The sequence below is a fragment of the Salmo salar genome, chromosome 10, assembly GCF_965601325.2.
Source record: "Salmo salar chromosome 10, fSalSal1, whole genome shotgun sequence".
NCBI classification, from domain to species: domain Eukaryota; kingdom Metazoa; phylum Chordata; class Actinopteri; order Salmoniformes; family Salmonidae; genus Salmo; species Salmo salar.
Window position 1 is genome coordinate 88,386,933 of NC_138300.1, and position 72,089 is coordinate 88,459,021.

General features: G+C 44.5%; 2 protein-coding genes across 3 annotated transcripts; one reads left to right on the plus strand and one right to left on the minus strand.

Moving 5' to 3' along the window:
- The first annotated feature begins 3,499 nt into the window (after positions 1-3,499).
- On the plus strand, positions 3,500-41,039 carry si:ch211-212o1.2 (plasmanylethanolamine desaturase 1). Of its 2 annotated transcripts, XM_014124249.3 has the most exons (7): positions 3,500-3,753; positions 4,221-4,415; positions 27,662-27,781; positions 27,921-28,012; positions 35,318-35,462; positions 36,192-36,404; positions 39,068-41,039. In XM_014124249.3, the coding sequence occupies exons 1-7, from the start codon at positions 3,747-3,749 to the stop codon at positions 39,187-39,189; spliced, it is 894 nt and encodes a 297-aa protein (XP_013979724.1). In that variant the 5' UTR covers positions 3,500-3,746; the 3' UTR covers positions 39,190-41,039. The 2 variants fall into 2 exon arrangements, with proteins under 2 accessions (XP_013979724.1, XP_013979725.1); XM_014124250.3 differs by lacking the exon at positions 27,662-27,781 and having other exon boundaries at positions 27,933-28,012.
- A 129-nt stretch (positions 41,040-41,168) lies between these two features.
- On the minus strand, positions 41,169-52,745 carry LOC106561109 (uncharacterized). The gene is made up of 2 exons (XM_014124757.3): positions 52,355-52,745; positions 41,169-41,973 (listed from the first exon to the last, which is right to left on the minus strand). The coding sequence occupies exons 1-2, from the start codon at positions 52,714-52,716 to the stop codon at positions 41,823-41,825; spliced, it is 513 nt and encodes a 170-aa protein (XP_013980232.3). The 5' UTR covers positions 52,717-52,745; the 3' UTR covers positions 41,169-41,822.
- Between the last annotated feature and the right edge of the window lie 19,344 nt (positions 52,746-72,089).

Here is a 72,089-nt window from a genome sequence, read left to right on the forward strand (position 1 = left end):
TGCCATTTGGACTCACCAATGCCCCCGCTGTTTTCCAGGCTTTGGTCAACGATGTGCTCCGGGACATGCTAAACCGTTTTGTGTTCGTTTACCTTGACGACATCCTGTTTTTTCCAGATCTGCCCAAGAACATGTACTTCATGTCAGACAGGTTCTTCAGCACCTCCTGGAGAACCAATTGTTTGTGAAAGCCGAGAAGTGTGAGTTCCACCGCTCTACTATCACATTTCTGGGATGTGTCATTGCTGAGGGCAATGTTCAGATGGATCCTGGAATGGTGGAAGCAGTGGTGGATTGGCCTCAACCAACGTACAGGGTGCAGTTGCAAGGGTTTCTTGGTTTTGCTAACTTCTACCGCCGTTTCATTCAGGTTTTCAGCACCTTGGCGGCCCCCCTCTTGGAACTCACCTCTCCCAAGGTACCGTTCAAATGGTCTCCAGCTGTCGACAAAGCCTTTGTGGACCTGAAGCATCGGTTCACAGTAGCTCCCATCCTCATCCATCCGGACCCCTCGTGTCAATTTGTGGTGGAAGTTGATGCTTCGGATGTTGGAGTGGGGGTCATCCTGTCCCAGCGATCTGCCCAGGACCAAAAGCTTCATCCCTGTGCCTTCCTGTCCCATTGTCTCAATCCTGCAGAGAGGAACTACGATGTAGGCAATAGAAAACTCCTGATGGTTAAGATGGCATTGGAAGAGTGGAGGCACTGGCTGGAAGGAGCAGAACAGCCATTCTTGGGCTGGACCGACCATAAAAACTTGGAATATCTCTGTGCAGCTAAGTGCCTCAACTCCAGGCAGGCCAGGTGGAGCCTCTTGTTTACCAGATTCAACTTCACCATTTCCTACTGCCCAGGGTCAAGAAATGTGAAGCCTGACGCTCTCTCCCGCCTATACAGTTCCTCTGCCACACCTTCGACCTCCAAAACCATTCTCCCTACTTCATGCCTTACTGCCACTGTGGATTGGGGTATTGAGAACCTGGTTCGCGACGCGCAACACTACCAGCCTGTTTGTCCCTAACCCAGTCCAGTCCCGGGTCCTGGAATGGGCTCATTCCTCCAGGCTGACCTGTCATCCAGGGTACCGTCGTACACTAGCCTTCCTCCGCAACGTTTCTGGTGGCCCACAATGGTTCCTGACATCTCTGCCTTCATTGCCGCATTCACAGTGTGTTCTCAGAACAAGACTCCACGGCAAGCGCCTTCTGGCCTCCTTCAGCCACTACCGGTCCCTCATCATCCCTGGTCTCATATCTCTGGACTTTGTCACTGGACTCCCTCCATCTGATGGCAACACTGTCATTCTGACGGTAGTCGATCGGTTCTCCAAGGCCGCCCATTTCATCCCTCTCCCCAAACTACCTTCTGCCAAGGAGACGGCCCAGTTTATGGTGCAGCATGTCTTCCGGATCCATGGACTCCCGGTAGACATGGTCTCCGATCGGAGTCCTCAGTTCTCGTCTCAGTTCTGGAAGGCATTCTGCATCCTTATTGTCGGAGCGAGCCATCCAAGATCTGGAAACCAGCTTGAGATGCCTGGTCTCAACCAACCCCACAACCTGGAGCCATCAACTGGTCTGGGTGGAGTATGCCCGGAACACCCTTCCCTGTTCTGCCACGGGACTCTCCCCTTTCAAGTGCTGCATGGGGTATCAGCCTCCACTCTTCCAAGAACAAGAGCAGGAGGTCAGCGTACCCTCGGTCCAGATGTTTGTCCGCCGCTGTCGACGTACCTGGAGAAGAGCCAGGGCGGCTATTCAGACAATAGACTAGGGCATAGAGTATGCAGTGCCATTGATGACTTTCACCATTCTTAGGTAGTCAACTGGGTGGGACTTCCTATGAGTTAAGGAATGATCACATAATTCCATCCAGGTCATCAGGAGGGATTGGCCAATGAATTATACTTTTGAGAAAACATGCCATAACTGCAGGTGGCAATAAATCATCATTGGCTTTATACCTGTTCCAACAACACACTATAGGTGCCAGTGTGCACCTTTAAGTACTAAATTTCCATTTTTCAGGACCCTGTCTTTCAAAGATAATTCGTAGAAATCCAAATAACTTCACAGATCGTCATTGTAAAGGGTTTAAACACTGTTTCCCATGCTTGTCCAATGAACCATATACAAGTAATGAACATGCACCTGTAGAACGGTTGTTAAGACACTAACAGCTTACAGATGGTAGACAATTAAGGTCACAGTAATGAAAACTTAGGACACTGAAGAGGCCCTTCTACTGACTCTGAAAAACACCAAAAGAAAGATGCCCAGGGTCCCTGCTCATTTGCGTGAACGTGCATTAGGCGTGCTGCAAATAGGCATGAGGACTGCAGATGTGGCCAGGGCAATAAATTGCAATGTCCGTACTGTGAGACGCTACAGAGAGTGCTACATGGCCAGCGAAGAGCCCGGATCTCAATCCCATTGAGCAAGTCTGGGACCTGTTTGGATCGGAAGTTGAGGGCTAGGGCCATTCCCCCCAGAAATGTCCGGGAACTTGCAGGTGCCTTGGTGGAAGAGTGGGGTAAATCTGGTGCAGTCCATGAGGAGGAGATGCACTGCAGTACTTAATGCAGCTGGTGGCCACACCAGATACGGACTGTTACTTTTGATTTTGACTCCCCCCTTTGTTCAGGGACACATTATTCCATTTCTGTTCGTCACATGTCTGTGGAACTTGTTCAGGTTATATCTCAGTTGTTGAATCTTGTTATGTTCATACAATGATTTACACATGTTAAGTTTGCTGAAAATAAATGCATTTGACAGCGAGAGGACATTTCTTTTTTGCTGAGTTTAGAAGTAGTAGAAGAAAATGTACTACTTCACAATGGAGATGCCTCAGTGGTGCTGCCCAAGTTCACACAGTGCCAAATAGAACATATACAATGTTGCATCTGCTAACTATCTCTATGGGGACTCCTGCCAGCACACACAACAGGTGCAGTTGAATACAATCATTAGGCTACTTTGTCAGACGCAGCCTAGCCAACAGAAATGTATCACTATTATGTTGTCCATTTACTTCATTCAATCTAAGGTAATGTGATAACTTGAAAGATTTAAATTAATATATATATATATATATATATATATAGATAGATAGATAGATAGATAGATAGATAGATAGATAGATAGATAGATATATCTATATATATAGATATATATATATTATTATTATTTTTATTTATTTTTCATTTCAACAAGTCTGCATGAGAAAACCAGATGCTGTGAAGAGGAATTTCCGGTGAGGGACAATTTCTGTTTTAAAATGTGGAAGGACAATTGAATTAACTCAACTCTATAAAGGAATAGAGAATATGGGCCTGCGGTGTCATATTTTAATCATTAAAGTTTGTGAAATTCCAACTGGTCTTTGTTTTTGTCGTGCACTGTTTGATCGGTGCCAGTGGGCAATGGTATCACCCGCGTATCAGCTCGAACCACGGGTGTATTCCTTCCGCCTATTCTGTTGCAAAACGTTTCTTAAACGGAAGCAAACTGAACGAAACTGGGATGGACCTACCTGAATTTGAACAATAGAAACTGTCGTTTTGGTCCGTTTTCTTCCTTTTGGTTCTTAAACGGTACATGGTTTCCGTAACGAATACGCCCCATGGTTCACTTCGCTGTTGCGCCAGGACATTAGGGATCCTCAATATTTTACAGCTGATTCGCTGAAGTGCTGGAGGAAAAGAAAGTGTGAGACTGTCAGTCACAGACGTAGCCTACGCTCCAATGCCAGGTATTTATCGCTGTGGTTTTGTCAATATCAGAGGAAATATTAAAAAAAAAAAAAAATACCTATTTAACTAGTTTCCATAAACAATTGCCTTTTTGTTTTAGACCTTTTTTGCTATCATAACTGTACTATCCCTACACTCTGGCAAGCATGGAGATATGCAAAAAAGAAAGTGTTTACAATAATGAGCGGAACATGAAAGCGCTGCTCTAAAACTTGCCAGTTATAGGCACACTAGGTTATTGTCTTTGAAGAATGAAATGAACTGTTGTCTCAATCAGACGAAAGGAACGTGGTACTATAGCCGCCGTTATAAGTCTGTTTGTCAGAGGCGGTTCATCCGTATTGTAGTTCCGGGTTTTACTGGGTAGCTCCGGTCCCGAGAGCATCACAACACCACACTGACAAACATTCCCTAGCAATCAAATAACTGGCTTCGTTTGAAGAAATACATGATTTATGCATTTTAGTTCAAACTGGGGGAATGGAAGGGAGGATCGCGGTGGCAGCGCCAGTACTAATGTCAGAGAGAGAGATTCAACATCGGTCTATGGCAGAGGAGGATCCTAACGGGAATGAGCACGGTTCGGCTGCCCGCAGCACGGCGCCTCGTTGGGGACCGCAGCATGCAGGGGCCCGACAACTTGCAACACTGTACTCACCTGGTAAGACAATGACCTGGGGAGAATACTTTTTTAATTAATGAAAGACACTAAACCTCACTAAGATTAGGGCTGTCACCTAACTACGCGCGCCATGCTGCTGATAATTCGCCAAAACTGTAATGGGCTGTTTATATAGAGGATGATAATAACACCTGTCATTGTTCAGATGAAGAATAGCAAAGATGTTGTATTATATTGACAAGATAGTAGAGTGACCGCTCTAACAATGAAAATATATTTCCTCAAAGATGGCAGGCATGCGTTAGGAGGCGAGATCAGGTGGGACCATTCTAGCCAATGAGAGGGCAGATAGTCTTTTTTATTTTTATTGTATTGCCGAAATGCCATGTGTGTCCACTTATATCAGAGCATTTGTAACAACATAACCATTACGAAACTTATATAAGCCTCACGTTGTAAATTAGCAATTCCATTTTTGTTGTTGACCAAATTCAACACATTGACCATCATACATAAATTCCTCACTTTGTGGTCTTATTTTCGTGGACAGATTTTGGGCAGAGTAAAACCTCTCGCTTTGCTTTTTCCTCTCTGAGTATAGCAACATTTTAAACGTTGGGTAAAAGGGCAAAACCCTTTTGTTATAGAAATAATACTTGCATTGGCTTCAACATAAAATGATGAGTTCTATATTTGTAGCACCAGACTTTTTCATAGAGATGAAAGTGTCCTCCATTTATAAATATGAGCCGATCCAAGCAGGTACTGTGCACTTAATGCACATGTGTAGTAGGCTACTCATCTAATATGATATTATATTGTTTTTTATTTCTGAAACAAAATCCCCAGATAATTTTAACATGACACAGATCACACGGAATATGGACCTCGTAATACTGTGTGCGTTTATGTTGTATTACACATCTATAATTAAATATATCTCATATTTGAATTCCGTCATAGGCTTGTTTATTCTATACAGACTTTAGAGCTGTAAAATGCACATCACTGATTTGGTGCTTTTCCAGAAGTGGGGTTCAGAGGAGAGCACTCTGTCTTGTTTCTGCACACTATGGAGAGTTGAGATCAGTTGGACAGTGCAGGGATCAGTTGGAACATGAAAGCCTAAAAACTTAGGGAGCTTTACTGAGAAAAGAAGACTATAGTCCAGCTCTATGCTTGTCCTGGACTGTGATTCCTTGTGTTTAGGGAGTTTTTACATCTATTCAAAATTCAGAGTGCTATTAGGGTGATAATGATCAGCCATTTTCCTGGTTGTGTTTGTCTATTGCCAGACATATGATGCTGCTACTGGCACATGCTCTTCATTACTGTACTGTATACATGTGTGTAGATGGATGGAGGGGAGAGTGCAGGGTTAATAAATTAATGTAGCAATGTATGTTCTTTGTAATGGGGGATTGGAGAGTGTTTTCTTTCGGCCAGATGTGAAGCTGGTTCTCACACCAGTTTATATCTAATCTGTTAATCTGCTTAGTATAATAATAATAATAATAATAATAATAATAATAATAATAATAATACATGGGACTTATATAGCTCTTTTCAAGGACCCAAAGTTGCTTTACAATTATAAAAATGAAAAAGAAAAACAACAAAACAGGATTCAAAATATCAGACTAAACAAAACATAAATCAAGAGAAGGGAAGATGTGTATGTGGAGGGTAGGGTTGGGATTGGGGTTAGGATAGTAGTGTGAGTGGGAGTGGACAGCTATTAGCGTGTGGTATTGGACCACACATTGGCCTGGAAGTAACACAAAACCAGATTTCAGGACACTACAACATCACAGCTGTTCACAAGAACACCCATTCCATTAAATGGACTCCTCTAATGGTATCTAAGAGGTTGCTTACTGTATCCGTCTGCTGAGTTAATGGACTGACAGGTCTCAGGGTTGAGGGATGATACTGTTACAGCACAGAGATGAAAGGGACATGATCTTGTAAAACCAGAGTTGCATGTTTGACTCTGAGTCTCTGATTATGGATAACTATTTTAAGAGGATTCCCCATGCATTTGGGGTCCTATTTTAGCCAAGTCACTAAATGGCTGGGCGGTTTAGTGGGCCATATGGGCACTTCCATGGTAACGGAATTACACTCAGATTTTTCATTTTATGTATATCAAACAAAAACCATTGATTTCAAAGTTTAACAAACCATAGAACTCTATGCACAAGGACTGATGGAGATTTTACCATAATTCTGTTACCAAACTTTACCTCTACAGTTTTTCCAGGTTTTTTTTATTGTGTAAATTATTCTAAGTAGTCATTGTCCATATAGTTGTAGGGTTTCTTAAACTTTGAAATCCATTGTTTTTGTTTGGCATACATTTTAAAGTGAAAAATCAAGTCTCAGTGTAATTCCGTTACCGGGGAATTGCCAATATACAGTGATCCAGAGAGAGACAAAGTGAGAGAGAGTCTGGGACAGCAGTAATAGGAGAAGAGGTATGTCAGGGATTCATGGTCCATGGCAGTAGACGTAGCAGACATGTGTTGAGGTGCAGGCGAGGAGTGGTTGGAATGAGAGGGCTGTGTTTGTGGACATGTTGAGGCTTAGCGGCAGGACTGGATTGATGAGGCTTTGGTGTGCTCAATGGAGGCTAAGGCTCATTACAGTAACCCCAGGACAGGCAAACAGCTGGACGTATCTCTCTGCCATATGTCTGTGTGTCATGCACGGCTGACTGCACTTTGCGCTTTTTATCCCACTTTACGGATTTGCCTGGAAGTAAACAGGATTTCTGCCTGCTTTCTGTTTTCCTGATTACTTTCACCAGCCGTCTTGGTCTGGTCTCAAGGCCACTGACTTTGTGTGTGTGTGTGTGTGTGTGTGTGTGTGTGTGTGTGTGTGTGTGTGTGTGTGTGTGTGTGTGTGTGTGTGTGTGTGTGTGTGTGTGTGTGTGTTCTCACATTACTCTTTAAGATCTAGTTTCCTTGGCTGTAAGCGATCTAGACTATGATAGTAATCTTTTTTTGCCCTTGTCCACATCTCAGGCCTGTTTCTATGACTCTCTTATTCAACAGCTTCCATTTATAGATAGTTCGGTGTGGTTACCATCAGATAGACCAGAGAGGCAGCCACAGTGTTTGGCCGCTTCTGTAGTTTTTAGCTTCAGTGTTCGTAGTGTACATACTGTATGTGGATTGTGTAAATGATGTGTCTATAAACAATATTTTGCCTATATACTCTGTTTATTGTCTGTGTATTCTGTTTATTGTGGAAGCACCATTTCACTGAGTCAAATTCCTGTACATGAAAATGTATTCGGCAAATAAAGGAAATTCTGATTCTGACCAAATGGGCACTGGACATAGTTCAAGCACAGTCGGTTAGGGTGGATTCACATTAGTAAAATATGTCTAATGAGATCGATCTCTCTTCAACATCAGATTTGCAACTTTTCTGTTTTCATTAAGTTTCAAGTTTTAATGTCACATGCACAAGCATAGTGAAATGCATTTCTTGTAAACTCAAATCCCAACAATGCAATAATCAATAACAATGTATAACTAGAAAAAAAACACGAGAAATAATAAATATGAAGAACACAATAAGTAAGTAAGCATACTATATACAGGGTCAGTTCCAATACCATACAATGTGCAGGGATACTGGAGTGATGGAGGTAGATATGTATAGGGGTAAGATGACTAGGCATCAGGATAGAAGATAAACAGACTAGCAGCAACTTGTATGTGAGTGGGTGTGCTTGTGTGTAGAGTCAGTATCAATGTATGCGCATATTATGTGTGAGTTAGCAGATGATGGAGTGAGTGTGTAGGGCCCAGTGAGTTTGCATAGAGACAGTGTAAAAATAGGTCAATGAGGATACAAGGTTAACTCAGATAGTCCATGTAGCTATTTTGTTAGCTATTTATCTTATGGCTTAGGGATAGAAGCTGCTCAAGAGCCTGTTGGAGCCAGACTTGATGCACCGGTACCGCTTGCCGTGCGGAGGCAGAGAGAATAGTCAATGGCTTGGGTGGTTGGAGTCTTTAGTGATTTCCAGGCCTTCCTACCACACCTCCTGATATAGAGGTCCTGGATGGCAGGGAGCTCAGCTCCAGTGATGTACTGGGCTGTCCGCACCACCCTCTGTAGCCCGCCACCCGCCACCCGTTTCCTGTAGTCCACGATCAGCTCATTGGTCTTACTGCCAGGTCACTGACCTCCTCCCTGTAGGCTGACTCATTGTTGCTGGTGATCAGGTCTACCACCTTTGTGTCGTCAGCAAACTTGATGATGGTGTTGGAGTCGTGCGAGGCCACGCAGTCGTGGGTGAACAAGGAGTACAGGAGGGGACTAAGCACACATCCCTGTGGGGCCCCTGTGTTGAGGGTCAGCGTTGTGGAGGTGATGTTGCCTACCCTCACTACCTAGTGTCAGCCCATCAGGAAGTTCAGGATCCAGTTGCAGAGGGAGTTGTTCAGATCCAGAGTCCTAAGCTTGGAGGGACAATGGTGTTGTACGCTGAGCTGTAGTCAATGAACAGCATTCTTACATAGGTATTCCTCTTATCTAGGTGGGTGAGGGCAGTGTGGAGAGAAATTGAGATTGTGTCATCTATGGATCTATGGATCTGTTGGAGCGGTATGCAAATTGGAGTGGGTCTAGGGGTGGCTGGGATGGTGGATTAATTTGTGCCATAACCAGCCTCTCAAACCACTTCATGATTACAGAAGCGAGTGCTACAGGGTGGTAGTCATTGTGGCATGAAGTCTTAGAGTTCTTTGGGACAAGAATGATGGTAGTCATCTTAAAACATGTGGGAATTACATACTGGGACAAGTAGAAGTTGAAAATTACAGTGAATATGTCTGCCAGCTGTTCTGCACATGATCTGAGAACACGTCCTGGAATACCATTGGGTCCCGCGGCCTTGCGAGTGTTGAGCTGACTAAAGACCTTGTACACGTCGCTCTCGGATAGCGAGATCACCCAATCCTCTGGGTCGGCGACGGCCATCATTCTTGGCATGATGATGTTGTTGTTATAAAATGCATTGAGTTCATCTGGTAGAGAGGCATCGTTGGGCAGATCACGGTTGTGTCTTCCTTTGTATACCATTTAGCCTTGGATGTGGTGTGGCCAAACATATACAGGAGCTTTTCATCCAAACCATATTGCAGATAATGATGCACTTGATTAATGCAATGATTCAATTTGGCTAACAGAGCAAACATGCTGTCTATTGGTATTAAGTAATTAAGGTAATTCTTGCAGGGACATGTGGCGTGGGGGAGCAGCTGTCTTTACACTGTACCACTGTGGGGGGTATGTGATGTACAGTGCTTTCGGAAAGTATTCAGACCCCTTGACTTTTTCCACATTTTGTTACATTAAAGCCTTGTTCTAAAATTGATTCAATATTTTTTTCCCTCTTCAATGTACACACAACACCCTATAATGACAAAGCAAAAACAGGTTTTTAGATTTTTTTGCTAATTTATATAAAATAAAAAAAATGTATAACATTTACATAAGTATTCAGACCCTTTACTCAGTACTTTGTTGAAGCACCTTTGGCAGCCATTACAGCCTCGAGTCTTCTTGGGTATGACGTTACAAGCTTGGCACACCTGTATTTGGGGAGTTTCTCCTATTCTTCTCTGCAGATCTGTTCAAGCTCTGTCAGGTTGGATGGGGAGCGTTGCTGCACAGCTATTTTCAGGTCTCTCCAGAGATGTTCGATCGGGGTTCAAGATGTTCGATCGATGTTCAAGTCCGGGCTCTGGCTGGGCCACTCAAGGACATTGAGACTTGTCCCGAAGCCACTCCTACATTGTATTGGCTGTGTGCTTAGGGTCATTGTCCTGTTGGAAGGTGAATCTTCGCTGCAGGCTGAGGTCCTGAGCGCTCTGGAGCAGGTTTTCATCAAGGATCTCTCATTACTTTGCTCCGTTCATCTTTGCCTTGATCCTGAATAGCCTCCCAGTCCCTGCCGCTTAAAAACATCCCCACAGCATGATGCTGCCACCACCATGCTTCACCGTAGGGATGGTGCCAGGTTTCCTCCAGACGTGACGCTTGGCATTCAGGCCAAAGAGTTTAATCTTGGTTTCATCAGACCAGAGAATCTTGTTTCTCATGGTCTGAGAGTCTGTTCGGTGCCTTTTAGCAAACTCCAAACAGGCTGTTATGTGCCTGTTACTGAGGGGTGGCTTCTGTCTGGCCACTCTACCATAAAGGCCTGATTGGTGGAGTGCTGCAGAGATGGTTGTCCTTCTGGAAGGTTCTCCCAACTCCACAGAGCCCTTTCAGAGTGATCATTGGGTTCTTTGTCACCTCCCTGACCAAGGCCCTTCTCCCACGATTGCTCAGTTTGGCTGGGCAGCCAAGTCTAGGAAGAGTCTTGGTGGTTCCAAACCTCTTCCATTTAAGAATGATGGAGGCCACTGTGTTCTTGGGGACCTTCAATTCTACAGAAATGTTTCGGTACCCTTCCTCAGATCTGTGCCAATCTGACACAATCCTGTCTCGGAGCTTTACAGACAATTCCTTTGACCTCATGGCTTGGTTTTTGCTCTGACATGCACTGTGAACTGTGGGACCTTTATATACAGTACCAGTCAAAAGTTTAGACACACCTACTCATTCCAGGGTTTTTCTTATTTTTTTTACTATTTTCTACATTGTAGAATAATAGTGAAGACATCAAAACTATGAAATAACACATATGGAATCATGTAGTAAATAAAAATGTGTTAAACAAATCAAAATATATGTTATATTTGAGATTCTTCAAAGTAGCCACCCTTTGCTTTGATGACAGCTTTGCACACTCTTAGCATTCTCTCAACCAGTATCACATGAAGTGCTTTTCCAACGGTCTTGAAGGAGTTCCCACATATGCTGTTGGAAGAACAGTTTGTTAGACCACATTGGGTCTCTTTACACTAAACTACTTTGACGACACAAACTAGGTCCAGGAGAGATGCTTGTGTAGTATAAAGAGGCGGATTTAGATTCAAATCTCTCTTAAATAATCGTGATGGTCTCTGGTTCTGTGTCCTGGTTCTGTGTCCTATCTATCATTTAGCTATCACTTAACTGACCTTCTGTAAAGGTGAGTAAATGTCATATGAGCTTACTGTCCTTCAGGACAGCTTGTCCACATGCAGTTGGCCTCTGGACTTTGGAGGAGGATCCGCCGGCCCGAGCCAGTGAAGAAAAGTACACCTCAGTCTTATATCCACTTTGGAACTTGGCATCATCAGTCAGTTGTATGTCAATGTGTTCCACAGTATTTCTACAGGACCTTTGTTACCAAATCAACATCAGAAATGTCTCTTATCTTGGCCTCCCGAGTGGCACAGAGGTCTAAGGCAGTGCTAGAGGCGTCACTACAGATCCGGGTTCGATCCCAGGCTGTGTCGCAGTCGGCCGCGTCCAGGAGACCAATGAGGCGGCGCATAATTGGCCCAGCGTCGCCTGGGTTAGGGGAGGATTTGGCCGGCCGGGATGTCCTTGTCCCATCGCTCTTTAGCGACTCCTGTGTAGCTCACTTATCCACTGCAAATTATATTTTAATGTCAGATACTCAATACATTGATCTTCAGACAAAAGTATTGTTAGTGTAGTACCTATTCTCATCTCTTACATTTTTTGGTGTAACATACAGTTAGAAGAACAGTTTGTTAGACTACATTGGGCCTCTTTACACTAAACTACTTGCTACAGCAGTGAAGCAGTGAAGACCTCTGTTAGTGAAGCACATACACACTTATTTTGACCTCTTTTAAAATACTCTGACTTAAACCCTGTAGACAGCTGTGAGACAGACACAAATTAGAGGAAGAGTAGTATGAAGCAGTGTCTTTCCATACGTTGGCACCAGGCCTTGGGTTTGTGTTGCAGCTCAGGAATCAGAACTCACAGTCTGCTCTACAGCGTTACACCTGACACTGCCTGCCCATGTCAGTCTGACTGAACTTAACACCCTGCCAACCTGACACACAGAACCTTACACTAGCCCTACCCAGCCCAGCAATACAGAACCTTACACTAACCCAGCCCAGCAATACAGAACCTTACACTAGCCCTACCCAGCCCAGCAATACAGAACTTTACACTAGCCCTACCCAACCCAGCAATACAGAACCTTACACTAGCCCTACCCAGCCCAGCAATACAGAACCTTACACTAACCCAGCCCAGCAGTACAGAACCTTACACTAGCCCTACCCAGCCCAGCAATACAGAACCTTACACTAACCCAGCCCAGCAGTACAGAACCTTACACTAGCCCTACCCAGCCCAGCAGTACAGAACCTTACACTAACCCAGCCCAGCAGTACAGAACCTTACACTGGCCCTACCCAGCCCAGCAGTACAGAACCTTACACTAGCCCTACCCAGCCCAGCAATACAGAACCTTACACTAACCCAGCCCAGCAGTACAGAACCTTACACTAGCCCTACCCAGCCCAGCAGTACAGAACCTTACACTAGCCCTACCCAGCCCAGCAATACAGAACCTTACACTAACCCAGCCCAGCAGTACAGAACCTTACACTAACCCTACCCAGCCCAGCAATACAGAACCTTACACTAGCCCTACCCAGCCCAGCAATACAGAACCTTACACTAACCCAGCCCAGCAGTACAGAACCTTACACTAGCCCTACCCAGCCCAGCAATACAGAACCTTACACTAACCCAGCCCAGCAGTACAGAACCTTACACTAGCCCTACCCAGCCCAGCAATACAGAACCTTACACTAGCCCTACCCAACCCAGCAATACAGAACCTTACACTAGCCCTACCCAGCCCAGCAATACAGAACCTTACACTAACCCAGCCCAGCAGTACAGAACCTTACACTAGCCCTACCCAGCCCAGCAATACAGAACCTTACACTAACCCAGCCCAGCAGTACAGAACCTTACACTAGCCCTACCCAGCCCAGCAGTACAGAACCTTACACTAACCCAGCCAAGCAGTACAGAACCTTACACTAACCCTACCCAGCCCAGCAATACAGAACCTTACACTAGCCCTACCCAGCCCAGCAATACAGAACCTTACACTAACCCAGCCCAGCAGTACATAACCTTACACTATCCCTACCCAGCCCAGCAGTACATAACCTTACACTAGCCCTACCCAGCCCAGCAATACAGAACCTTACACTAACCCAGCCCAGCAGTACAGAACCTTACACTAGCCCTACCCAGCCCAGCAGTACAGAACCTTACACTAGCCCTACCCAGCCCAGCAATACAGAACCTTACACTAACCCAGCCCAGCAGTACAGAACCTTACACTAGCCCTACCCAGCCCAGCAGTACAGAACCTTACACTAGCCCTACCCAGCCCAGCAATACAGAACCTTACACTAACCCAGCCCAGCAGTACAGAACCTTACACTAACCCTACCCAGCCCAGCAATACAGAACCTTACACTAGCCCTACCCAGCCCAGCAATACAGAACCTTACACTAACCCAGCCCAGCAGTACAGAACCTTACACTAGCCCTACCCAGCCCAGCAGTACAGAACCTTACACTAGCCCCACCCAACCCAGCAATACAGAACCTTACACTAACCCAGCCCAGCAGTACAGAACCTTACACTAGCCCTACCCAGCCCAGCAATACAGAACCTTACACTAACCCAGCCCAGCAGTACAGAACCTTACACTAGCCCTACCCAGCCCAGCAACAGAGCAGAGCCCACTAGCCCAGTACTGCCCCCTGTCTGCCAGCAGAGTTCTTACACACCCAAAGCTCCTCCCTCCACCTCAGTCACCTCCATTAGAGAAGTGAACGCGCTGTACTCTGGCAGAAGGCTGAATTATTGAAGCCCCTCCCTCGGGGTTAAAAGCCGGCTCTGGACTCCTGACCCCAGGGTCACAGGGTCGCGGCTTCAAGGCCAGGCTGAGAGTGGAGCTCAGTGCGCTGACCTTGACTGACCTGTGCTCTGTGTCTGACCCGGATCGGCCTGGGCAAGACTGGGCCTCTGGACCACCCCAGGTAGAGGGCAGAATACAGGATGCATGCATTAAACAAGAGCAGGCCATTTGTTAGACGCTGTGTGTTCCACTGTAAACCTGACTGCATTGCACGCCTTCCTGCATGTGTGCTGCTGAGAGAGAGAGAGAGAGAGAGAGAGAGCGAGAGAGAGAGAGAGAGAGAGAGGGGGGAAGAAATAGGCTACCTGCCATTGCCCCTGCTGTGCTCCTCAATTATACACCCACCAGGGAAGCTAAATACATTAGGCTGGATGCATAGTTTCAAACACACACATGTTCTGCCCAAATACATTAGGACAAAGCCTGTTATTAATATTTGATTGAACTCTCCTTCTGTCCTTTGTATCTTCTGGTGACTTTGCTATAGTGAGGATGGAGGCAGTGGGAATCTGGTCTAATTACTGTTATTAAACTGAATATTTTCCTCCCAAGGAGTTAGTCTATCAGTGTGGAGCAGAACTTGGAAATGAATTTGTGGGAACATTTACATTTTTAAAAGCTCCGTCTACTCAGATACACTACATGGCCAAAGGTATGTGGCCACCTGCTCGTCGAACATCTCATTTTTGTAATTATTTTTTATTTAAACTTTATTTAACTAGGCAAGTCAGTTAAGATCAAAATGTTATTTTACAATGACGGCCTACCCCAGCCAAACCCTCCCCTAACTCGGATGATACTGGGCCAATTGTGCGCTGCCCTATGGGACTCCCAATCATTGCTGGTTGTGATACAGCCCGGGATCGAACCAGGGTGGGTAGTGATGCCTCTAGCACTGAGATGCAGTTCCTTAGTCCGCTGCGCCACCCGGGAGCCCCAAAATCATGGGCATTAATATGGAGTTGGTCCCCCCTTTGGTGCTATAACAGCCTCCACACTTCACGATTTTAAGTGCTACACGCTTCAGCACTCGGCAGTCCCGTTCTGTGAGCTTTTGTGGCCTACCACTTCGCGGCTGAGCCGTTGTTGCTCCTAAATGTTTCCACTTCACAATTACTGCACTTACAGTTGACCGGGCAGCTCTAGCAGGGCAGAAATTTTACGAGTCACTGAGCTCTTCAGTACGGGCCACTCTACTGCCGACGTTTGTCTATGGAGATTGCATGGCGGTGTGCTCAATTTTATACACCTGTCAGCAACAGGTGTGGCTGAAATAGCAGAATCCACTAATTTGAAAGGGTATCCACCTTAAAGTGGATACAGACTTAAAGTGGATCTGACAGCATTTTAGCAACATAAAATCTTATTAAAATATGTTCATATACACCCATAGGAAGAATATGACACTTTAAATATTATGACAAGCGAGCACTTGGATATGGTCATTTTCACATTTTCATAAATTCTTAGAATGTTTGGGAATACGTATACTAAGGCATTTGTGAAATTCTATAACAATATATAGTGGAAAAGCCGCCGTGCATTTGGACAATCACTAGACACTGCAGTAAATAAAACCTAATAAAAACAACTGTCTCCGCTAGGACCATAGTCTACGCAGACCGGTGCACCATAGCCAATCAGAGCTACTGTAGGCCTTTATGCAAACAAGCCATTTGCCACACAAGCCTGCCATCGTTCACTTTGAACTGGACTGTGTGTTTACAGGCAGTTGCAGCAATTAGATTATTAGAACGCATTCGGCAAAAACTACACCTTAATGGTATTCTGCAAATATGTCAATACCACGTATTTACCTCTTACATTTGGGAACTACAGTCTTATTGATCAAACAACCATGAAAAGGTAGTTTCTCTCTCCCGCAGTTACGCACATCAACAACAACAAAATCAACAACTAATGCTAGTCACAATGGTTAGCTAGCTACTTCCGGACACAAATAAGAGAACACCTCACTCTGAGCATTTTACTCGCCCAAGCAGAGCTCGTTAGCTAGGCTGTTTACATGTTATCTAGAGCTTTTGTGACTAAATGACTTTTTTTGACTACATTTACTGACACGATCATATTCAGTGGGTGTTACCCGTTCGTAAATTCATCAGTTATTCTGCGCTCTGGCACACTCAGACGAGAGTGCTCTGGAATCGGAGTAGATAGCCAGGGTGAATTTGCGAACGCAAGAGATATGCTAACTGGATACTGTAACAATCGTTCAATTTCTTGCTAGCTAACCAAATGACACCTGTATCTCTAGCTGTGTATAGCCACCGATGACAATATGAGGGGAAAAAGTCAATCACTCACCCACTTCTCCACTTCTCACATGACATCCTCCTAGCAGCTACAGTGGTTCTTCCGTTAAAAGTTTTGAGCTTATGCCGCGACCGTTTGTGGTAGATGGTGGCAGATTGTGGTAAATTGCATCATTCTGGCAACAATGGCTGACACTTAAATAACATGCCCTAGAATTGTGCGGCACCCTGCAAGCTGTGCTGCAGTATGCTGCAACTTTTAAAGAAAGAACTACTGCAGCTAGCTATCTAGCTAGTTTGATTGTATTGACATTCCCAGCCTTAGTTACATTCGTCCGTTTTTGTACAAAATATTGAGTCATTGAAGTTGAAACAGTGCATCCCAAATGGAGGCAGCAAACAAGGCACCAGGCCAACTGTGATTACCAAGAAATATATTGGTGAATTATATTAATCATGCATTAAACTGCATCCATCTATTCTGCCAACAATGCTTAGTGTATGTCATGGAACGTTGAGTCAAATAGAACCTATTTTTAAAACCTGTTTATGAAGTTGGTTTTGTTGCGTAAACTGGGAATTTGATATTTTTTTACTGATATTATGATTGTCTGTTTGTTTCATATCTGCAAAGTAGTTAAAACGCTGTCAGTTCCACTTTAAAGAACTAAAGCTGACATTTTTCAAATTCCTTGAGCTCTCAGATCCAGAGCCCAACGTTCATTATGTCTGAAAACAATAGACATGGACACAGGACACATAAAGCATGGAGCTTGCCGTATGGATGTGACTGTTGACCTTGACCATTGCTTGAATAGAGGACGCTTTCCATTTAGCAATGTGTGATCTTGTTTATCTGTAGTTGAATGAATAAAAATGAATTAAAAAACACTCAAACAGTTAGTGTACGTGAAATACATGATACATTACAGAACAACTCAGAGTAAATGACTATCAACTATACTGAACAAAAAATATCAATGCATCATGCAATAATTTCAACGAGCCGGATGTGGAGGTCTTGGACTGGCGTGGTTACACGTGGTCTTGTCACACCCTGATCTGTTTCACCTGTCTTGGTGATTGTCTCCACCCACCTCCATGTGTCTCCTGTTTTCCCCATTAGTCCCCGGTGTATTTATCCCTGTGTTTCCTGTCTCTCTGTGCCAGTTCGTCTCGTTTTGCCAAGTCAACCAGCGTTTCTCCTAGCTCCTATTTTTCCCAGTCTCTGGTTTTCCCTAGCCCTCCTGGTTTTGACCCTTGCCTGTCCTGACGCCGAATCCGCCTGCCTGACCACTCTGCCTGTTCTGACCTCGAGCCTGCCTATCTCCTTGTACTGTTTGGAGTCAGACCTGGTTTATGAACTCTCGCCTGTCCCCGACCTGCCTTTTGCCTACCCCTTTTGGTGTAATAAATATCGGAGCTCAATTATCTGCCTTCTGTGTCTGCATTTGGGTCTCGCCTTGTGCCCTTATAGGTTTGCAGTTGTGAGGCCAGTTGGACCTACTGCCAATGATGTTGGAGGCTGCTTATGGTAGAGAAATTAACATTCAATTCTCTGGCAACAGCTCAGGTGGCAACAGCTCCCTCAAAACTTATGACAAAACTGCACATTTTATAGTGGCCCCAGCACAAGGTGTCCCCAGCACAAGGTGCACCTGTGTAATTATCATGCTGTTTAATCAACTTCTTGATATGCCACACATGTCAGTTGGATAGATTATCTTGGCAAAGGGGAAATGTTCACTAACAGGGATGTAAACAAATATGTGCATAACATTTGAGAGAAATAGGATTTTTGTGCGTAAAGAGAAATTCTGGGTACTTTTATTTCAGCTCATGATACACGGGACCAACACTTTACATGTTGCATTTATATTTTTGTTCGGTGTAAATAAGACTTAACGTGGTTACGCGTGTCTTCAATTCAAAATAATCTCTAATAGAATCAACTATTTGAGTGTGATACACACAGGAGCTTTCTACCAAGTTCTCAAATTCAAGCTGGAACTCACGCCCAACCTGAATTAACATTTCTTTGCACTTTGCTAGTTAAAACAATGGGCAGGAAAACACACCCAGATTCTAATCTAATCAACTCAATTTAAATGATAGGGGCGCAAACCTGTCGCTCATCTTTGAAATAGCCGATGTCCAATGAACAGAATGACACAGTTTCTCTGTAACAATAAATCCATGGCACTTACATACAAAATAGAACAGATAAAAAGTTGTAGCTCTTTATGAACTCTTGAAACAATCCAAATGTGACAATTTAATTCACATAGTAACATTTTGTCGATTGAAGTTTCATCAGGCTTCACACTTCTCCTGGTGTCAGTGACCCCAGAAATTCTGTGCGAACGTCTCAGAGATTGCCACAGATAAATTGGCTCTCACCTGTATCACCTTCTCAAATTTTTCCACTATATTTTCCCCCCATGGATACTCTGCATTGCAGAAGACAATCAGAGGAACCAGAGAAATATGTGGAGAGAGGTGACTAGACTTTAAAAAAAGAACAGCTTGGGTCCATGTAATAGCTACCTCCCAAAGGCTTGCCAGGATACAGTCGAGACACTCAACAAGATAGTCGCCATTTACTTGGCCTGCATTAACGTCTTGTCCATGGTCGTTAGGGTCCTGGTACTCTCCTCATAGAAGGTATCCTCCCACCAGGGTGCACCGTCAGTCTCCAGGTGTACCATGCCTAGAATGGTCAGCTGTCCCAACGTGGAATCCTCCATCAGAAGGTGTGTTGCTTAGCTGGACAGGTCAGGCCCCATCATCTGAGTCCATTTCACATTGACAACTCACCACTGTTTGTGAAAGACTTTGAAAACATTCGAAATAGCAGTAAAAGTAAACACATCATGATATCATCCTCTGCAATGCATGACAAATACAGATTACGAAATAAATGTCTCATGACAACAATAAATTGGGAATAAAGTTTCACTATCATTAATATGAAAACTAGCCCACAAAGTAATCCCATCAATCAGTAATCCCATCAATCCCATCACATTATCTGGATGGAGGAAACGAGCACAACATGAAACCATACCATCCAACATCATTTCAAATCCAAATTCTAACAATATACAGTAAAGAACAATTAGTGCTCCCTCCTTTTAGAGGGATGAGTTTGGAAACAAATGAGAACACTAGAAAACCATTAGTGTAGTGTTGAGCAAATACCTTCCCGCCCCTGTTGTACAGACGGTAAATGAGTACAATCAAATCCTAGAACATTCAAATCAGAGAAACAAGGCGTAAGAGGCTATATCAAATAAGTTCCGAAAATGTTCTGGCACAGTGAAAATAACAATCAGTGTTAGGATTTATATTTCCACATTCTCAGCAGACAAATCATAAAAGCAATTGTGTTGTAAATTTCAGACTGGTTTCTAAACCAGCAACGGTCTTGACCCAAGGACTCTTGGGTCAAGGCCTTTTATGCTATTACTTCTCTCCCTCTCTGATCATGACTAGAATCATGCCTTGTAATGCTTGTTAATGCTTTCTAACTTCAGCTTATGCCTTGTATAATGTAATCATTCATTTTACAAAGTAATTAAATACACTTGTATTGAGAATTCCATTCTCAGACATTTCTTGATTGCAAATATAATGTTAAATGGAGTCAGATAAACATTTTAATATGCTAATTTGAAATTTGAATCATGGGGCGGAGCGTGTGGTATAAATACTATACATAGGACAAATATTACCCCACTCTCCGTGTGTGTGTACGTTATACTGTATCGTATCTCTCCGTCACCCTTCCCCCACCTTACTCATCTGCGGCTCCCATCATGCTCATTCGACATCCCCAACACACACACCACGGGATCTGTCCATCCTCTTTTCTCTCCCTGTTCACAGGGGAAAGAGGATGGAGCCAGGCCTAGATACCACTCTCTTGGGACGTGTCTGTGTGTGTGTGGTGTTGTTATGCAGTCGTTGAATCTGTCACATTTGTCACATAATTTTTTGTTGTTGTAGTTCTTGTCAATAGGTTAATGTATGGATTCTCGGTGTAATTGTTGCTTGGTGTGTGTGTGTGTGTGTTTTGTGTGCTTGCATGTGTGTGATGTGTTATGTGTGTGGTGTGTTGTGTGTGTGTGTGTGTGTGTGTGTGTGTGTGTGTGTGTGATGTGTGTGTGTGTGTGTGATGTGTTTCCCAGGTTGAGACATCCACTGAGAAGAGATGAAGGGAACGAGGCCTGTCACTGATCCGTTCATCCTGATCAGGGGAATTCTACCTCTGTCTTTTTCTCTTTCTCTGTCTCTCCCGCTCTAAACATATGACCCACTTTTACTACAGCCCCCCCCAGAAGATTGGCTTACAGAGAACTGGACAGGGGACAGAGAGGGAGAAAGTGCAGAATTACTATGAATAAATGTTCGTAATTGTATTGTGAATGTTCATGTGAAAGTGTGTGTGTGAACGCGCGCCTGTGTGTGTGGGGGTGGATATGTGAGCGAGAGAAGCGAGGAAGAGAATGATGCTGTCATGGTATGTTGGCACCACTGACTCGGTCTTTGTGTTGTGAAAGGCAGCCATTCTGGGTGTGTGAGTTAGTTTTTGTCTGTGGCTCTGGAGGAGGTGAGAGGCTGTCTTTCAAAGGGACTCTGTACTGAGAACACAAGGCCTCAGCGTTTAGGACAACACAGTCAGGAGAGAGGGAAGAAAAGAGCCCTTTGTCCAGACCAGATAGAGGCGGAATACTGGGCAAGCTTTGAAGTGCTGTACAGAAAGCATGCGAATCATGCATCTTTTTACACAGGACAAGCAAGATATTGACTACTTGTGATAAGTAACTCGGGCTCTGCTCAATATTCACACTATGTTATGGTACATGTAGATTCACTGAAGCCATCTGTACAGCAGACTAGGCCAGGTACACAGAGGCCCTTTCCTGGAACTCAGAGGCAGACCCCAACCACACTCAATCAGACCCATGTATTAGGAGGAAGGAGAAAAAAACCTGGGCTCCTTCCTCCTGGTTCATGTATTTTACCGACACCCTCACACAGAGATCCATGTCACGAGCTACTCATATTGCAAGATTATTTGAACTGAGAGGTTCAGAAATCACTTTCTTTGTCAGTGTGATGCACCACTATGGCAGGAGAGATGGGGCCCGTTCTGCTGCTGCTCTGTAAAGCGGTGCGGGAGGTAAAAGGGTGAGATGGAAAGAGAGCGAGAGAGAGAGAGGAGAAGGCCATTAGCATTCACAGGGTGTTGTTTGGTGCTGGCGCCGTCCCTCTGCGCCGAATCAGGCGTCGTTGATTAATTTCAGCCTATTAGCACCCCCCTTTCCTCATCTCCCGCCTCTCCCAGGTTAATTCCATGCCAGCGTGCGGAGTTGGGGGCTGCTGGTGTGAGCGATGGAAGAGGGGTTGCCAGGGAGCATGTTGTTGTCAGGACTGTATTAATGAGCACACCACTCTGGTCCTATGGACAGGGGGACTGTGTTTCTGGCTGCGTGCGTTTGCTCTGTCGAGGCCTGGCCTAGTTTCTCCTCTCATCAGGGATCCAGGGGCTGATGCAGATCACCTGACAGTGGCCCGACTGCTCAACCCTGGGTATGTGTGGGTGTGTGTGGGGGATGTGTGAAATTGACAGAATGGTAGAAATTGTGTCATACTTAGTGTGGAGACAACATATCTATGGTGCTATTAACCTTCCTGTAAATGGTGTGGTCTATATATTATCTTGGGCCAAAGTTTTCACTGGTTTTTCACGCTCAACAGTTTTCTGTGTGTATCAAGAATGGTCCACCATCCAAAGGACATCCAGCCAACTTAACACAACTGTGGGACGCATAGTCTGTATATGTTCTGTAGTATTAGGTTTCACCCCCCTTGATAAAAGGTACCATCTCTTAAATGTTGGATCATATCCTGCAAGAATTACAGACCTTTGTAAGGACCTTGCACACATTTTGTTAGCATCCCAGTGTGTTTTTGTATCAGTGGCTAGTAAGAAGTGAGGTCAGACAGTGGGTAAGTGGTAGAGGCCTGCCAGTCTCTGAAGGCATTCCTCTGCAGGAGCCTCTGCTGCACACCTGTCCTCCACAGCTGGTCACAGCACACCTGTCCTCCACAGCTGGCCACAGCACACCTGTCCTCCACAGCTGGCCACAGGTAACCTGTCCTCCACAGCTGGCCACAGCACACCTGTCCTCCACAGCTGGCCACAGCACACCTGTCCTCCACAGCTGGCCACAGCACACCTGTCCTCCACAGCTGGCCACAGCCCACCTGGCCTCCACAGCTGGTCACAGTACACCTGGCCTCCACAGCTGGCCACAGCCCACCTGGCCTCCACAGCTGGTCACAGCCCACCTGTCCTCCACAGCTGACCACAGCCCTCCTGGCCTCCACAGCTGGCCACAGCACACCTGGCCTCGCCTCCATACAGAGCGTGCACACCTGGATGCTTCTCACTTGATTAATCTGTTTCATTTAGAGCAGCTCATAACAGCTGGGAACATTCCAGTGTCCTCCATCATCAGTACATGGCTAGTACAGCTTAAACAAGTGCTATGTGAGAGATGAGACAGTGCACAAGTGAAGGGTTGTGTGTGGACTCTCCTGTGATGATTGAGGACCACTTCTATGTCTTGTGAGAGGGAGGTGTGAAACTAATATTCCCATGAGTATTGGACTGGTTGGTTAACTTGGTTTAGGTTATTGGTGTCAGTTGAGCCCGTGAGGCTTTATTAAAATCTGTCATCAATATCCCATTAACTCCTAGCACGCCAATCTACTGCATTAGAAAAGTCTAATGGCATTAAAGTTTCAGAAGGCCTGGCATCACTGTGGCACTTGACGCTTTGCATCCACAGAAAAGGAGAAAGAAAGAAGCGCTGGATATGGGGAAGAGAGTGAGGGACAGCGACACAAAGGTTAAAAGGTAAAGAAGGAAAATAAGGAAATCTGAATTGAGAGGTATAGTGTGAGAAGGAAGCAGAGGGAGAGGGGATCAGGCTAGTCTCCATGGATGTGGTGATGAGGTCCAGTACAGGAGTGGGCGGCTAGCTCCAGCTTAAGCAACTCTACACCGCTCCATAGCCTGCTGAATTATTCACTACCCCCCCCCCCCCCCCCCCCCCGCTGGGGCAGAGTGGCAACACGGTGGTCTGCCCGCCCGTGCCCGGCCCACCCTGACCTGTGAGTTTAGAGCTGTGTCAGTGCTGCTCCGCACACGAGGGTTCACAACTCCAGCCTCGGCATACACTTGTCTTCATCGAACCGATTACCTCTTAACACTGTGGTTGATGGGGGACACACAGACTGTGGTGGACAGACAAAGATGTGGCGGCGCCACCAGCGGATGACCCCATGACCCTACAGAGCTCCGAGGGATGTTCTCCTGGTAGCAGGGCTGACCTCTCTCTGCTCATTAACACCGTAGATCACAGGACAGGTCCCCTGAACGGAAGAAAGTTACTCTACCCTCTCTTCAGAATGTAGTCATCAGCACAATTGTTCAGTGAAAGTGAATATGTACTGTACTTTTGAGTTTCTGTAGCTTTATTACTGTATCTGTTATGCAGTATCTTTGTATTCACACTGACTATACAAAACATTAAGAATATCTGCTCATTCCATGACAGGCTGGCCAGGTGAAAAGATGAAGGGGAGGAGACAGGTTAAAGAAGGATTTTTAAGACTCAAGACAATTGAGACATGGATTGTGTATGTGTGCCATTCAGAGGGTGAATGGAAAAGATAAAAGATTTCAGTGCAGGGTTTGGTAGTAGGTGCCAGGTGCACCGGTTTGATTCAAGAACTGCAATGCTGCTGTTCAACAGTTTCCTGTGTGTATCAAGAATAATCCACCACCCAAAGGACATCCAACCAATGTGACACAACTGTGGGAAGCATCTCCAGAAATAAGTCTCTCACTGTTGCCGCCTGCTATCGACCCCCCTCCGCTCCCAGCTGTGCCCTGGACACCATTTGTGAATTGATCGCCCCCCATCTAGCCTCAGAGTTTGTTCTGTTAGGTGACCTAAACTGGGATATGCTTAACACCCCGGCAGTCCTACAATCTAAGCTAGATGCCCTCAATCTCACACAAATCATCAAAGAACCCACCAGGTACAACCCTAAATCCGTAAACATGGGCACTCTCATAGACATTATCCTGACCAACTTGCCCTCCAAATACACCTCCGCTGTTTTCAATCAGGATCTCAGCGATCACTGCCTCATTGCCTGTATCCGCTATGGGTCTGCGGTCAAACGACCACCCCTCATCACTGTCAAATGCTCCCTAAAACACTTCTGCGAGCAGGCCTTTCTAATCGACCTGGCCCGGGTATCCTGGAAGGATATTGACCTCATCCCGTCAGTCGAGGATGCCTGGTCATTCTTTAAAAGTAATTTCCTCACCATCTTAGATAAGCATGCCCCGTTCAAAAAATGCAGAACTAAGAACAGATATAGCCCTTGGTTCACTCCAGACCTGACTGCCCTTGACCAGCACAAAAACATCCTGTGGCGGACTGCAATAGCATCGAAAAGTCCCCGCGATATGCAACTGTTCAGGGAAGTCAGGAACCAATACACGCAGTCAGTCAGGAAAGCAAAGGCTAGCTTTTTCAAGCAGAAATTTGCATCCTGTAGCTCTAACTCCAAAAAGTTCTGGGACACTGTAAAGTCCATGGAGAACAAGAGCACCTCCTCCCAGCTGCCCACTGCACTGAGGCTAGGTAACACAGTCACCACCGATAAATCCATGATAATCGAAAATTTCAATAAGCATTTCTCAACGGCTGGCCATGCCGACCTCCTGGCTACTCCAACCCCGGCCAACAGCTCCAACCGCCCCCCCCCCCCCCCCCCGCAGCTACTCGCCCAAGCCTCCCCAGCTTCTCCTTCACCCAAATCCAGATAGCAGATGTTCTGAAAGAGCTGCAAAACCTGGACCCGTACAAATCAGCTGGGCTAGACAATCTGGACCCTCTCTAAAACTATCCGCCGCCATTGTTGCAACCCCTATTACCAGCCTGTTCAACCTCTCTTTCGTATCGTCCGAGATCCCTAAAGATTGGAAAGCTGCCGCAGTCATCCCCCCTTCAAAGGGGGTGACACCCTAGACCCAAACTGTTACAGACCTATTTCCATCCTGCCCTGCCTATCTAAAGTCTTCGAAAGCCAAGTTAATAAACAGATCACTGACCATTTCGAATCCCACCGTACCTTCTCCGCTGTGCAATCCTCAGCCACGCTCAAGGTACTAAACGATATCATAACCGCCATCGATAAAAGACAGTACTGTGCAGCCTTCTTCATCGACCTGGCCAAGGCTTTCAACTCTGTCAATCACCGTATTCTTATCGGCAGACTCAATAGCCATGGTTTTTCTAATGACTGCCTCGCCTGGTTCACCAACTACTTTGCAGACAGAGTTCAAGTGTGTCAAATCGGAGGGCATGTTGTCCGGACCTCTGGCAGTCTCTATGGGGGTACCACAGGGTTCAATTCTCGGGCCAACTCTTTTCTCTGTATATATCAATGATGTCGCTCTTGCTGCGGGTGACTCCCTGATCCACCTCTACGCAGACGACACCATTCTGTATACTTCTGGCCCTTCCTTGGACACTGTGCTAACAAACCTCCAAACGAGCTTCAATGCCATACAACACTCCTTCCGTGGCCTCCAACTGCTCTTAAACGCTAGTAAAACCAAATGCATGCTTTTCAACCGTTCGCTGCCCGCACCTTCCCGCCCAACTAGCATCACCACCTTGGACGGTTCCGACCTAGAATATGTGGACAACTATAAATACCTAGGTGTCTGGTTAGACTGTAAACTCTCCTTCCAGACTCATATTGAACATCTCCAATGTAAAATCAAATCTAGAATCGGCTTTCTATTTCGCAACAAAGCCTCCTTCACTCATGCTGCCAAACTTACCCTCGAAAAACTGACTATCCTACCGATCCTCGACTTCGGCGATGGCATCTACAAAATAGCTTCCATTACTCTACTCAGCAAACTGGATGCAGTCTATCACAGTGCCATCCGTTTTGTTACCAAATCACCTTATACCACCCACCAATGCGACCTGTATGCTCTAGTCGGCTGGCCCTCGCTACATATTCCTCGCCAGACCCACTGGCTCCAGGTCATGTATAAGTCTATGTTAGGTAAAGCTCCACCTTATCTCAGTTCACTGGTCACGATAACAACACCCACCCGTAGCACACGTTCCAGCAGGTATATCTCACTGATCATCCCCAAAGCCAACACCTCATTTGGCCGCCTTTCCTTCCAGTTCTCTGCTGCCAGTGACTGGAACGAATTGCAAAAATCGCTGAAGCTGGAGACTTTTATTTCCCTCACCAACTTTAAACATCAGCTACCTGAGCTGCTAACCGATCGCTGCAGCTGTACATAGTCCATCTGTAAATTGCCCACCCAATCTACCTACCTCATCCCCATACTGTTTTGATTGTATTTACTTTTCTGCTCTTTTGCACACCAGTATTTCTACTTGCACATCATCATATGCTCATTTATCACTCCAGTGTTAAACTGCTAAATTGTAATTATTCGCTCCTATGGCCTATTTATTGCCTTACCTCCTCATGCCTTTTGCACACACTGTATATAGACTTTCTTTTTTTCCGAATGTGTCATTGACTTGTTTATTGTGTTATTGGCTTGTTTATTGTTTACTCCATGTGTAACTCTGTGTTGTTGTCTGTGTCACACTGCTTTGCTTTATCTTGGCCAGGTCGCAGTTGTAAATGAGAACTTGTTCTCAACTAGCCTACCTGGTTAAATAAAGGTGAAATAAATAAAAAATAAAAAATCCCTGTGGAACGTTTTCGACTCATGTAATGTTGTGTGATTTGTTGTCTTCCTCAGGTAATGTGTAATGTTGTGTGATTTTCTGTCTTCCTCAGGTAATGTGTAATGTTGTGTGATTTGTTGTCTTCCTCAGGTAATGTGTAATGTTGTGTGATTTGTTGTCTTCCTCAGGTAATGTGTAATGTTGTGTGATTTCCTGCCTTCCTCAGGTAATGTGTAATGTTGTGTGATTTCCTGTCTTCCTCAGGTAATGTGTAATGTTGTGTGATTTCCTGTCTTCCTCAGGTAAGCGACTGCAAGAGTGGATCAGTGTAGTTCTGTGCCTCTCTCTCTTCATCATTAACCTCTCCTTCCTTCTCCTCAACTTCTCCACTGTGCACATCTACAAAATCATCTTCGGCATCCGTGAGTTTCTCTAACATATTTTTTGTGTTTCTGTTTGAAATGACCTTGAAATTACATTACGTCTCCAAAACATTTGTTGTCTGATATTATGGCAAAAGATTTGGTAAAATACTTTTTCCTCCTTTGTTCCCCACTACAGTAATGGGGATAGTGATGGCGGACTTTGCATCTGGTATGGTGCACTGGGGAGCAGACACCTGGGGCTCTGTGGACATCCCTGTCCTTGGGAAGGTAAGGGACAGGGTTCTGAGTTCAAGGTCATTCCCAGACCTTAGACTCATCATTTGACTCTTGAGAAGGATTACAAATGGCTATAGTGCCTTCAGAAAGTATTCACACCCCTTGACTTTTTCCACATGTTGTTGTGTTACAGCCTGAATTCAAAATGGATTAAATGTAGATTGTGTCACTGGCCTACACAATACCCCATAATGTCAGAGTGGAATTTACAAATTAATAAAAAATGAAAAGCTGAAATACCTTGAGTCAATAAGTATTCAAGCCCTTTGTTATGACAAGCCTAAATAAGTTCAGGAGTAAAAGTGTGCTTAACAAGTAACATAATAAGTTGCATGGATTCACACTGTGTACAATAATAGTGTTCAACATGATTTTTGAATGACTGCCTCATCTCTGTACCCAACACATACAATTACCTGTAAGGTCGAGCAGTGAATTTTAAACAGATTCAACCACAAAGACCAGAGAGGTTTTCCAATGCCTCACAAAGAAGGGCACCTATTGGTAGATGGGGAAAAAAAGAAGAAGCAAACATTGAATTTCCATTTGAGCACCCAGTCACTGCAAAAATACAATAATACTGCCCATTGGACAAATCCAATGAAACACAGAGTACCACTCTCCATATTTCCAAGCATAGTGGTGGCTGCATCATGGTATGGGTATAATTGTAATTGATAAGGACTGGGGAGTTTTTCAGGATAAAAAATTTACAGAATGGAGCTATGCACAGGCAAAATCCTAGAGGAAAACCTGGTTCAGTCTGCTTTCCACCAGACACTGGGAGATGAATTCCCCTTTCAGCAGGGCAATAACCTAAAACAAGGCCAAATCTACACTGAAGAAGATAGTGAATGTTCCTGAGTGGCCGAGTTACAGTTTTGACTTAAATATGCTTGAAAATCTATGGTAAAAAATGGTTCTCTAGCAATGATCAACAACCAATTTGACAGAGCTTGAATAATTTTTTTAAAGAATAATGCATTTTTTAAAGAACAATGGGGAAATTTTGTACATTTCAGGTGTGCAAAGCTCTTAGACTTACCCAGAAATACTCACCGCTGTAATCACTGCCTAAGGTGATTCTTACATGTATCGACTCAGGGGTCTGGATACTTATGTAAATTATATATTTCTGTATTTCATTTTCAACAAGGTTACAAACATTTCTAAAATCATGTTTTTACTTTGTCATTATGAGGTATTGTGTAGATGGGTGAGAATTATTTTTTTTTAAATTCAGGCTGTAACAGAAAAATGTGGAATAAGTCAAGGGGTATGAATACTTTCTGAAGGCACTGTACATATCAGTCATGAGGGATCGTTAGGCAAAACATAATATAATTCCATTTCTCAATGAGCTATATCAGTGAAGTCACACCCACACTGTCTGCATACATTACCTGTGCTTCTGCAAACCACCGCCCAGCACATCCACCGTCTGAGAAGGCCACATCCAGCCAGTCCCCCCCTTCCTGTCCCCCCTACACCCCAGTTGTGTGAAGGGCACAGCCATCCAGGGTTATTACCATACAGTAGCTCTGGGTTTTGTTGGTCTTTTGTGGTTCATCCTCCCTTGGCTGCTCCAAGCAAAATGTCATTCTATCCCTCAGGATATACCACTACAGTACATTTCTGCCCCCCCTCCCCAAGCCAGCCATCACAGCCACCCCACCCACTCCTCTGGGGCTGGGGTTCCAGCACCCTGGGCTCTGTATTAATGCATGAGCACAACTTGGTCATGCTCCCCTCTCCCAATTAAAGAAAAGGTCACTCTTATCCTGTCCAATTAAAAGAGCACCTGGCCCTTATGTTGTGCAGTTTGGTGGGTGTCGTCTTTGAGGTGATGAATCGCTGGGTCTGTGTGTATATCTGCTGATGATGGGGCTTATTGTTATATTGTCAGGGGTCAAGGGTCAGGGGGGACAGGGGGAGAAAAGGAATTGGCATTTTAATCTCCAGCTCTGCTTATGATCAGTATGTGAAATGGCATCACTGATCTTCACAGTGATTTATGTTATTCTGCGTACATTATATTAGGTATCGTATTTTGACTGTAACCAGACTGTTTCTATGACCAAAGCACAGCTGTGTGTTGAAGTCAGGTGTACAGACAGTTCCAGGGTCATTCTACATCAAAAAGCACAATAAGAGGTTTGACACCCACCGTCTTCGATTGTTCTGAAATTGTTTCTGTGGTTAGAAACAGATAAGATAAGCATTTCTGCAACATTATTTTATGTATATATATAATTTGATCTCTGAGAAATTAAGCTAATTGATTGCACCCAAATTGGCACTTTCAATTATAGGATTCATATAATATTCAATAAATATAGTACCCAATATCCAATTTGCACAAAAAACTCTTCTTAACAATAATTCAAATGTGAGCAATCCAAATAAATGGTCAAACCCCACCCCAATGACCAGTGTACAGTATCAGTTCTCTATGTTTGACAAGCTGTGACTTGGTGTATTGTTTAATCTTACTGGCAATATTTTTTCCCCTGTTCAGAGAAATTATCCATTGATGTCGCTTGCATTTTTCCCATAAATTAAGTGAAAGTACCAGGTTTTGCCCACTGGAAGCCACTGTTCCTGCTACTGCCCTTTTTATCTATTATATTATATGAGATCTATAAATTGAAAGGGACAATTTGGGTGCAATCAATTAGCTAATTTTTCAGAGTTCAAATAGTCTATCAACAGATGAATGTTGCAGGAATGCTTATCTTATCTGTTTCTAATTACTGCTACGGACTTTGGTGGTCCTTGGTGGTCCCCGGTTTTATGGGGGAGGGTCGTCAGCGAAATGGGGATAAATACACCTTTCCCCCATACATCGAGGATACTCTCCAAGCAGACACACTGTTATTTTTGGTTGTGCCATTTTGGGGCTTCTTTGTGTTCGTTTGTTTTGGCACCTCTCAACACCCCTCATTATCACCATCTATGCACGCATCCACTCACCCAGGTGTGTACAATTTCGCTGACGAACCTCCCGGCTCCGCCCACCGACATCCGATTTAAGGAAAACAAGAGCAAAGAGAAAGAATTCGGCAAACAGAGTGGGAGGGTCGTCATATTACAGAAAAGATTTCAGAACAATCTGAGATGGTGGGTGTTATGTCTTTCTGAAATGACAGGAACGACTCACCACATATTAGACTACACATCACTAGGAATATCAGACACAATGTAATATAATATACATTCTGAACACCTCGACACCTAGTGTTAAAGGTGTACAATTAAGCAAAACAAATAGGTAAATAGCCCAATTGTTGGACAGGGACCTTTCTTAAAGATGTGTAGGGGCCTACATGTTGGCTACTGTATGTTACTGTACTGCAACAAAGGCCTTGTTCTCCTCTGTAGTATATTCCTCAAACATACTTGTGCCCTGGTGAGGCAAAGGGGGGCCGTCCTAGCAGAGCAGACTGCCTGCCCCCTGTAGTTCCAGCTAAGGGGCCCGGGCCTGCTGCCTGCTCTCCTTTCATCAGCAGCCTGTCTGGTTGGAGTTCCAGAACGGCTCAGTCCCTGTTCAGCCTGCCGCCCCACCGTGCAGCGCTTACTGCTCTGACTCTGTAACATGGCCGCTGCTCGCTGTCGATCCTTTCGCTGTCTGGGATAATTAGGATTCACCACCTGGGAACGATCGGACTTCAAAAAGAGCGGGGGAATTTACAGACATCTAGAAGCGAGTGCTTTAAGACCCTTAACCGGCAGATTAAAGGAAACACTTAGCGGATGGATACGCCGTTTTGTCCCGAGGTTCAAACAGAAAAACTTCACTTGAAGGAAAATCATTTATGACAGTGATTAGAGGAGAAAAAAACTCTAATTGAACGTCTTAAATCAGTTCAGTCCATAGTCGAGGGTGAGGGGAGGGGCATTTCCTTTCCATGGCCGGGTAACCAGGACGATGGTAGATGTGAGTCCTGATTAGTGAAAGGCAGGCGAGGCAGGCCGTTAAACGATGTGGGATTAGTGCTGGTGTGACTCGGGGCGGCTGCAGTGTGCCGAGGAGTCCACACACCCGCTCTGTGTGCCGTCTGGGGTTTACCGCTCCTTTAATCTCACAGACAGACTGGGAGAAGAGAACGAGAGGAACGGAAAGGAAGATAATTGTCAAAATATTGACAGATAGTTTCCCTTGCTCCAGAAGTGTCTTAATGTGTCCTCAGATATACATGTGATTGAGTTCTGCCCACAAACACAGGATAATGACTTTTTACCGTCAGTGACACGCTATGGTAATTTGGCGCCAAAAGATTCCTCTTTTTATGTGGGAAATAAATGACCTTCAATGTGTATTTTCTCTTTGTGCTCATGCAATTCTCTTCCTCTGTCCCTTTCATTTGTGACACCCATGCTGTTACAAGCAGGTGTCTGTCTCAGCTTAGCGCGGTGCTGGTTGTGAGTGACAGGCACCGCTGTTACAAGGTTTATTATGATGCTGGATCAGAGCCATAGGGCTGTGCAGTTTTATAGCAAGTTATCTCTCTGGTCCTTTTAGCATGATGGAGAGGTTTCCCCTCCAGCTTTCATGTACACTCCTCTACAGGGCAGTGGATCATGAGTTTAACTGTGAGACCAACTCTAACCTCTAACCCAGCGGTTCCCAAACTACGTGGTGTCGCCTGATATGAAATGTATTCAAATCTGAAAGATACAATTCAACCAGAGAGAACCCTTAGATCGTGGGAAAAGGTCGTACTTGACCGTTGTATTTGAATCATTCCCACGGTGAATGGCTAAGCCCGCTACGCTATGAAAACGCACACTATTGCAGAGACTTTGATATTACTGGATGCAATTGATATGGTGAAAACAATGAGTGGGAAGGAGAGGCACAGCAACTCACATCACTACCTTCGTCAGATAACACTGTTGAGCGAAGAATGTATGCTATTGCTAGAAATGAAATGAAAACTGACTGAACGACTCAAACTCCTCAGCTTCTGCTCTCCAAATGGATGTTAGCTGTGAGGGCCAAGATGCCCATCCATTGACTTTTGTCCGCTATACATGTCGGCGGATTCTGTTCACAACATCTTGTTATGTCTCATGATTCCCGAACATGAAACAGCACAGTGGATGTTCAGTGTGCTGTCTGGCTATATTGACGAAAAACAGATTCAATGGGATCGAATGATGGGCTTTTTGCCCAGGTGGGACTCCATCTATGGTGGGACGGAGGGCAGGCCTCTGCACTCTAGTTATGAATGTTGCTCCCTCTGCCATATGGACGCATTGTACGATACACCGAAACAACTTAAACTACATCAAACCACATCCATTGCGCACATTCCTGTTCACAAATCTATGTGGAGATATGGGATCAGAGCATGACAGTGTTCTATTTCACACCATGGCTCGTGGTTATCAAGGGGGAGTTTTGGAAAGATTTTAGTTTTATTTATTTTTACCCCTTTTTCTCCCCAATTTCGTGATATCCAATTGGTAGTTACAGTCTTGTCCCATCGCTGAAACTCCCGTACGGACTCGGGAGAGGCGAAAGTCGCTAGCCATGCGTCGTCCAAAACACAACCCTGCCAAGCCGCACTGCTTTTTGACACACTGCTCGCTTAACCCGTAAGCCAGCCGCACCAATGTGTTGGAGGATACACCGTACAACTGGTGACTGTTAGCATGCATGCATGCGCCCGGCCCGCCACAAGGAGTCGCTAGAGCGTGATGGGACAAGGAAATCCCGGCCGGCCAAACTCTCCCCTCATGGGACTCCCAGTCGCGGCCAGCTGCAACACAGCACAGGATCAAACCTGGGTCTGTAGTGATGCCTCTAGCACTGCGATGCAGTTCCTTAGACCGCTGCCCCACTCGGGAGGCCGGAAAGAATTCTTATTGGAGAGAGAGTCTTTCAAAAGCGAACCATGTCCCCTTCCCTCGGCTGTGCTTGTTTCTAACAGAACACAGCATCAGTAAGTGTCCCACATGAGTGATGACTGCTCACCTCCAACACTTGGAAGAGCACTTTGGGACCTACTTCCCAATCCGTTTGACTGTGATCCTGGCTCAGTTGACATGCCGGTAAGTGAAATCGAACAGCTGACTGAGCTGTCATGTGACCGAATGCTGCAGACAACGCATTCATGGATCACTACAGAAGATGTTTGGTTCCTGACTGAAAGGGAATACCCTGCTGTCTCCCTCTGAGCATTAATGCTGCGTTCAAAACAACTCGGAACTCAGAAATCTCAGAATTCCGACTTCAGTGCATTCAAGACAACTGGGAATTCGGAAAAACGAGTTCCGACTGGGAAAAAAAGGTTATCCAACTCAGAATTCCAACTTGTGAACTTGGGCCTCTTTCTAGAGCTCAGACTTTCCAACCTGAAGATCACTGAGGTCATGATTTGACCTCTTATTTTTCAGAGTTCCCAGTTGTCTTGAAAGCACAATAAAACTCATGGTACCCTTTGCCAGCTCATATATGTGTGAACCTGGATTCAGTGCTCTCGTCTGCATTGAAACCTAATATTGATCCAGGTTGGATGTGACAGCAGAGAAGAGGTGCACGTTGTCGACCACGCCCCTGACTTTGAGAAGCTCCGACATGACATGCATCAAGCGCACCCATCTCATTAGTGGTGGTGAGATAATTATGCCAGACTCATTTGCAATTGACTGTCATAGCCCCACATTAAAATTACATGACGGTGAGTTGAGAATACAATCTGAAATACTCTTAGAATGTTTTTCAATTAACTGCCATAGCCCCCAATAAATAAGTCAATACTGACTGTTAATTGGGGTCGTGAGAATTTTCAGATATGAAAATGGCGACATGGGCCAAAAAAGTTTGGGAATCCTTGCTCAAACACAGGTTATCCTGTCTCGCTCCAGGGTTTAGGATTTATGTAGAAAATCCCATTCCCAACCATAACACACCCTCTGACGACTTACATAATATAGCTTCCAATCCTTTTACATCCTTCAGCATCTCTTCCCTATGTTTTAATGGCCACAGCACTGTGTTTTAATGGACACAGCACCGTGAAAGCTACCCCTACCAACCTAGTACAAGTTCCAATATTTGCCATGGTCCTTCGACCCGGATTTGAGCCAGTAACGACACCTGATGACCACTTTATTGTTTTGGGAAATCTTTGGTATTTTGTTGCCCTTCAGATAATGAGGAGGTAGCCCGTTTTACCTTGTCTCTGACATGATTGGATTACACTGAATATTCAGATGTAAGTGAATTATCATAATGATATTCCTCTAACTACCTCCACTCCTCCTCTATCTTGTTCTCTTTTTGTCCAGGCATTCATCCGCCCATTCCGGGAACACCACATTGACCCCACAGCCATCACTCGACATGACTTCATAGAGACCAATGGGGACAACTGCATGCTCACAATACTGCCCCTGGCACATATGGCCTACAAGTTCCTGACGTACCAGCCAGGTGAGAGAGAGAGAGGGGATGGACACACACACACACCCATGCATTACAACCTGAGCAAGGTCTCATCCATAAAGGATGTGTGTGTGACACAACGCGGAGTGGAGCTGTAGACAGACAGACGCGGGTTACTCTCAGACCATGACAGGGTGATGTGTTTTACGAGAGACATGATGTCAGGGCTTCAGGGTGGCTCGGAGCGAGCCGGAGGTCACTGACCCTGTCATGAGCCGTGTCACAGTAAGAGGAGACAAAGACGGGGCGGAGGGCAGGGAAACCTATCATGTCTGCTGCTCGCTGAGTGTCAGGGTGAGGGGACAGGGTGGCATCCACACCTATCATGTCTGCTGCTCGCTGAGTGTCAGGGTGAGGGGACAGGGTGGCATCCACACCTATCATGTCTGCTGCTCGCTGAGTGTCAGGGTGAGGGGACAGGGGGACATGGAGGAACATGGAAGACCAGCGTGAGATTGGAGCCAAACAGAAACCAGACTCCACCACAACTTTATAGCCTTTCTAGTCATCTCAGCAACACTGGTTCTCCAAAATATGCTGATAATACTGTACTGTTTCATACTTGCAAGTATGAACCTTAAATAGTATAAATTGGGTTGTTACTCATTTACATGTGAAGATGCTTCATGTACTGAAACCACCTTGTCATTTTCAATGAATGTCACAATTCTCTCCCTCAACAACAAATCCCTCTCTCTCTCTCCCTCTCTCTCTCAGATGCCCTAGCAGAGACCTACCCCTGGCAGTGCTTTGTGTTTGCACTGGCAGTCTTCGTGACGTTGACCAATCAGATCCATAAGTGGTCTCACTCCTACTTTGGTCTTCCCCGCTGGGTGACGCTGCTGCAGGACTGTCACCTGGTGTTACCACGGAAACACCACCGCATCCACCACGTGTCCCCTCACGAGACCTACTACTGCATCACCACAGGTACTATACAATACTGTACTGACATACCACTTACTACTTTATCACTTCAGGTGCTACACTGAGGATACAAAACATTAAGAACACCTGCTCTTTCCATGACATAAACTAACCAGGTGAATCCAGGTGAAAGCTATGATCCCTTATTGTTGTCACTTCAATCAGTGTAGACGAAGGGGAGGAGACAGGTTAAAGGAGGATGTTTAAGCCTTGAGACAATTGAGACATGGATTGTGTATGTGTGTCATTTAGAGGGTGAATGGGCAAGACAAAATGTTGATGTGCCTTTGAACAGGGTATGGTAGTAGGTGCCAGGCGCACTGGTTTGTGTCAGGAACTGCAACGCTGCTGGGCTTTTCATGCTCAACAGTTTCCTGTATTAAGAATGGTCCACCACCCAAAGGACATACAGCCAACTTGATACAACTGTGGGAAGCATTGGAGTCAACATGGTCCAGCATCCCTGTGGAACGCTTTCGACACCTTGTAGAGTCTATGCCCCAACTAATTGAGCCTATTCTGAGGGCAAAAGGGGGTGCAGCTCAATATTAGGAAGGTGTTCCTAATGTTTGGTATACTCAGTGGATTCACTACTCTGTATATTACCTAAGAGGTACTATACAATACTGAAGTAATATACTTATTAATACTGCATAGCCACAGGTAATTCACAGTAATGTGCTTTACAGTACTGACATACTGCTTACTACTGCATCACCGTGGCTACTGTAACACATTACTGACATACCGCCTACTGTAACCACAGCATCACCATGGCTACTAACAGTAAGCCACTGCATATTTGCAGAGGAATTGTCACTGATCAAACATTAGTGACCTCTACAGCAGTGCAGTGTGGAACAGTATAGGTAAACTGCAGGGATCCACCTACCAAGAACACTGCAAGATCATGCACCATTCCATGCTCATAGAAGCTATCCCCCTTAGACCTCCCAGTTGAAGAAAACATAGAAGTTCATATGACAACGTACTAAACACGGGTGAGCTAACGGCTAAATCAAGAATAATTTTTGAAATGGTGTCTTCCATTGAAAGGTCCATCCATTCATGATGGCTGCCATTTGTGGGTGGCAGATGTAAATAACATGGAAAAGCAATCTGTTTGGTTATGCATGTGTGTGTTTGAAAGCATAGGCCTGAGTAAGAGATCCACATTGAGTATTCAGTGTGTGTCTGAGAGAGTGCACTGGAGAGAGGATGCTTGTGCGTCACCCTGCCCCCCTATGGAAAACAGATGTGTGTGTGTGTGTGTGCAGAGGGGTGTTTGTGTGTGAGCGCACGCCTCGTCTTCATAGTCCCTAACCTTGGGGGGGGGGGGGGGGGGGGGGGGGCTGTGATGAGTAGAGTGGAGGTCACAGGGGAGCACCACAGCTCTGTCCCCACTCCTCCACCTCACCTGCCTGGGTCCCCGCGGCCTGCCGCCTGCCTTTGTGTGCCAGTGGCTGACAATCTCCATGTATATTTAATGCTAACCTGCTGTCAGTGCTAACAAATAGGCCTGCATGGGGAGAGAGAGGAGAAATCAAACAAATAAGCGGAGCTGCTTTGCTCTCCTTTTGGAGAGGTTCACCAGAGGGACCGCAGACACAATGCACGCGCAACACACTCTGCTCTGTTTGCATGCACAGCACTCACTGTATGCCCCCACTGTATGCCCCCACTGTATGCACCCACTGTATGCCCCCACTGTATGCCCTCACTGTATGCCCCCACTGTATGCACCCACTGCATGCCCCCACTGTATGCCCTCACTGTATGCACCCACTGTATGCTCCCACTGTATGCCCCCACTGTATGCCCCCACTGTATGCACCCACTGTATGCCCCCACTGTATGCCCCCACTGTATGCACCCACTGTATGCACCCACTGTATGCACCCACTATATGCCCTCACTGTATGTGTATGTAAAGTGTACAGTATGGATCTCTATAGGCTGTTTGATGTGTGTGCACACAGTCCTTATATATACTGTATCCCTGAATGTGTATTTCTCTGTCAATACTGTATATCTTTGTGTGTGTATGTGTGGCAATTCCTACATTGCATCCAGTATCTTTGTGGATCCAAATAAAGTGTTCAGGTGTGTGTGTGTGTGTGTGTGTGTGTGTGTGTGTGTGTGTGTGTGTGTGTGTGTGTGTGTGTGTGTGTGTGTGTGTGTGTGTGTGTGTGTGTGTGTGTGTGTGTGTGTGGCGTGTGTGAGCGTGGGTTTGCGTGTACAACCACGTGCGTTCGCTCCCTTCCTTCCCGTGTATGTGTAGTACTAAAAACGTATTTGATGTCTAACCCTCCTGGGAGTGGGTGTCTGATTCTATAGCATGGCTCAGGGTGGATGGTGGATGTGAGGTATTTGAGTTCAGCAGGCCCTGTGTGATGTATGGTGTGTGGAGATGCAGTACATATTTATAACTAAGTGTGTGCATTACTCTGGTGCCAAAGCCAGATCTCCTTCCTCTCCGCAGGGAGCAAAGATCCTCTGAGAGCTTCTGTATCTGCTGCTGCCTGGAACACAGTGTGGTGTGGGGGATGTGTGCATGTTTCATTTGATATCTTCCTTTTGTTAACTTGCCTGATGTATTTCTTCCCAATACCCTCGCTCTCTTTTCATCTTTCTTCCCCCCCCCATTCCATCCCTCTCTTTCTCAGGGTGGTTGAACTACCCTCTGGACAAGGTGGGCTTCTGGCGGAGGATGGAGAGGTTGATAGAGAGAGTGACAGGTCACACGCCTCGGAGTGATGACATGGAATGGACCAAGAAAATGGAGTGAAGGGCTCTGGGACTCTCTCTGGACCAGGAGGACAGTGGGGTGGGGGTTTTGGGCTGGCGGGCTAAGACTGGGAAGGGTTTTTCCTGCTTTTCACCCACTTCCTGTGTCTCTCTTCCTTACCCCTTACACTATAACACGCCTACAGTATATACTTCCTTGTCATGGCACAGCACCTCAGCAATGACACTAGTAATGCGGCCTTCTAGATACTTCCAAGATCCATCCGTTCTTTACTTTTGTTTGCTATTTGCTTTTTCAGTGTTGCAAGAGAAGCAGTCCACAGTCAGACTCTGTTTGCAATAGTCGGTCCAGTGGCAGATCTGGGGTTGACTTTGGAGATTCTTTTGTCCTTTTTGTGACCCCATTTCTGTTAACTGCTCATCCTTCCATCCAATGGACTTGTATCTCCTTGCATATCTTAACCAATTGGCTGTTATTTTATTGTGTCAGTGTAAGAGGTTTCTGGAGGATGGGCTCTCCAGGGGAAAAACCATGTTGTCTTCTCAGGCATTGTCTTACATGACACAGAGAAAGAGGCTGTCATCTGGATTCAAGTTCAGCTTAATGTAAGAAGGCAGTCATATTGCTCCTTACCTAAGTTGGGGAAAAACAACCAAATGTCTTACCTACAGTATGTATTGGCCTTTTAAATGTATCGATTTTATTTGTTTGATTCAATGGAATTTGTTTTGAAATTATGTTTAGATCAATCATGGTGCAATGAAACGTTGACTCAAACAAATGACCCTCACCTCTAGTAACTATGTGACGATGTTCACAGATTCTTCCTTACTCATTTGGTCAGGTAAGAGTAGAGAACCACGGAGGATCAAACAGCAGGCTATTTATTTTGAAGACTGTAATGAAATTCTTTCTACCTTCAAAAGGTAAATATCTGCACTTTACTGACTTACCCATACCTATGTTTATAAAAGACAGTCCTGTCAGCACGCACACGCAGACACACGCACACACAGACACACACACACACACACGCAGGTTGACTTTTGTCATGAGTCTTGTCCTGGAGGCAGAACTGAGCGATTTCCCTTAGATAGGCCAGCTGCAAAGTCAAAAGTATCTATATTGAAGAAGAAAACAAATCTCATTATATTTGGTCTTAATTTAAGGTTAGGGTTAGGCATAAGGGTTAGCAGTGTGGTTAAGGTTAGGGTTAGGCATAAGGGTTAGCAGTGTGGATAAGGTTAGGGTTAGGCATAAGGGTTAGCAGTGTGGATAAGGTTAGGGTTAAGCATAAGGGTTAGCAGTGTGGTTAAGGTTAGGGTTAGGCATAAGGGTTAGCAGTGTGGATAAGGTTAGGGTTAGGCATAAGGGTTAGCAGTGTGGATAAGGTTAGGGTTAAGCATAAGGGTTAGCAGTGTGGATAAGGTTAGGGTTAGCAGTGTGGATAAGGTTAGGGTTAGGCATAAGGGTTAGCAGTGTGGTTAAGGTTAGGGTTAGGTTTAAAAATCTGATTTTTTTTACTTTGTGTCTGTGCCAGCTAGTGACCACTCTGCAGAGCTGCCTCCAGAACAACATTCATGACGAAAAACGCTAACCTGCCACACACACACACACACACACAGTTCCTGTCCATCATTGCATTGAATCGCTTGGACAGCTCGAAAGCAGCCATAATACACCCAGTTGAAATAAGTATGGTGTTTTCATCTTTGGGTTCATACCAGCAGCTTTTGGTTTTCTGTCTGGCTTTATAATGTTACATTTTTTATATTAACAGATCAGCCTTGAATTGAATTATTACTTCCCATCATGCAACTATTGCTCACAGCTAGTCTGCCTTAATGTTTTTATCTGCTGTATGATTTAATAAAGCTCTATTAACTGAACTGAAGTTTGTTTTCCTTTTATTTGTTGAAATAATCATTGCTAGATTTTACATGTCTATGTACAACAAATAATCTCAAAATACCAGATGATAGTTAAAGCATGTGAGAAAAATGTACAAGTGTGGTTGTTAACATCGCTTTCGAATAGACATGTTGTGTTTGTTCATCTTATGTGATATTTGGCTAAGAAAACCTGTTTCCTGTAGTTTGTGATTATGCCAATAGATGACCATCTAGATGGGCCAATGGGAGCTGCTCAGGCTGGAAATGGTGTATCGACGTGAGGAGACCGACAGACAGACCGACTGATGATCCACCACTCTGCTGCTTCACCAGCTTCCTCTAGTGGCCTAATGGAAACACTGCATATTCTGTCACATTTTACCATGCACTTACAAGTTAGGTTTGAGTCAAGCCAGAGGAAGCGGTGAAGCGAGAGGTCCACGCCTGTCAAAATGTGTCCATGTGGGAACACCACGATAAGCTGCCTTTGGTTCAACGACTCTCATTGTTAGGGCGGAGACAAGACCATCTCGTCATTATATACAGTATCTCTGGTAAAGTTGTTTTTTTTCCCCCCGTGACTTGACTCGTTGAATTTGTAAATTCATTTGGACAGCTTAAATTTTAGACACAGCAAAAAATAAAACACATTTCGAGTATTTTGTTTTTGAAGATATAAAGGACCGATCACAGTTATGAGGCTATACGCGTTGCACTTTACAAGAATGTATTTATCGTGTGTGTGTGTTCGTGATTTGTGTGTCTATCTGTGTCTGTATCTCATCTCGGGGATGGAGGGGGAGAGTCCTTGAATAGCTTGCTGATATCAATGTCAGAGTCTTTCATATGAGGATGGATGTCCATATCGATGCCACTGTCCTTACACTGCTGGAGCAGAGTTCTGATGTTACTCTCAGAGAGACGGAGGTACCTGTACACACACGTAGCATGATGTATTGCAGCAGTCATTACAGCGGCTGTTGCATTGCAATTAATACCATGTCATCTTAATATCAATATTCCAACTGCGTTATCAGTGATTGGATTCAATATATTAGAACAGCTTGAAGGCTGCAGTATACCGTTTTTTTTTATCACTTTGGTGAATTAAAGAAAAATCTTAATACAAAACTACAAACTGGGAACACTTGTAACGCAGCCAGTCTTACATGTTTTAAAGCCTTTCGTTGTGCATTCATTTTGCTTGAAAACATATTTCACCACACAACCATTGATGCAAAATATATACGTTTACTGTGAAATATAATGAGTACATTGGTTGAATCACCAAAACACAACATAATGATATCTTCTCAATGTAGTTATTTTAACAACCAGTTAATCCAATGGCAAAAAAATATTAGGTTTGAAAATTGCCATTTGAATGTAATATGCTATAGTACCGTACTGTACATTACAGTACATAGCACTGTTTTCACATTTGGCAATACACTTGCACTACCCATTATACATTACACTGGTCAGTCAATCGACTGCTCTTCCCTCTGCCAGCCTCCAGCTGTCTCGATGGTTAACCCGTCAACTTCTAGTGAATCTTTGTTTTCATTACAACAATTTACTATCCTTGATGTGCTAGATAACTTGCTTAAAATTGATGTAAAAAAAATCCACTGGAGCTGATATGCTTGATCCATTTTTGCTGCAGCTCTCTGCCCCCCTGATTGCTGAATCATTAACCCATATTTTTAACCTGACAATTATATCTGGTAATGCTTTGGAAGGCGGCCCATGTACTCCCCCTTCACAAAAGGTGGTGACCCTTATTATCGACCTATTTCTAAACGTTCTTGACTAGCTAAAATATTTCAATCTTTGATTCATTCTCAGCTAAGATCTTATTTTTGAAAATGTATTCTAAATGTACATCAGTCGGGTTTTAGACCAGGTCATAGCACTATCTATGCTGCATCCGTAGTTATAAATTATGTGGTTAACTTAATGGATAAAAGGCAACATTGCGCTGCCCTCTTCATTGACCTGTCAAAGGCTTTCGATACTGTTGATCACTCACTGCTAATTCATAGGCTTTCCTCAATTGGCCTAGACCAGGCTGCATGTAATTGGTTTAAAAATTACTTGACAGATTGAATTCAATGTGCAGTGCCTCCGGCCTTGACTTTTTGCACTTTTTTTTTTTTTTACATTACTGCATTATTCTAAAATTGATTAAATGTTATTTTTTTTCTCTGCAATCTGCACACAATACCCCATAATGACAAAGCGAAAACAGGTTTTTCCAGATTTTTGCAAATTATTTAAAAAACTAAAAACAGATATACCTTATTTACATAAGTATTCAGACCCTTTGCTATCCATTGATCATCCTTGAGATTTCTACACCTTGATTGGAGTCCACCTGTGGTAAATTTAACTCACTGGACATGATTTGGAAAGGCACACACCTGTCTATAAAAGGTCCCACAGTTGACAGTGCATGTCAGAGCAAAAACCAAGCCATGAGGTTGAAGGAATTGTCCGTAGAGCTCCGAGGCACAGAACTATGGAAGGATACATGTCTGCAGCATTGAAGGTCCCCAAAAACACAGTGGCCTCCATCATTCTTAAATAGAAGAAGTTTGGAACCACCAAGACTCTTCCTAGAGCTGACCGCCTGGCCAAACTGAGGCAATCATGAGAGAAGGGCCTTGGTCAGGGAGGTGACCAAGAACCCGATGGTCACTCTGACAGAGCTCTAGTTCCTCTGTGGAGATGAGAGAACCTTCCAGAAACTCCCAAATTACAGGTGTGCCAAGCTTGTAGGGGAAGTGATGAGCTCTCCAGCAGAGTCTCACAACTCAATCGTTGGTTGAAAACTGTTTTCTGCCCCTCCCAAAATAGAGAATTTGTAGATAATTGGCCCTCTTTCTGGGACTCACCCACAAACAGGACCAAGCCTGGCATGCTGAGGAGTGACGGACTCCATCCTAGCTGGAGGGGTGCTCTCATCTTATCTATGAACATAGACAGGCCTCTAACTCCTCTAGCTCCACAATGAGATAGGGTGCAGGTCAGCCAGCAGACTGTTAGCCAACCTGCCAGCTTAGTGGAGTCTGCCACTAGCACAGTCAGTGTAGTCAGCACAGCTATCCCCATTGAGACCGTGTCTGTGCCTCGATCTAGGTTGAGCAAAACAAAACATGGTGGTGTTTGCCTTAGCAATCTCACTGGAATAAAGACCTCCTCCATTCCTGTCATTATTGAAAGAGATTGTGATACCTCACATCTCAAAATGGGGTTACTTAATGTTAGATCCCTCACTTCCATGGCAGTCATAGTCAATGAATTAATCACTGATCATAATCTTGATGTCATTGGCCTAACTGAAACATAGCTCAAGCCTGATGAATTTACTGTGTTAAATGAGACCTCTCCTCCTGGTTACACTAGTGACCATATCCCCTGCGCATCCCGTAAAGGCGTTGCTAACATTTATGATAGCAAATTCCAATTTACAAAAAAAAAAGACTGAGTTTTCGTCTTTTGAGCTTCTAGTCATGAAATCTATTCAGTTTACTCAATCACTTTTTATAGCTACTGTTTACAGGCCTCCAGGGTCCTATACAGAGCTCCTCACTGAGTTCCCTGAATTCCTATCGGACCTTGTAGTCATGGCAGATAATATTCAAATTTTTGGTGACTTTAATATTCACATGGAAAAGTCCACAGACCCACTCCAAAAGTATTTCGGAGTCATCATCGACTCAGTGGGTCTTGTCCAACATGTCTCTGGACCTACTTATTGCCACAGTCATACCTTGTCCCATGCAATAAATATTGTGTATCTAAATATTTTTACTCATAATCCTGGACTATTGGACCACCTTTTTATTACGTTTGCAAGCGCAACAAATAATCTGCTCAGACCCCAACCAAGGATCATCAAAAGCTGTGATATAAATTCTCGGACCCAAAGATTCCTAGATGCCCTTCCAGACTCCCTCCACCTACCCAAGGACGTTGGAGTACAAAAATCGGTTAACCATCTAACTGAGGATATTAATTTAACCTTGCGTAATGAAAGGGTGAACTCTGTAGTTCTGTTCAGGACTACACAACGGACAAAGACACCCACACGCAAATGCATTCATGATTTCTTATTCCAAATGGGCAGCGGTTTGGGGGCAAACTATATGATTAATGTGAAAATAATTCTGAAATGTATTGACGATAAGTGTCTTTTTTCTCTCTCTCTCTCTCTCTCTCTCTCTCTCTCTCTCTCTCTCGTATTTCTCACGTATCAAGTGTGTATGTTATCCGGTTATTATTTAGTTAGCTAGTAAATAAATAATTAAACCAATTTGTGTAGTGCTGAATCATGAGGAAGGCTGGGGGTTTTGCAGATGCATGAGGTTATGACTGTTCAGAATGATGATATGATAAGAGGTAATGACTAATAAGATGGCTGTTCAGAATGATATGATAAGCGGTAATGACTAATAAGATGGCTGTTCAGAATGATGATATGATAAGAGGTAATGACTAATAAGATGGCTGTTCAGAATGATGATATGATAAGAGGTAATGACTAATAAGATGGCTGTTCAGAATGATGATATGATAAGAGATAATGATTAATAAGATGGCTGTTGAGAATGATGATATGATAAGAGGTAATGATTAATAAGATGACTGTTCAGAATGATGATATGATAGGCGGTAATGACTAATAAGATGGCTGTTCAAAATGATGATATGATAAGCGGTAATGATTAATAAGATGGCTGTTCAGAATGATGATATGATAAGAGGTAATGATTAATAAGATGACTGTTCAGAATGATGATATGATAAGAGGTAATGATTAATAAGATGGCTGTTCAGAATGATGATATGATAAGAGGTAATGATTAATAAAATGGCTGTTCAAAATGATGATATGATAAGAGGTAATGATTAATAAGATGGCTGTTCAAAATGATGATATGATAAGAGGTAATGATTAATAAGATGGCTGTTCAAAATGATGATATGATAAGAGGTAATGATTAATAAGATGGCTGTTTATCGATGAAATAAATACAGTATATACCTTATAGAGTTTAATTTGGGAGATGGTAACTCTTTAAATAACCTATTCTGTGGTACCACAAATCCTAATTAGTTAATTGTTACATGATTAATTTAATCTGGTAACAGTTAAACATAGTTAGTGGATTAAATAAATAACAGTCATCAGATTAATGAAAGTAGTCATGATACTACATTTCGATGAAACAGGGTGAAGCCCCAAAATTGCCCTCCCTGGAAGCCTGTGTTTCAGACATAAGGAAGTGGATGGCGGCAAATGTTTTACTTTTAAACTTGGACAAAACAGAGATGCTAGTTCTAGGTCCCAAGAAACAAAGAGATCTGGTGTTGGATCTGACAATTGTTGTACAGTCGTCTCAAATAAAACTGTGAAGGACCTCTGCGTTACTCTAGACACTGATCTTTCTCTCTTATCAAGAATATTTCAAGGACAGCTTTTTTCCATCTTCGTAACATTGCAAAAATCAGAAACTTTTTGTCAAAAAATTATGCAGAAAGCTGATCGATACTTTTGTCACGTCTAGATTAGACTACTGCAATGCTCTACTCTCCGGCTACCCAGATGAAGCACTAAATACATTTCAGCTAGTGCTAAACACGGCTGCTAGAATCCTAACTAAAACCCCCAAATTTAAACACATTTGGCTTCCTGTTAAGGCCAGGGCAGATTTCAAGGTTTTACTGCTAACCTACAAAGCATTACATGGGCTTGTTCCTACCTATCTCCGGTTTGGTCATGCCGTACATACCTATACGTACGCTACGGTCACAAGACGCAGGCCTCCTTATTGTCCCTAGAATTTCTAAGCAACCAGCTGGAGGCAGAGCTTTCTCCTATAGAGCTCCATTTTTATGGAATGATCTGTCTATCCATGTGAGAGACGCAGACTCGGTCTCAACCTTTAAGTCTTTACTGAAGACTCATCTCTTCAGTAGGTTCTATGATTGAGTGTAGTCTGGCCCAGGGGTGCGATGGTGAACGGCGAACTGCCCTTGCTGTCTCTGCCTAGCCGGCTCCCCTCTCTCCACTGGGATTCTCTGCCTCTGACCCTATTATGGGGGCTGAGTCACTGGCTTACTAGTGCTCTTCCATGCTGTCCCTAGGAGGGGTGCGTCACTTGAGTGGGTTGAGTCACAGACGTGATCTTCCTGTCCGGTTTTGCACCCCTTCAGGCTCGTGTGCTAGAGGAGATCTTCGTGGGTTGTAATCAGCCTTGCCTCAGGGAAGTAAGTTGGGGGTCTGTTGATATCCCTCTAGTGGTGTGGGGGCTGTGCTTTGGCAAAGTGGGTAGGGTTATATCCTGCCTGGTTGGCCCTGTCCGGGGGTATTGTCGAACGGGGCAGACAGTGTCCCCCGACCCACCCCTGTTTCAGTCTCCAGTATCTATGCTGCAATTGTCTATGTCTAGGGTCAGTCAGTTATATCTGGTGTAATTCTCCTGTCTTATCTGGTGTCCTGTGTGAATTTAAGTATGCTCCCTCTAATTCTCTCTCTCTCCTTATCTCCCTCCCATTGGACCTGAGCCCTAGGATAATTCCTCAGGACTACCTGGCTTGATGACTCCTGGCTGTCCCCAGTCCACCTGGCTGTGCTGCTGCTCCAGTTTCAACTGTTCTGCCTGTGGCTAGGGAACCCTGACCTGTTCACCGGACGTGCTACCTTGTCCCGGACCTGCTGTTTTCTACTCTCTCTCTCTCTACCGCACCTTCTGTCTCGACCTCTTAATGCTCGGCTATGAAAAGCCAACTGACATTTACTCCTGAGGTACTAACCTGTTGCACCCTCTACAACCACTGTGATCATCTTGAAGAACAATCTGGCCTTAAATGGCCATGTACTCTTATAAGCTCCACCTCTCACAGCCAGAAGAGGACTTGTCACCCCTCAGAGCCTGGTTCCTCTCTAGGTTTCTTCCTAGGTTCCTGCCTTTCTAGGGAGTTTTTCCTAGCCACCATGCTTTTACATCTGCATTGCTTGCTGTTTGGGGTTTAGGCTGGGTTTCTGTATAGCACTTTGTGACATCTGCTGATTTAAAAAGGGCTTTATAAATACATTTGATTGATTGATTGATTGTAGCGTCATACCAAGATTTGAGTCTGTAATCGCTGCCAAAGGTGCTTTCCTGGATATTACGAAAGGTGTCCCGAAGGGGTCGTACTTTTTACTGTTAACATTAATAACAATATCGACTTGTCTGTAAAAATGTTTTACCTGCACTTGTATGCCGATGATACTGTTGTGTATGCTATTGCCCCCACAGTTGACCAGGCTCTATCTGAACTACAGTCTGCCTTCATTGTATTACAGAAACACTTTATTGACATGAAATTAGTACTGAATGCAGGTAGAACAAAGTATATTTTGTTCAATAAAGCGCATAAAAATTGTATTGGTGGTAGCCATATTGATCGTGTCCGTGCTTTTAAATATCCGGGCATCTGGATAGATGAAAATCTGTCCTTTGAAAAGCATATTGATGAGTTAAGAAGCTGAGAATACAAATGGCCTTCTTCTATAGAAATAGGTCCTGCCCCTCGCTAAATAGTAAAATGCAGATTATTCAGTCGACGTTCATATCGGTCCAAGACTATCATCTAAATGAATGCACCTGCCACTTCATTAAAGCCATTAGATGTAGTTTATCATAGTGCACTGCGCTTTATTACAGGTGACAATTTTAGTACTCATCACAACATTCTCTTGCAGAAAGTTGGTTGGCCCTCTTTGATGTCACGTAGGTTGATACATTACTATGTTTTCATTTGTGAAGCCCTTTTACAAAAAGTTCCACTGTACCTAACATCATTACTAAACTTTAGACATACGACTTACCACACCTGGTCTCAGGTATAGTTAACTCTGGAAATTATTTTGGTCTCCACTGAGTTAGATAAATCAGCTTTTAGTTTTCTTGCACCTTATTTGTGGAACAATCGTTGACATGTTCTTAAATTTGATGTTCTCATGCATCTAGGGAAATTCAGAAAGCTGATTGAGAACTTTATTAATGATGAATGTGTTTTTTTTATGATCGTGTTTTTCTTTCGGCTTGCATTTTGTATTTATATTTTGAAGTGTGTATTTTCTGTAATTTATGTAATTCAGGGCTAATCTGTAAAGGAGACCTTGGTATGACCTCAGTATGACTCCCTGATCAAATAAAGGTTAAAAAATAAAAATTTACTTAACATCAAATTTCCATAATTTCTATCCCATGTGATCAAAGGTGTGATCATTGAAGATACAGTGCATTTGAAAAGTATTCAGACCCCTTCACTTTTTCCACATTTTGTTACGTTGCAACCTTAAATATTTCCCCCCCCTTCAAGCTACACACAACACCCCATAATGACAGAGCTAAAACAGGTTTTTAGAATTTTTGGAAATTTATAAAACAAAACAAAACTGAAATATTACATTTATATAAGTATTCAGACCCTTTACTCAGTACTGTGTTGAAGCACCTTTGGCAGCAATTACAACCTTGAGTCTTCTTGGGTATGACACTACAAGCTTGGCACACCTGTATTTGGGGAGTTTCTCCCATTCTTCTCTGCAAATCCTCTCAAGCTCCGTCAGGTTGGATGGGAACCTTCACCGCACAGCTAAGGTCTCTCCAGAGATGTTTGATCGGGTTCAAGTCCGGGCTCTGGTTGGGCCACTCAAGGACATTCAGAAACGTATCCCAAAGCCACTCCTGCATTGTCTTGGCTGTGTGCTTAGGGTTCATTGTCCTGTTGGAAGGTGAACTTTCACCCCAGTCTGAGGTCCTGAGCGCTCTAGAGCAGGTTTTCATCAAGGATCTCTCTGTACTTTGCACCGTTCATCTTTCCGTCGATCCTGACTAGTCTCCCTGCCCCTGAAAAACATCCCCACAGCATGATGCTGCCACCACCATGCTTCACCGTAGGGATGGTGCCAGGTTTCCTCCAGACGTGACACTTGGTATTCAGGCCAAAGAGTTCAATCTTGGTTCCATCAGACCAGAGAATCTTGTTTCTCATGGTCTGAGAGTCCCTTAGGTCCCTTAGGTGCCTTAGACTGCTGCATCACTCAGGAGCCCGGGAGAATAAGGCTCTAACTTAGCAAAATGTGGAAAAAGTAAAGGGCTCTGAATACTTTCCGAATGCACAGTATGTTTCACAATGTAATCAAATGAAATAAATTATCTTCTTCAGGTTAGGGTCTATTTTTCTCCACTTCCTGTCTGACTGACGTGCCCAAAGTAAACTGCCTGTTACTCAGGCCCAGAAGCCAGGATTTGCATATAATTTGTACCATTGGATAGAAACACTTTGAAGTTTGTAGAAATGTTAAAATAATGTATGAGACTATAACGCAATTGATATGGTAGGAGAAAATGCAAAGAAAAAACAACCGGAAAATGTTTTCTTTGAGATCCCATGCTCTTCCAATGGAACGTATAGGGTTATATCCAAATCCAGCTCCCAGGTTGCAATTCCTATGGCTTCCACTAGATGTCAACAGTCTTTGTTCAAGGTTTCAGGCTTGTTTCTTCCCAAATGAGTAAGAATTTTGAGTTTTAGTACTGAGAGTCAGAGTTGGAAATCAGTCTGTGCGCACGCACTTGGTAATTTTGCTTTTCTATTGAACATACTTCTTTCCGTATGAAATATTACAGTTTAATTACATTTTAGGGTACCTAAGGATTAAATAGAAATGTATTTGACTTGTTTTAACAAAGTTTAGCAGTAGCTTTTTGGATTTCTTTCTCTGCATGTTTAACAATTGGATCACTCAAATCGATGGCGCCAACTAAACAGACTTTTTGGGATAGAAAAAATGATTTTATCTAACAAAACGACCATGCATGTTGTAGCTGGGACCCTCTGGGACCCTTTGGATGGCAAATCAGAGGAAGATTTTCAAAAAGTAAGTGAATATTTAATCAATATTTGTGATCTTTGAAGCCTGTGCTGGTTGAAAAATATTTTGATGTGGTGTGCCATCCTCAAACAATTGCATGGCATGCTTTTGCTGTAAAGCCTATTGTAAATCGGACAATGTAGTTAGATGAACAAGACTTTAAGCTTTTAACCGATATAAGACACTTGTATGTACCTAAATGTTTAATATCCATAATTTTTATGATTATTTATTTGAATTGCGCTCCCTCCAATTTCACCGGAAGTTGTCGACAGGTGTCCCGCTGGCAGGGCGCCTAGCCCTAAGAATTAAAGAAACAATGTTTAGCAGGCACTAGTTTGCATCAAGCCTGTCTTGAGCATTTAGCCATATGTTCTCATGGAAATTGCAGTAAATATACCCATTGCTCATGCATCTGGGGAAAAACCTTTTGGTATGGCGAATCCAAGCCTGACATAGTTCTGGGTTGAAATCATTGCATGCCTTATCTTTGGCCTGACTGTGGGTGGTACGCTCATGGGGGATGGCAATCATACGTACATCTTCCACCTTTACTGTAATTGTGTACTGTATTTTACAGTATTGTATTGTACTTTTTTTTATTTAACCTTTTTTTAACTACGCAAATCAGATTGTATTGTACCCCCCATCAAAAAGACCTCAGCAACTTCATTTTGGATACATATTTGATTTATTGTACCGGGGATGCATTTCTTTCTTGTTTCGGACTTTCTGGATTATTTGTATAGCATATTGGTATTGTATTGATATTGTATTACTGCACTGTAGGAAGTAGAAACACAAGCATTTCACTGCACCTGCTGTAACATCTGCTAATCTGTGTACCCGACCAGTAAACTCTGATTTTATTTGTTACATATAGTACATCTCAGATTTTTACTTACTGTGAAGTAAAATCATAATAGTCATCATCATAGTAGTACATGCGAGTATATACTGTACAAAAATATAAACGCAACATGCAACAATTTCAAAGATTTTGTTGAGTTACAGTTCATGTAAGGAAATCAGTCAATTGAAATAAATAAATTAGGCCCTAATCTATGGATTTTACATGACTGGGCAGGGGCGCAGCCATAGGTGGGCTTGGTAGGGCATAAGCCCATCCAATTGGAAGCCAGGCTGACCCACTGGGGAACCAAGGCCAGCCAATCAGAATTAGTTTTTCCCCACAAAAGGGCTTACAGAAATACTACTTAGTCAACTGAAAATGTGCTTAGAGTTTTGAAACAAGTGCCTTTATGATGATCTGTTTTGAGTTTTCTACTAAGAGTTGGGATTTACCACATACTTGTGAAAATTGCACCAAAGCGATAAAAAAAAACGGTAATATACTGTATGTATCTCTTCTCACCTGCAGCGCAGAGCCTCCAGGGGACGTAGTGTGAGGTTGCGTCGGTCCTGTCTCTCCTGTTCAGTGGCCCTAGCCCGAGTGATCAGCTCCCTCACCCTCTTCTGCAGCAGAGGGAAGCCCAGCACAGCCTCCTGTAGCCCATGGAGCTCCGGGGACAGCTGGGGGGGAAGCAAGGCCAGCAGGCTGGGGGTGGGGAGCAGGAGTGTAGTGCTGCCATCCAGGCTCAGGGTACTGGGGGTCAAGCTCAGGGTACTAGGGTGCTGGCTGGGCCGTGGGGTCAGACCCCCGTAACGCATACCCCCCCTTGAGGAGGAGGGGTTCTCTGACAGGGTGTCTCTGGGCCACAGATGGTGGGGGGACATGGTGTCCCCGTTAATGGTAAGAGGGAGAATCAGACCTGGAGAGAGGTGCAGAGATGACCAGAGATTATTACACTAGTTATTTAAGCACTCTATTACACCAGCTACTATTGCAGATTGTAGGGCATTAATTACAGTAAGGGGGAAAAAATAGTTGTTTCTGTGTTTTGTTCTACAGATACAGGTACTTCAGTGTACTGACTTTTGTGGCTGGTTTGTGGGGATGGGGCTGCGGTGCTCTGGGGGATCCTGAACAGAGGGCTGTTGAGAGAGCAGGAGGAACAGTCCTCTCGGCTGGCATGGGACTGGGGGCAGGTGGGGAGCTGTACCCTGCTGCCCCCTCCACTAAGCTCAGCCCTGCTGTTATCACTAGGCCCCTGGAGGGGAGAGAGGCACATGCTCAAAATCATCATACTCAGTCCAATGAACTGAATTCTGCACTACTTACAGTATGTTAACACACGTCATATTACCTGGAATAGTGTTTGGCTTCTGAAAGTAGGAGACACGCTAATTAGCCTCCTCAGGTTCTGTTTGACCCTCCTCTCCTCCCGTAGGCAGCAGTTCTTGTGGAGACTTTCCATGCTGCTGAGGGCCTGGTTCAGCTTCTTAAACTGATAGAGACCAGTGAGTATACCCCCCTCTGAAAATAAACTTTTACTTAGGCCTATGCCCCTTTTCATTTTTTATATATATATATATATATATATATATATATATATATATATATATATATATATATCCTCTCTAGGGTATGTGGGACGAAATCGTCCCACCTACTCAACAGCCAGTGGAATCCCGTGGCGCGATATTCAAATACCTTAGAAATGCTATTACTTCAATTTCTCAAACATATGACTATTTTACACCATTTTAAAGACAAGACTCTCGTTAATCTAACCACACTGTCCGATTTCAAAAAGGCTTTACAACGAAAGCAAAACATTAGATTATGTCAGCAGAGTACCCAGCCAGAAATAATCAGACACCCATTTTTCAAGCTAGCATATAATGTCACAAAAACCAAAACCACAGCTAAATGCAGCACGAACCTTTGATGATCTTCATCAGATGACACTCCTAGGACATTATGTTATACAATACATGCATGTTTTGTTCAATCAAGTTCATATTTATATCAAAAACCAGCTTTTTACATTAGCATGTGACGTTCAGAACTAGCATACCCACCGCAAACTTCCGGTGAATTTACTAAATTACTCACGATAAACGTTCACAAAAAACATAACAATTATTTTAAGAATTATAGATACAGAACTCCTTTATGCAATCGCGGTGTCCGATTTTAAAATAGCTTTTCGGCAAAAGCACATTTTGCAATATTCTGAGTAGATAGCTCGCCATCACGGGCTAGCTATTTTGACACCCACCAAGTTTGGCACTCACCAAACTCAGATTTACTATAAGAAAAATTGGATTACCTTTGCTGTTCTTCGTCAGAATGCACTCCCAGGGCTTCTACTTCATCCACAAATGTTGTTTTGGTTCAAAATAATCCATAGTTATGTTCAAATATCCTCTGTTTTGTTCTTGCGTTCAAGACACTATACGAACGGTGACGCGCGGACGCGTATCGTGACAAAAAAAATCTAAATATTCCATTACCGTACTTCGAAGCATGTCAAACGCTGTTTAAAATAAATTTTTATGCGATTTTTCTCGGAAAAAAGCGACAGTATTCCGACCGGGAAACCCTGTTTTCGTTCAAAGACTCAAAATCTAAAATGGACTCTTCATGTGCACGCGTGCGCCCGTCTCATTGTTCTCAGATTGACCACTTACCAAATGCACTACTGTTTTTCAGCCAGAGACTGCAAAGTCATCATTCAACGTTCTGGCGCCTTCTGAGAGCCTATGGGAGCCTTAGGAAGTGTCACGTTACAGCAGAGATCCTTTGTTTTCAATAAAGAGAGTGTAGAAGGCCAAGAAATGGTCAGAGAGGGCACTTCCTGTACAGAATCTTCTCAGGTTTTTGCCTGCCATATGAGTTCTGTTATACTCACAGACACCATTCAAACAGTTTTGGAAACTTTAGGGTGTTTTCTATCCAAATCAAACAATTATATGCATATTCTAGTTTCTGGGCAGTAGTAATAACCAGATTAAATCGGTACGTTTTTTATCCGGATGTGAAAATACTGCCCCCTACCCTAGAGAGGATATATATATATATATATTATTTTTTTTAAATTCTCCCCAATTTCGTGATATCCAATTGCGATCTTGTTGCTGCTTCCCAACGGACTTGGGAGATGCGAAGGTCGAGTCATGCGTCCTCCAAAACATGACCCGCCAAACCGCCCTTCTCTCTGAGAAAATACCGCTCAATTGATGATGGCAATCAGCCTGCAGGCGCCCGGCCCACCACAAGGAGTCGCTAGAGCGCAATGAGCCAAGTAATGCCCCCCCCCCCCAGCCAAATCCTGCCCTAACCCGGAACGATGCTGAGCCAATTGTGTGCCACCCTATGGGACTCCCGGTCACAGCCGGTACTGACACAGCCTGGGATCGAACCTGGGTCTGTAGTGACGCCTCTAGCCCTGCGATGCAGTGCCTTAGACCACTGCACCACTCGGGAGGCCCTGTATGCACCTTTTCAACCACCTTGTTGTTTTCAGTTTATGTTATCTGCCTAACCCACTCAGGGGTCTGTACCCAGCTTGCACATAATATTCTGAGAACCATATATTTCTAATACCTTGGTGATTGCGTACTTGCCCTAAAGTTATTTTGCATACAACCTTCCGCAACTTTCTGGGAATGGTGCAGGATAGTTCCTTGACTTTGTAACCTTCTCAGCACATTTAAGGAACATAATTGTCTTGGTATTTCATTATTTTAACAGAACGTTTCCTAAAAGTTGAAACATGGTTACATTTCATTTAGGTCATGTTCTAGAAACGTTCTCCAACTGGTTTGACATTGGGAATGTTCTCAAATAGTTCAGAGAATGTTAAGAAACAACATTATTTTTTACATTCTTAAATTTTTACCTTTATTTAACCAGGTAGGCCAGTTGAGAACAAGATCTCATTTACAATTGCGACCTGGCCAAGATAAAGCGAAGCAGTGCGACACAAACAACAGCACAGTGTTACACATGGAATAAACAAACATAGAGTCAATAACACAATAGAAAAAATCTATATACAGTGTGTGCAAATGAGGTAAGATTAGGGAGGTAAGGCAATAAATAGGCCGTAGTGGCAAAGTAATTACAATGTAGCAATTAAACACGAGTGATAGATGTGCAGAAGATGACTGTGCAAGTAGAGATACTGGGGTGCAAAGGAGCAAGATAATAATAACAATATGGGGATGAGGTAGTTGGATCGGCTATTTACAGTTGGCTATGTACAGGTGCAATGATCTGTGAGCTGCTCTGACAGCTGATGCTTAAAGTTAGTGAGGGAGATATGAGTCTCCAGCTTCAGTGATTTTTGCAATTCGTTCCAGTCATTGGCAGCAGAGAACAGGAAGGAAAGCCGGCCAGAGGAGGAATTGGCTTTGGGGGTGACCAGTGAAATATACCTGCTGGAGCGTGTGCTACGGGTGGGTGCTGCTATGGTGACCAGTGAGCTGAGATAATGCGGGGCTTTACCTAGCAAAGACTAATAGATGACCTGGAGCCAGTGAGTTTGGTGGCGAATATGAAGCGAGGGCCAGCCAATAAGAGCATACAGGTCGCAGTTGTGGGTAGTATATGGGGCTTTGGTGACAAAACGGATGGCACTGTGATAGACAGCATCCAATTTGCTGAGTAAAGCATTGGAAGCTATTTTGGAAATGACATCGCCGAAGTCAAGGATCGGTAGGATAGTCAGTTTTACGAGGGTGTGTTTGGCAGCATGAGTGAAGGATGCTTTGTTGCAAAATAGGATGCCAATTCTAGATTTAATTTTGGATTGGAGATGCTTAATGTGAGTCTGAAAGGAGAGTTTACAGTCTAACCAGACACCTAGGTATTTGTAGTTGTCCACATATTCTTAGTCAGAATCGTCCAGAGTAGTGATGCTGGACAGGCGGGCAGGTGCGGGCAGCGATCGATTGAAGAGCATGCATTTAGTTTTACTTGCATTTAAGAGCAGTTGGAGGCCACGGAAGGAGAGTTATATGTCATTGAAGCTCGTCTGGAAGTTAGTTAACACAGTGTCCAAAGAAGGGCCAGAAGTATACAGAATGGTGTCGTCTGCGTAGAGGTGGATCAAACAATCACCAGCAGTAAGAGCGACATCGTTAATATTTACAGAGAAAAGAGTTGGCCCGAGAATTGAACCGTGTGGCACCCCCATAGAGACTGCCAGAGGTCTGGACAACAGGCCCTCCGATTTGACACACTGAACTCTATCTGAAAAGTAGAACCAGGCGAGGCAGTCATTTGAGAAACCAAGGCTGTTGAGTCTGCCGATAAGAATGCGGTGATTGACAGAGTCGAAAGCCTTGTCCAGGTCGATGAAGACGGCTGCACAGTATTGTCTTTTATTGATGGCGGTTATAATATCGTTTAGGACCTTGAGCGTGGCTGAGGTGCACCCGTGACGAGCTCAGAAACCAGATGCATTGCGGAGAAGGTACGATGGGATTCAAAATGGTCGGTGATCTGTTTGTTAACTTGGCTTCCAAAGACTTTAGAAAGGCAGGGTAGGATAGATATAGGTCTGTAACAGTTTGGGTCTAGAGTGTCTCCCCCTTTCGAAGAGGGGGATGACCGCAGCAGCTTTCCAATCTTTAGGTGATCTCAGATGATACGAAAGAGATGTTGAACAGGCTAGTAATAGGGGTTGCAACAATTTTGGTGGATAATTTTAGAAAGAGAGGGTCCAGATTGTCTAGCCCAGCTGATTTTTAGGGGTCCAGATTTTGCAGCTCTTTCAGAACATCAGCTATCTGGATTTGGGTGAAGGAGAAATAGGGGAGGCTTGGGCAAGTTGCTGTGGGGGTGCAGAGCTGTTGACCGGGGTAGGGGTAGCTAGGTGGAAAGCATGGCCAGCCGTAGAAAAATGCTTATTGAAATTTTCAATTATTGTAGATTTATCGGTGGTGACAGTGTTTCCTAGCCTCAGTGCAGTGGGCAGCTGGGAGGAGGTGCTCTTATTCTCCATGGACTTTACAGTGTCCCAGAACTTTTTGGAGTTTGTGCAACAGAATGCAAATTTCTGCTTGAAAAAGCTAGCCTTTGCTTTCCTAACTGCCTGTGTATATTTGTTCCTAACTTCCCTGAAAAGTTGCATATCGCGGGGCTATTCGATGCTAATGCAATACGCCACAGGATGTTTTTATGCTGGTCAAGGGCAGTCAGGTCTGGAGTGAACAAAGGGCTATATCTGTTCTTAGTTCAACATTTTTTGAACGGGGCATGCTTATTTAAGATTCTGAGGAAAGGACTTTTAAAGAATAAGCAGGCATCCTCTACTGACAGAAAGAGATCAATATGCTTCCAGGATACCCGGGCCAGGTCGAGTAGAAAGGCCTGCTCGCTGAAGTGTTTTAGGGAGCGTTTGACAGTGGATGAGGGGTGGTCGTTTGACTGCAGACCCATTACGGACGCAGGCAATGAGGCAGTGATCGCTGAGATCCTGGTTGAAGCCAGCAGAGGTGTATTTAGAGGGCAAGTTGGTAAGGATGATATCTATGAGGGTGCCCGTGTTTACGGATTTGGGGTTGTACCTGGTAGGTTCATTGATAATTTGTGTGAGATTGAGGGCATCTAGCTTAGATTGCAGGACGGCCGGGGTGTTAAGCATGCCGCAGTTTAGGTAACCTAACAGTACAAGCTCTGAAGATAGATGGGGGAAGTCAATTCACATATGGTGTCCAGGGCACAGCTGGGGGATGAAGATGGTCTATAACAAGCGGCAACGGTGAGAGACTTGTTTCTGGAAAGGTGGATTTTTAGAAGTAGAAGCTCGAATTGTTTGGGCACAGACCTGGATAGTATGACAGAACTCTGCAGGCTATCTCTGCAGTAGATTGCAACTCCGCCCCCTTTGGCAGTTCTATCTTGTCGGAAAAAGTTGTAGTTAGGAATGGAAATTTCAGGATTTTTGGTGGCCTCCTAAGCAAGGATTCAGACACGGCTAGGACTTCTTCTATGGGAATGTCAGTAGTTTGCATAACGTTTCCTACTGGTTTCCTCATGGTTCTATTTAAAGTCATGTTATCCAATGGTTCCAAGAATGTTAAACAGAAACACAAGTCCCCATGTGGTTCTGTTTAATGTCAGTTTTACTATATTCTGGTTAAGTTCTCAAAAATGGTGACTTAAGCGAGATTCTCAGAACTTTCAGAGAATTTATGCTTCTCTTTTATGTCAGTTCTTGGCAATATTCTGGGAATGTTCAAAATAATTGAATTGTACCACAGGGTGGTGGCACCTTAATAGGGGAAGCCTGAAAATAGTCAGGGAAGCCATTTGATTAGCTGTTCAGGAGTCTTGTAGAAGGGGGTAGAAGCTGTTTAGAAGCCTCTTTGACCTAGACTCTGCTACAGCTTGCCGTGCGGTAGCAGAGAGAACAGTCTATGACTAGGGTGGTATGGTTACTGCGGTTAGTATGAGTATTCGAACACAGCTATGGTTTCTAGGTGTTTGATGCCATTCCATTTGCGCCGTTCTGGCCATTATTATGAGCCTCCACTGAACACATTAACATCAATAATCTCTAAATTCCATTCTCAGAACATGAGGAAAACTTTCTATAAAAAACACCAACTTTAATGTTCAGAGAATGTTCTAAGAATGTTATTTAAAAACATATACATTCTGTTCTAAGCATCAACAAAACTTGCCTCTGTCTTGTTTACACCTGATCTTAATGCTTTGTATATGTAATATAAAACATGTTATGGTATCTCCATCCTTGTGGCACAGTGGACTTAATTCCATTGCTAGAGAACAGGACAGAAAATCATAGGTTTGAATCACACTGATGCCGTGTCACAATAAAAAATAAATGTGTTCGCATGATTAATGCCTAATGAATTTCATGTGTCCTATCAGCGAACGTTAAGGAAGTTATTGAAAAATCTCCAAATAACTTAGAATTTCCGATCTCTGAGCATTAATAAAACTTTTAAGGAACCAGAGTAAAACGTTGTAGGAATCTCCCTGCAACCTAAAAATAAATGTCCCAGAACAGGCGAAACGTTCACTTCTGTAAACCAAAAACATACGTTACCACAACTTCTAAAGAACCAAATGTGCTAGCTAGGTATTCATAGCATGCACCTCTGTCACTTGGTTGCCTCATAGCACTGTTATAAACGTTCTCAAGCCGCCCTCTATCGGCAGCATCATAGTGGTGCCCTTAAGTGGTGATAAACCCAGTCATGCTGGACGGAGGCTAACTACTGTTTCGTATAAATTACACTAGAGTGCCTGGAAATACGATGACATTGCTAAAGTAGTAAGATTTAGTAGGAAACAACTTAGCCAGCAATATCATGTCCTCAAATTTACTTTAGACAGATGGCAGTGTTGTCATTAGCAAGCAGATTTCATAACAAATAGCTAGCAATGCTAACGTTAGCTAGCTAAAATCCCGGTGACATCAAAATGACAAAAGGTTTTCCTATTAATTATTTGCCTCGTTTTGAATGTCATTGAATTTCCAAGCCACTGTAATGCACTTTTGATGAAATCTTCATCAGCGCTCACTGATGACGCATTAAGTAGAATGCTCAGTCGGGCATCAGTTCAAGACCAACGTTCAAAATAATATTGTGACGAAACATGCAACACATGAATACTAACCCTGAAAGCCTCTTTGTGGTTGGCAACTCTGAGTAATTTGACATTTTGGCCATCGATCCAGTCCAAGGTGACAGGGGGTGTTCTCCCCCTGGGATGGACATCACCGTGGTTTGACCTGGGCATCCTAAAGGCTGTGGGATCGAGTACCAAGCAGGTTTGTTTCTCTCACCACAGAATGTTGAGAAACACAAAGTTCTTTCTGCTTTGTGATGTCACTGATGATTTAAAATTTGAAATCTATGGATTCTATTAGAAGTCTATGGATGTTCCATTCCCCTTGTTCTTGACAGGTTCAATACAGGTTCACATAATAATAAGGAATTCCCCTCGATCAAAGCCACAAATTGGGGAAAACAAACATACTCACTACTTGTACATTAGCTGTATAGTTCATTTGTTTGTGTTGTTGGTCTTGGCTAGCTTAATGTTCCGGTCGGTAGCTAGCTAGCACTCACTCATACATTTATTAGGCCCTAGTCTATGGAGTTCACATGACTGGGAATAGAGACATGCATCTGTTGGTCACAGATACCTTTTTTCAAAGTTAGGTGTGTGGATCAGAAAACCAGTCTGTATCTGGTGTGACCACCATTTGCCTCCTTCGCATAGAGTTGATCAGGCTGTTGATTGTGGCCTGAGGAATGTTGTCCCACTCCTCTTCAATGGCTGTGCGAAGTTGCTGGATGTTGTCAGGAACTGGAACAAGCTGTCATTCACGTCGATTCAGAGCATCCCAAACATACTCAATGGGTGACATGTCTTGTGAGTATGCAGGCCATGGAAGAACTGGGACATTTTCAGCTTCCAGGAATTGTGTACAGATCCTTGCGACGTGGGGCCATGCATTATCATGCTGAAACATAAGGTGATGGCAGTGGATGAATGGCACGACAATGGGCCTCAGGATATCGTCACGGTATCTCTGGTGGACATTCCTGTAGTCACCATGCCAATTGCACGCTCCCTCAAAACCTGAGACATTTTGTGGCATTTTGTTGTGTGACAAAACTGCACATTTTAGAGTGTCCTTTTACTGTCCCCAGCACAAGGTGCACCTGTGTAATGATCATGCTGTTTAATGAGCTTCTTCATATGCCACACCTGTCAGGTGGATGGATTATTTTGACAAAGCTGAAAGGCCCACTGAGAGGGGTATACACAAATGTGTGCAAAGAATTTGAGAGAAATGTTTTTTGTGCGAATAGAACATTTCTGGGATCTTTTGTTTCAGCTCATGAAACATGTTGCATTTATATTTTTGTTCAGTGTAGTTTTGTAATTGACTAAAACAAGCAGACAACAATAAAATTGTGTTTAAAAAGGGTCAAGTTTTTATGTGAGCCAACCACAGGTTGTTTTTTCCCACATGCGGGAGTTATATACAATCCCAACTGGGATTATCATGGAACATGTTCTTAATGTTCTGAGAACATGACTTTAAATAGAACCATGAGGAAACCTGCAAAAAATGTTAGGATGAAGTACTGAAATTCCCACAGAAAACGTTATGCTGTAGTTCTGAAATTCCCACAGAAGAACGTTGTTTTTTAACGTTCTTGGAACGTTCTGCGAACATGACTTTAAATTGAACCATGAGGACAGGGATTTCCCAAACTCGGTTTGGGAAACCGTGCTGTAGAAAATATAATGCTGAAGTACTGACATTCCCACCTACGAAACATGGTTCTCAGAATGTTATGTACTAGCTGAGTATCCTGCACCATTCCCAGAATGTTGTGGGAAAGTTGTACGCAAAATAACCATAGGACAACCACACTCTCACCAAGCTCTAAGAAACATATGGTTCTCAGAACGTTATGTGCTAGCTGGGCCTGATCCTATGATAACCTGAGTAAAGATAAAGGTGTGGTCATTTCTCAGATGCACGCTGTCTATCTCACTTTATCTACAGCGATATACATCTGCTCCTCAGCTGTAGGTGACTAAGGAAACAGAGAAAGCCAATTATAAAGCCTGAGAGAGAGCATACAGGGAGACACCAGCAGTAAGACTGAGCGTTTCAGAGAGACAGTACAGTACTGTTGGAGTCTGAGGTAGTTGGTATGTGTGTGTTTCTTGGGCCTGGCCTGGTCCATGGTTCTGTTTGGCAGAGTGATGTTGGTGTGGTCCAGGGGGTCAGTGGTAGACAGATGCCAGGGACCAGGGGGTATCAGGAGACACAGAGCTGAATCGCTGACTCAAGGCGTTGGGGACCAGATCACTGTCAACCTGTCACGGTCCCTTACACAACGAGAGGGACACTACGGGAATGCAAATCACACCCCAGAGGGGTCTTGCAGTGTGTGTGTGTGTGGGGGGGGGCCCTCCCCAGTCCATTAGATGGCAGTGTTGTACCTTAACTGTGGCCCAGACTAGACAGTATTTTAATGACAGCAGTTTGTTTTGAGAGTGGGATGTTATTTGCTCTGTGCATTGGCAGTGGTGTCTGTGCTGCTGAAGGGGCTGAATATGAATCCACAGGAAAGAACGTGAGAGCTGCTGATGACGGGGCTGAACATGAATCAGAGAGAGAGGTAGAGAGAGCGCTCTGGATCCCTCTGTGTTTATCTGTCTCTGTGTGAGCCTCTGTCTCTCCTCTTATCTGCCAGCCACTGTGGAACACATATTTGGTTTACCACAGCACTATATGATATGTGTGTGGGTGTGTATGTCTCTTCTGTGTGTCTGACATGGAGAAGGGACCTACAGTACCTAAGCGGTTGTGCAGTATGTGTGTGTTCTGGCAGTGTGAGGTAGTGGAGTGAGTAAGGGAGAGAGTGTGGGGGATTGATTAACTCAGTGTTCCCGCTGCACCTGAGCTCAAGGCTTGATTATGTGTCCAATCAAAGCGTGATTAAGTTTCCTATTCAGAGGTCCAGTCAGGCTAAGTCACTGGGCAACCGTGCTGCTGACAGCCAGGCCTCTGGGGCTTCGAAGTGATTTGGTTTTAGTTTGCCCGTCAGGAGTCGGGACACAGAGTATGTTGGCTCACCCCAGCCTTGCCTTAACCAGTGTGTTTGTCCTGGTATTGATCCCTGATCTGCAAGCTAAGGTCAGCCTGTCCGCAGCGGCAGGGGAGTTGGAGAGGCATGGATTGATCTGGAGGCAATAACGCAGGTTAAGGTCTGCAGGGCCGGCTAGCAGACAATAGGAATATCAATCCAATGGCCTTTAATTGCTGGCCTCTCGTTGCTAATCACATCACAGTGTCTCCTAGTGGGGGAGACTGCTGTGTCAGGCGTAGATATGGGGAGTGGTGGGACAGAACAAGAGGGAAGGGGGGTTTGGCATAGATCATGGAGCAATGCGTACATGGGGAGGGGGGGTACTCGGCGGGTTAGTTTGTCCTCCTGTGGTGGCCATGAGGAATACACAGTCCGGTGCACACTGTGCTCTGTGTTCTCCTCTCCCATTGCAGTTACAGGGCTTTGATCAACTTCAGCACTTAGTGACGCTTGATCACACAGGTGTCAGTGTCATTAGACTGCCCCAGGAGGCTGACCTTTTCAGAGAGACACAGAGACAGACATCCAGGGAACATGTTGTTTTCAGGAAACAAAGCCTTTGAAAACATTTACACCAAAGACTTTGCACTTGACAATTTAGCTACACCCACTCAATAAAACTCACTTCCTGTAACGCCCTGGCCATAGAGAGGGGTTTTTTGTTCTTTATTTTGGTTAGGCCAGGGTGTTACATTGGGTGGGCGTTCTATGTTCCTTTTTCTATGTTTTGGTATTTCTTTGTTTTGGGCCATGTGTGTGGCTCCCAATCAGGCACAGCTGAAGCTCGTTGCTGCTGATTGGGAGTCACACATAAAGAGCATGTTTTTCCTTTGGGTTTTGTGGGTAATTGTTTCTGTTTAGAGTATTTTCCTAACAGGACTGTTTGCTGTCGTTTTTGTTCAGTTTGTAGTGTTCTCTTGTTTTTTTAAATTAAAATTCTAATGATGAACACATCCTCTGCTGCACCTTGGTTCCCTCTTCCAGACAGCCGTTACACTTCCAAAACTCAACCTTTGCAATTAGGTTACAAGGCTACGAAGCCTTATACACATTAACATCAATAAGCTCTAAATACTGTAAAAATGCATTAAAAACATGGCATGCTAGCACCATCCGTGCTTCTACACCTGCATTGCTTGCTGTTTGGGGTTTTAGGCTGAGTTTCTGTACAGCACTTTGAGATATCAGCTGATGTAAGAAGGGCTATATAAATGTGATTTGATTTGATCCTGGTGCAGTGGACTAATTCCATGGATAGAAAAAAGAAAATCATCAATTGAAATCTCACTGATGTCACAATAAAAACGTGTTTAATGCCTAATGAAATGTGTGTCCTATTTGTGCTTGGAGTTCAAGAAAGTTAAGCCAAAATAAGCTAGCAGTGTTGTTGAGGTCTTATTGAAACATTCAATTAAAGTTAAGGAAGTTATTCAAATAACCTATAATTTCCGTTCTCGGAGCGTTAATAAAACTTTCACGGAACCAAAGTGAAACATTCTCAGAACCTCCCTGCAACCTAAAACTAAATGTTCCCAGAACAGGAGAAATGTTCAATTCTGTTCTCAGAACGTTTTAAATAAAAATCAGTTTTACCGGTCAGGAAACTTATGGCTTAGTTCCCACAACCAATGTGAAACCAAAAACATACGTTCACTCAACTTCCAAGGAACCAAATGTGCTAGCTGAGTAGTATGCTAACCCTGAACGCCTCTTTGTGGTTTGCCACTCTGAGTAGTTTTACATTTTTGCCATCGTTCCAGTCTGGGGTGACAGAGGGTGTTCTCTCTCGGGGGTGGACACCACCATGGTTCGACCTGGGCATCCTAAAGGCTGTGGGAAGCTCATATGACAGGAATCTAGTAGTTGCTAGGGACTCTTTTGGAAGAAGCTAGCTAGCTAACGAAGAACAACAAAGAATATCTAGTTAACAGAAGAAAAGAAAGAGAAAATCAGGACAGAAGAAAAAGGATATCAAAGTGAAACAGTTCTCTAAAGACACAAGAGACAATAATACAAGAAACAACACTTCTGTAGCTTGTCAACTATGTGTCTGTCTATCCCTGTTCTCTCCTCTCTGCACAGGCCATACAAACGCTTCACACCGCGTGGCCGCTGCCACTCTAACCTGGTGGTCCCAGCGCGCACGACCCACGTGGAGTTCCAGGTCTCCGGCAGCCTCTGGAACTGCCGGTCTGCAGCCAACAAGGCTGAGTTCATCTCAGCCTATGCTACCCTCCAGTCCCTAGACTTCCTGGCGCTGACGGAAACATGGATTACCACAGATAACACTGCTACTCCTACTGCTCTCTCTTCGTCTGCCCACGTGTTCTCGCATACCCCTAGAGCATCGAGCCAGCGGGGTGGTGGCACTGGAATCCTCATCTCTCCCAAGTGGACATTCTCTCTTTCTCCCCTGACCCATCTGTCTATCTCCTCATTTGAATTCCATGCTGTCACAGTTACCAGCCCTTTCAAGCTTAACATCCTTATCATTTATCGCCCTCCAGGTTCCCTTGGAGAGTTCATCAATGAGCTTGACGCCTTGATAAGTTCCTTTCCTGAGGATGGCTCACCTCTCACAGTTCTGGGTGACTTTAACCTCCCCACGTCTACCTTTGACTCATTCCTCTCTGCCTCCTTCTTTCCACTCCTCTCCTCTTTTGACCTCACCCTCTCACCTTCCCCCCCTACTCACAAGGCAGGCAATACGCTTGACCTCATCTTTACTAGATGCTGTTCTTCCACTAATCTCATTGCAACTCCCCTCCAAATCTCCGACAACTACCTTGTATCCTTTTCCCTCTTGCTCTCATCCAACACTTCTCACTCTGCCCCTACTCGGATGGTATTGCGCCGTCCCAACCTTCGCTCTCTCTCTCCCGCTACTCTCTCCTCTTCCATCCTATCATCTCTTCCCTCTGCTCAAACCTTCTCCAACCTATCTCCTGATTCTGCCTCCTCAACCCTCCTCTCCTCCCTTTCTGCATCCTTTGATTTTCTCTGTCCCCTATCCTCCAGGCCGGCTCGGTCCTCCCCTCCTGCTCCGTGGCTCGACGACTCACTACGAGCTCACAGAACAGGGCTCCGGGCAGCCGAGTGGAAATGGAGGAAAACTCGCCTCCCTGCGGACCTGGCATCCTTTCACTCCCTCCTCTCTACATTTTCCTCTTCTGTCTCTGCTGCTAAAGCCACTTTATACCACTCTAAACTCCAAGCATCTGCCTCTAACCCTAGGAAGCTCTTTGCTACCTTCTCCTCCCTCCTGAATCCTCCTCCCCCCCCCCCCCCCCCCCCTCCTCCCTCTCTGCGGATGACTTCGTCAACCATTTTGAAAAGAAGGTTGACGATATCCGATCCTCGTTTGCTAAGTCAAACGACACCGCTGGTCCTGCTCACACTGCCCTACCCTGTGCTTTGACCTCTTTCTCCCCTCTCTCTCCAGATGAAATCTCGCGTCTTGTGACGGCCGGCCGCCCAACAACCTGCCCACTTGACCCAATCCCCTCCTCTCTTCTCCAGACCATTTCCGGAGACCTTCTCCCCTTCCTCACCTCGCTCATCAACTCATCCTTGACCGCTGGCTACGTCCCTTCTGTCTTCAAGAGAGCAAGAGTTGCACCCCTTCTGAAAAAACCTACACTCGATCCCTCCGATGTCAACAACTACAGACCAGTATCCCTTCTTTCTTTTCTCTCCAAAACTCTTGAACGTGCCGTCCTTGGCCAGCTCTCCTGCTATCTCTCTCAGAATTACCTTCTTGATCCTAATCAGTCAGGTTTCAAGACTGGGCATTCAACTGAGACTGCTCTTCTCTGTGTCACGGAGGCTCTCCGCACTGCTAAAGCTAACTCTCTCTCCTCTGCTCTCATCCTTCTAGACCTATCTGCTGCCTTTGATACTGTGAACCATCAGATCCTCTCCACCCTCTCCGAGTTGGGCATCTCCGGCGCGGCCCACGCTTGGATTGCGTCCTACCTGACAGGTCGCTCCTACCAGGTGGCGTGGCGAGAATCTGTCTCCGCACCATGCGCTCTCACCACTGGTGTCCCCCAGGGCTCTGTTCTAGGCCCTCTCCTATTCTCGCTATACACCAAGTCACTTGGCTCTGTCATATCCTCACATGGTCTCTCCTATCATTGCTATGCAGACGACACACAATTAATCTTCTCCTTTCCCCCTTCTGATAACCAGGCGGCGAATCGCATCTCTGCATGTCTGTCAGACATATCAGTGTGGATGACGGATCACCACCTCAAGCTGAACCTCGGCAAGACGGAGCTGCTCTTCCTCCCGGGGAAGGACTGCCCGTTCCATGATCTCGCCATCACGGTTGACAACTCCCTTGTGTCCTCCTCCCAGAGTGCTAAGAACCTTGGCGTGATCCTGGACAACACCCTGTCGTTCTCCACTAACATCAAGGTGGTGACCCGATCCTGTAGGTTCATGCTCTACAACATTCGCAGAGTACGACCCTGCCTCACACAGGAAGCGGCGCAGGTCCTAATCCAGGCACTTGTCATCTCCCGTCTGGATTACTGCAACTCGCTGTTGGCTGGGCTCCCTGCCTGTGCCATTAAACCCCTACAACTCATCCAGAACGCCGCAGCCCGTCTGGTGTTCAACCTTCCCAAGTTCTCTCACGTCACCCCGCTCCTCCGCTCTCTCCACTGGCTTCCAGTTGAAGCTCGCATCCGCTACAAGACCATGGTGATTGCCTACGGAGCTGTGAAGGGAACGGCACCTCCATAACTTCAGGCTCTGATCAGGCCCTACACCCAAACAAGGGCACTGCGTTCATCCACCTCTGGCCTGCTGGCCCCCCTATCTCTGAGGAAGCACAGTTCCCGCTCAGCCCAGTCAAAACTGTTCGCTGCTCTGGCACCCCAATGGTGGAACAAGCTCCCTCACGACGCCAGGACAGCGGAGTCAATCACCACCTTCCGGAGACACCTGAAACCCCACCTCTTTAAGGAATAACTAGGATAGGATAAAGTAATCCTTCTAACCCCCCCCCCCCCCCCCTTAAAAGATTTAGATGCACTATTGTAAAATGGTTGTTCCACTGGATATCATAAGGTGAATGCACCAATTTGTAAGTCGCTCTGGATAAGAGCGTCTGCTAAATGACTTAAATGTAAAATGTAAATGTAAATGTAGTACCAAGCAGGTTTGTTTCTCTCACCACAGAATGTTGAGAAACAGAAGGTTCCTTCAGCTTTGTGATGTCACTGATGATTTAAAATTAGAATCCGATAGATTCTATAAAAATTATATGATTGTCCATTCCCCTTGTTCTTGACAGGTATCTATGATGAGCTAAAAGAGACTTGCCATCATCCCTCCTACAAATAAAGAAGAGTGTGTGAGAGTGTTGTCACTCTCTAATGAATCTTGTTGTTGAGACCTCCCAGCTAGGACATTTGGTTCATTGGAAGTTGTGGGAATGTACGTTATTGGTTTTCCATTTGGTTCTGGGATCGAAGCCATAAGTTTCCTAACTGGTGAAACAGAACGTTTTTTAAATATTCTGAGAATGGAAGTGAACATTTCGCCTGTTCTGGGAATGTTATTTTTTAGATTGCAGGGAGGGTTTCAATCTGGTTCCCTGAAAGTTTTCCTGGGAGGTTTTATTAACATTCTGAGAACAAAAATTATTGGTTATTTGAAAGTAATGAAATAACATTCTGAGAACATGTTTCAATAAGACTTTTAATAAAACAGCTGGCTTAGTTTGGGTTATCTCTTTTTAACTAAAAGCACAGACAGAAAGTAATTTGCTTAGGCATAAATCTTGCAAACACATACATATTTTTTTGTGGTACGGCATCAGTGAGGTTCAAACCTATGATGGTCTGTTTTCTATCCATGAAATTAGTCCACTGCGCCACCAGGATGGAGCTAGCATACCATGTTTTTTAAGTCCAGTCACTGTGTTTCATTTCAGTCTATTCAAACAGACACCACTTCAAAGGAAACAAGCACTCATTAAGATCAGGTGTGGGAAATGAGTGGGCGTGGCCAACACACCTGAACACACCAAACAAGATAGAGAATAGAAAGAGTTTTGTTTATGCTGAGAACGGAATGCATATGTTTGAACATAACATTCTTAGAACGTTCTCTGAACATTACTAAAGTTTTCTTAATGTTCTGAGAACATGACTTTAAATAGAACCATGTGGAAACCTGCAGAAAACATAATGCTGAAGTACTGAAATTCCCACCTAAGAAACATGGTTCTCGGTATGTTATATGCTAGCTGGGTATCCTGAAACCTTCCCAGAACGTTGTGGGAAGGTTGTACGCAAAATAACCAATGGACAACCACACTCTCATCAAGCTCTAAGAAACATATGGTTCTCAGAATGTTATGTGCTAGCTGGGCCTGATCCTATGATAACCTGAGTAAAGATGTGGTCATTTCTCAGATGCACGCTGTCTATCTCACTTTATCTAAACCGATATACATCTGCTGCTCAGCTGTAGGTGACTAAGGAAACAGAGAAAGCCAATTATAAAGCCTGAGAGAGAGCATACAGGGAGACACCAGCAGTAAGACGGAGCGTTTCAGAGAGACAGTACAGTACTGTTGGAGTCTGAGGTAATTGGTATGTGTGTGTTTCTTGGGCCTGGCCTGGTCCATGGTTCTGTTTGGCAGAGTGATGTTGGTGTGGTCCAGGGGGTCAGTGGTAGACAGATGCCAGGGACCAGGGGGTATCAGGAGACACAGAGATGAATCGCTGACTCAAGGCGTTGGGGACCAGATCACTGTCAACCTGTCACGGTCCCTTACACAACGAGAGGGACAGTACGGGAATGCAAATCAAACACCATAGGGGGCCTGCAGTATGTGTGTAAGGGGGGGGGGGATAGAGAGAGAGAATGGACTCGTGTAAATTTGTTTAACTTTTGATCCAAGATGACACTCCCCTCCATCCATAGATGGCAGTATTGTACCTTAACTATGGCCCAGACTAGACAGTTTGTTCGAATGAGAGCAGTTTGTTTTGAGAGTGGGATGTTATTTGCTCTGTGCATTGGCAGTGGTGTCTGTGCTGCTGAAGGGGCTGAATATGAATCCACAGGAAAGAACGTGAGAGCTGCTGATGACGGGGCTGAACATGAATCAGAGAGAGAGGTAGAGAGAGCGCTCTGGATCCCTCTGTGTTTATCTGTCTCTGTATGAGCCTCTGTCTCTCCTCTTATCTGCCAGCCACTGTGGAACACAAATTTGGTTTACCACAGCACTATATGATATGTGTGTGGGTGTGTATGTCTCTTCTGTATGTCTGACATGGAGAAGGGACCTACAGTACCTAGGCGGTTGTGCAGTATGTGTGTGTTCTGGCAGTGCGAGGTAGTGGAGTGAGTAAGGGAGAGAGTGTGGGGGATTGATTAACTCAGTGTTCCCGCTGCACCTGAGCTCAAGGCTTGATTATGTGTCCAATCAAAGCGTGATTAAGTTTCCTATTCAGAGGTCCAGTCAGGCTAAGTCACTGGGCAACCGTGCTGCTGACAGCCAGGCCTCTGGGGCTTCGAAGTGATTTGGTTTTAGTTTGCCCGTCAGGAGTCGGGACACAGAGTATGTTGGCTCACCCCAGCCTTGCCTTAACCAGTGTGTTTGTCCTGGTATTGATCCCTGATCTGCAAGCTAAGGTCAGCCTGTCCGCAGCGGCAGGGGAGTTGGAGAGGCATGGATTGATCTGGAGGCAATAACGCAGGTTAAGGTCTGCAGGGCCGGCTAGCAGACAATAGGAATATCAATCCAATGGCCTTTAATTGCTGGCCTCTCGTTGCTAATCACATCACAGTGTCTCCTAGTGGGGGAGACTGCTGTGTCAGGCGTAGATATGGGGAGTGGTGGGACAGAACAAGAGGGAAGGGGGGTTTGGCATAGATCATGGAGCAATGCGTACATGGGGGGGGGGGGGTACTCGGCGGGTTAGTTTGTCCTCCTGTGGTGGCCATGAGGAATACACAGTCCGGTGCACACTGTGCTCTGTGTTCTCCTCTCCCATTGCAGTTACAGGGCTTTGATCAACTTCAGCACTTAGTGACGCTTGATCACACAGGTGTCAGTGTCATTAGACTGCCCCAGGAGGCTGACCTTTTCAGAGAGACACAGAGACAGACATCCAGGGAACATGTTGTTTTCAGGAAACAAAGCCTTTGAAAACATTTACACCAAAGATTTTGCACTTTGCTTGACAATTTAGCTACACCCACTCCCTAAAACTCACTTCCAAAACCCACCAAGCTTTGCAATTAGGTTTCGACCCTTTGGAGCTTTGAATCCAAATAAATGTTGCTATTGAATGGTTTTAGATTGATGCCAGGTATTGATAATGTGTCATGGAGCTCATGCTGTTGTCAGAGGTGTTAAGGAAGGTGGTAAACCTCAGTCTAATGGGGTGGCTGTTCCCCCTGGCCATGACTCTCATCAGCTCCCACACGGGGACAGCAGGGGACAGACACACAGCAAACAGCAGCTACTGTATCTGCAGGTCCCCTCTCGGCCTGCACTAATCTAGCAATCCAACTGCTGGCTGCCTGTTGTCTGTCTTGCCTTGTCTTCAGCTGCCTGCCTGCCTGCTGTCACG

Bases quoted from the DNA above. Each gene is read 5' to 3' on its own strand.
- LOC106561109 (XM_014124757.3), bottom strand. From the start codon at position 52,716: ATGTCCCCCCACCATCTGTGGCCCAGAGACACCCTGTCAGAGAACCCC. The intron at 41,974-52,354 runs GTGAGAAGAGAT...GTGTGTGTACAG, and splicing joins CTGGAGGCTCTGCGCTGCAG to GTACCTCCGTCTCTCTGAGA.
- si:ch211-212o1.2 (XM_014124249.3), top strand. The intron at 4,416-27,661 runs GTAAGACAATGA...TGTCTTCCTCAG, and splicing joins TGCAACACTGTACTCACCTG to GTAAGCGACTGCAAGAGTGG. The intron at 36,405-39,067 runs GTACTATACAAT...TCTCTTTCTCAG, and splicing joins CTACTACTGCATCACCACAG to GGTGGTTGAACTACCCTCTG.